The 72,089-nt window shown below is 43.8% G+C and overlaps 4 protein-coding genes across 5 annotated transcripts in view; 2 read left to right on the top strand and 2 right to left on the bottom strand.

The window, feature by feature from the left end:
- Positions 1 to 38,324: 38,324 nt before the first annotated feature.
- On the top strand, positions 38,325 to 40,282 carry LOC125510376. Its single transcript, XM_048675530.1, has 3 exons — positions 38,325 to 38,566; positions 39,508 to 39,615; positions 39,712 to 40,282. The coding sequence occupies exons 1-3, from the start codon at positions 38,504 to 38,506 to the stop codon at positions 39,922 to 39,924; spliced, it is 384 nt and encodes a 127-aa protein (XP_048531487.1). The 5' UTR covers positions 38,325 to 38,503; the 3' UTR covers positions 39,925 to 40,282.
- A 398-nt stretch (positions 40,283 to 40,680) lies between these two features.
- Positions 40,681 to 43,813, top strand: LOC125510374 (protein PLASTID MOVEMENT IMPAIRED 1). 2 transcript variants are annotated; one of them, XM_048675527.1, is made up of 2 exons: positions 40,681 to 43,570; positions 43,663 to 43,813. In XM_048675527.1, exon 1 carries the CDS (start codon positions 40,934 to 40,936, stop codon positions 43,556 to 43,558), a length of 2,625 nt encoding a protein of 874 aa, XP_048531484.1. In that variant the 5' UTR covers positions 40,681 to 40,933; the 3' UTR covers positions 43,559 to 43,570; positions 43,663 to 43,813. The 2 variants fall into 2 exon arrangements, with proteins under 2 accessions (XP_048531484.1, XP_048531485.1); XM_048675528.1 differs by having other exon boundaries at positions 43,660 to 43,813.
- A 55-nt stretch (positions 43,814 to 43,868) lies between these two features.
- On the bottom strand, positions 43,869 to 46,881 carry LOC125510375 (mitochondrial phosphate carrier protein 1, mitochondrial). Its single transcript, XM_048675529.1, has 6 exons — positions 46,611 to 46,881; positions 45,692 to 46,041; positions 45,528 to 45,571; positions 44,710 to 44,924; positions 44,491 to 44,615; positions 43,869 to 44,320 (listed from the first exon to the last, which is right to left on the bottom strand). The coding sequence occupies exons 1-6, from the start codon at positions 46,806 to 46,808 to the stop codon at positions 44,272 to 44,274; spliced, it is 981 nt and encodes a 326-aa protein (XP_048531486.1). The 5' UTR covers positions 46,809 to 46,881; the 3' UTR covers positions 43,869 to 44,271.
- Positions 46,882 to 70,365: 23,484 nt separating this feature from the next.
- Positions 70,366 to 72,089, bottom strand: part of LOC125510373 (RING-H2 finger protein ATL80-like) — a 7,258-nt gene continuing 5,534 nt past the window's right edge. The window contains exon 2 of the mRNA XM_048675526.1: positions 70,366 to 70,785. Coding sequence (XP_048531483.1) covers positions 70,659 to 70,785 — 127 coding nt within the window. The 3' untranslated portion in view covers positions 70,366 to 70,658. The remainder of the gene's footprint in view (positions 70,786 to 72,089) is intronic.

Here is a 72,089-nt window from a genome sequence, read left to right as displayed (position 1 = left end):
TTACCACCGTTACCACTACTATCATATTACTTTGCTACTAAATACTTTGCTGCAGTATTAAGTTTCCAGGTGTGGTTGAATTGACAACTCAGCTGCTAATACTTGAGAATATTTTTTGGCTCCCCTTGTGTCGAATCAATAAATTTGGGTTGAATACTCTACCCTCGAAAACTGTTGCGATCCCTTATACTTGTGGGTTATCATAGATATACCCATATCTTCTCATATCGTCTATGAAGGTCAGAAAATAAAGATACCCGCCGCGAGCCTCAACACTCATCGGACCGCATACATCAGTATGTATTATTTCCAATAAGTCAGTTGCTCGCTCCATTGTTCTGGAGAACGGAGTCCTAGTCATCTTGCCCATGAGGCATGGTTCGCAAGCATCAAGTGATTCATAATCAAGTGATTCCAAAAGCCCATCAGCATGGAGTTTCTTCATGCGCTTTACACCAATATGACCTAAACGGTAGTGCCACAAATAAGTTGCACCAACATTATTAAACTTGTATATTTTGGCTTCAATATTATGAATATGTGTATCACTACTATCGAGATTCAACAAAAATAGACCACTCATTAAGGGTGCATGACCATAAAATATATTACTCATATAAATAGAACAACCATTATTCTCTGATTTAAATGAATAATCGTCTCGCGTCAAACAAGATCCAGATATAATTGATACGTCTCCGTCGTATCTACTTTTCCAAACACTTTTTCCCTTGTTTTGGACTCTAACTTGCATGATTTTAATGGAACTAACCCGGACTAACGCTGTTTTCAGTAGAATTGTCATGGTGTTATTTTTGTGCTGAAATAAAAGTTCTCGGAATGACCTGAAAATCAACGGAGATAATTTTTGGAATATATAAAAAATACTGGAAGAATAATCCACGTCAAGGGCCCACACCTTGTCCACGAGGGTGGGGGCGCGCCTACCCCCCTGGGCGCGCCCCCTTGCCTCATGGGCCCCCTGACGCTCCACCGACCTCAACTCCAAGAAGATCAAGGAGAACTTTGTATTGAGGTCCAAAGAGAGAGAAGAAGCCATCTAGCTAATAACTATGGACCCGAAGGTCTGAAGTAAACTACTCACACATCATTGGAGAGGCCATGGAGTTGATGTAGAGGACCTCCATGATCGATGCCCCCTCCGGCGGAGCTCCGAAAAAGGCCCCAAGATGGGATCTCTTGGGTACAGAAGGTTGCGGCGGCGGAAATAGGGTTTCGTGGTGCTCCTGGATGTTTTCGGGGTATGTGAACATATATAGGAGGAAGAAGTAGGTCGGTTGAGCCATGAGGGGCCCACGAGGGGGAAGGGCGCGCCCCCTGCCTCGTGGACACCTCATTCGTTTCTTGACGTCCACTCCAAGTCCTCTAGATCACGTTTGTTCCAAAGATCACGCTCCCGAAGGTTTCATTCCGTTTGGACTCCATTTGATATTTTTTCTGCGAAACACTGAAATAGGCAAAAAAAACAGCAATTTGCACTGGGCCTTGGGTTAATAGGTTAGTCCCAAAAATAATATAGAAGTGTAAAATAAAGCCCATTAACATCCAAAACAGATAATATAATAGCATGGAACAATCAAAAATTATAGATACGTTGGAGACGTATCACACACCTGATACGTCTCCGTCGTATCTATTTTTCCAAACACTTTTGCCCTTGTTTTGAACTCTAACTTGTATGATTTGAATGGAACTAACCCGTACTGACGTTGTTTTCAGCAGAATTGCCATGGTGTTGTTTTATGTGCAGAAAACAAATATTCTCGGAATGACCTGAAACTCCACGGAACATCTTAGAAAAAATAATAAAAAATCCTCGCCAAAGATGAAGACCAGGGGGGCCACACCCTTCTCACGAGGGTGGGGGCGCCCCCCCCTAGGGCGTGCCCCCTACCTCGTGGGCCCCCTGGAGACCCTCCGACGCCAACTCCAACTCTATATATTTGCTTTCGGAGAGAAAAAAATCAGAGAGAAGAAATCATCGCGTTTTACGATACGGAGCCGCTGCCAAGCCCTAAAACCTCTCGAGAGGGCTGATCTGGAGTCTGTTCAGGGCTCTGGAGAGGGGGATTCGTCGCTGTCGTCATCATCAACCATCCTCCATCACCAATTTCATGATGCGCACCGCCGTGCGCGAGTAATTCCATCGTAGGCTTGCTGGACGGTGATGGGTTGGCTGAGATTTATCATGTAATCGAGTTAGTTTTGTTAGGGTTTGATCCCTAGTATCCACTATGTTCTGAGATTGATGTTGCTATGACTTTGCTATGCTTAATGCTTGTCACTAGGGCCCGAGTGCCATGATTTCAGATCTGAACCTATTATGTTTTCATGAATATATGTGAGTTCTTGATCCTATCTTGCAAGTCTATAGTCACCTACTATGTGTTATGATCCGACAACCCCGAAGTGACAATAATCGGGACCACTCCCGGTGATGACCATAGTTTGAGGAGTTCATGTATTCACTATGTGCTAATGCTTTGTTCCGGTTCTCTATTAAAAGGAGGCCTTAATATCCCTTAGTTTCCAATAGGACCCCGCTGCCACGGGAGGGTAGGACAAAATATGTCATGCAAGTTCTTTTCCATAAGCACGTATGACTATATACGGAATACATGCCTACATTACATTGATGAATTGGAGCTAGTTCTGTGTCACCCTATGTTATAACTGTTACATGATGAACCGCATCCAGCATAATTATCCATCACTGATCCGGTGCCTACGAGTTTTCCATATACTGGTTCTCTCTTATTTACTTTCCCGCTGCTACTGTTACAATCACTACAAAATACCAAAAACATTACTTTTGCTGTCTTTACTTTTGTTGCCGCTACCACCACTATCATATTACTTTGCTACTAAACACTTTGCTGCAGATACTAAGTTTCCAGGTGTGGTTGAATTGACAACTCAGCTGCTAATACTTGAGAATATTCTTTGGCTCCCCTTGTGTCGAATCAATAAATTTGGGTTGAATATTCTACCCTCGAAAGCTGTTGCGATCCCCTATACTTGTGGGTTATCAAGACTAATTTCTGGCGCCGTTGTCGGGGAGCATAGCTCTATTCTTTGAGTCACTTGGGATTTATATCTGTTGGACACTATGAAGAACTTGAGAGATCCCAAAACCAAGATCTATCCCTCAACTACGAGGGGAGGTAAGGAACTGCCATCTAGCTCTGCACTTGATTCACCTTCTGTTATGAGTAAGTTTGCGACACCTACACCTGCTTCTGCTATTCGTTCTGATATGTCGCATGTTATTGATGATGCCACTTCTGCTATGCATGATACTTATGATGAAACTGCTTCTATGCCTGATACTACTGTGCCCCTTGGTGAATTTCTTAATGAACAAATTGCTAGGGCTAGAGAAAAAGAAATTATTGAATCTGAATACGATGATGAAAGTGATGATGAAAATATGCCTGTTATTCCTGAGGGCCATCTTTTTGATATGGAATCTTCTACCGCTATTTTAGCTTGCAAGGATAGGTATGAGCTTAAGAGGTTATTAATTAAATGGAACAAAGAATCACTTAGAGATAAAATGAAACCCGACCCTGCTTTTGGTACTTCACCTATATGTGTTCCTGATAAGGATTATGAATTCTCTGTTGATTCTGATATAATTACTTTGGTTGAATCTGATCCGTTTTATGGCTATGAATCTGAAACTGTTGTGGCACATCTTACCAAGTTAAATGATATAGCTGCCCTGTTCACTAATGATGAGAGATCGCGTTACTTTTATATACTCAAAATATTTTCGTTCTCATTAAAGGGTGATGCTAAGATATGGTTTAATTCTCTTGATCCTGGTTATGTGCGTAGTCCCCAGGATATGATTTATTACCTCTCTGCTAAATATTTCCCTGCTCATAAGAAACAAGCTGCTTTGAGGGAAATATACAACTTCATGCAAATTAAAGAAGAGAGTCTCCCACAAGCTTGGGGGAGGCTTCTCAAGTTACTTAATGCTTTTCCTGATCATCCTCTTAAGAAACCTGAAATACTTGATATCTTTTATAATGGACTAACCGATGCTTCCAGAGATTACCTGGATAGTTGTGCTGGTTCTCTTTTCAGGGAAAGAACACCGGATGAAGCTGAAATTCTATTGAATAATATGTTGACAAATGAAAATAATTGGGCACCTCCTGAGCCAGCTCCTGCTCCAATTACTGAGCCTATTCTTAAACCAACTCCGAAGAAGAGAGGTGTTCTATTTCTCAGTCCCGAAGATATGCAAGAGGCAAAGAAATCTATGAAATAAAAAGGTATTAAAGCTGAAGACGTTAAGAATTTACCTCCTATTGAAGAAATGCATGGTCTTAATTCACCGCCTGTTGAAGAAACATATGATCTCAATTCTTTATTTACTGAAGAACCTCCTGATCCCGATATCTCGACACAGGTAGTAAAGGTAAATTCTCTCTATACATATGATAAAGCTGAAGTCCCTCCTACTAAAATTGCTAGTCAGTGCTTGGATGAGTTTGATAAGTTTATGTTTAAGCAAGATGAATTCAATGCTTATTTTGGTAGACAATTAAAAGAAAATGCTTATATGATTAGACGCTTGGGTGATTATATGGCTAATATTAAAGGTGAACTTAAACTTGTTAGCAAACATGCTTCTATGGTTACCACTCAAGTAGAACAAGTAATTAAGGCTCAAAAAGACGTGCTTGATGAAATGAATAGTAAGAAAAATGATTATGCTGTTAGAGTGGCTACTAGAACTGGTAGAATGACTCAGGAACCTTTGTATCCTGAAGGCCACCGTAAGAGAATCGAGCAAGATTCTCAGAGAAATAATATTGATGTTCCTAGTTCTTCTAAAAAGAAGAAAAAGAAAAATGATAGAACTGTGCAAACTTCTAGTGAACCTATTGCTGAACCACCTGATATTCCAAATGATATCTCTATGTTTGATGCTGAAACACAATCTGGTAATGAACATGAACCTAGTGACAATATTAATGATGATGTTCATGATGATGCTCAACCTAGTAATGACAATGATGTAGAAGTTGAACCTGCTGTTGATCTTGATAACCCACAATCAAAGAATCAATGTTATGATAAAAGAGACTTTGTTGCTAGGAAACATGGTAAAGAAAGGGAACCTTGGGTTCAGAAACCCATGCCTTTTCCTCCGAAACCATCCAAGAAAAAGGATGACGAGGATTTTGAGCGCTTTGCTGAAATGATTAGGCCTATCTTTTTGCGTATGAGATTAACTGATGTGCTCAAAACAAATCCTTATGCTAAATATATGAAGGATATCATTACTAATAAAAGAAAGATACCGGAAGCTGAGTTTCCACCATGCTTGCTAATTATACTTTTAAGGGGGGGATACCAAAGAAACTTGGAGACCCCGGAGTACCTACTATACCTTGCTCCATTAAAAGAAATTATATTAAAACTGCTTTATGTGATCTTGGAGCCGGTGTTAGTGTTATGCCTCTCTCTTTATATCGTAGACTTGACTTGAATAAGTTGACACCTACTGAAATATCTTTGCAAATGGCTGATAAATCAACTGCTATACCTGTCGGTATCTGTGAGGATGTGCCTGTTGTGGTTGCAAACGTTACTATTTTAACGGACTTTGTTATTCTTGATATTCCCGAGGATGATAGTATGTCTATTATTCTTGGAAGACCTTTTCTTAATACTGCAGGGGCTGTTATTGATTGCAACAAAGGCAGTGTCACTTTTCATGTTAATGGTAATGAGCATACGGTACATTTTCCGAGGAAACAACCTCAAGTTCATAGTATCAACTCTATTGGAAAAATTCCATCGATTATATTTGGAGGTTTTCAATTTCCTCTTCCTAATGTCAAGAAGAAATATGATATACTTATTATAGGGGATGTGCATATCCCCGTTGAGGTAACTTAGTGTTATTCGAAATTTCTCCGGTTTCATGATTATTGGAATGAGTTTGTTAACAAGACTTGATCAACCTTGTTAGTGGATTCTTTTTTATGAGCATGAGATGGATGAAACTAGAAGCAAAAACTTCTGTACCCCACTTTTGCTTTCTGTTATTTATATTAAATAAAGTAAAAATAGTATTTTCCGTCTGTTTCCTGACTTATCCGTGCAATATAAAAATATCCCGAAAATAAAAGTCCTCAGAATGCCATGCCAATTTAATATGATTTTTTCCGGAATATTTGAGGATTTATTGTGCAAAAATTACCGCGGGAGGAGCTGCCACCTGGCCACGAGGGTGGTGGGCGCCCCCGCCCCCTAGGGCGCGCCCCCTGCCTCGTGGGCCCATGGTGGCCCTCCTCCACTTATCCCAGCACACATCTTCTTCCTCTGTCTCACACAAACCCGAAAAACCAACTCAAGCACGAGTTCCAGCCACTTTTGTTGTGCTTTTCGATCTCCTTGCTCAAAGCACCTCTCGCAAAACTGCTTGGGGAGATTGCTCCTTGGTATGTGACTCCTCCATTGGTCCAATTAGTTTTTGTTCTAGTGCTTTATTCTTTGCAAATTTGTGCTGCATAGGTGACCATGTTCTTGAGCTTTCATGTCAAATTTATATGGTTCCAAGTAGTTCTAATGCTTGATATAGGCTCTAGGCACTTGTAGGAGTAGTTGCTATCAGTTTTATTGAAGTTGGTTCACTTTTGTTTGAAGTTACTAAAAATTTCAAAAAAATTCAGAGAAAAGCAATATGCTTAGGAAGATGTTCCAAGGTGGTTCATCTAAGAAGCAAGGACCCAGGATTGCTATGCGTGATGCTGATGAGGATCCACCAAGAGACGCTCCAGTACGGCCTTGCGAATGGCCGTCGGAAAATTTTATGGACCTTGCGGGAATTAAAGAAGAATTCAAAGCATATTTTCACAATGCCGGTCTTGAGGATTTTGAGGCTAACAAATTGCCCCAGTATCATGATCTTACAAGTTCATTTGTGAGGAGGTTTGAGTATTCATCTTCGCGTAATTCTCCTTCAGTCATGTTTGATCTCTATGACAAATCTTATACCATGGACTTAGAGGATTTCACTTCTGCTTGCGAACTTCCATCATGGGGTAGTGTTAGGGATCCCCCTAAATCTGAATTTAGAAACTTTCTTGCTAGTATAACTGTGGGGGAATCTAGAGATATAACGCAGGCTACCATAGGGAGCATTCACTTTCCTGCTATACATTATTTTGCTCTCTTCATCGGTAGATGCATAAATGCTAAGGATGAAGCATGTCACATGTGTGTGCCTGATCTTAGCATTCTTAGGAGTGCTGTGTTAGGAGACCAATCTTATCATATGGGAGCCATTGCAGCTCGCAGGTTGCATCATAATAGACATAATGGAGATTTCTTTGGAGGAATTTATGCAACCCGCTTAGCTCATTTTCTTGAGATAGACATTCGTGAGGGTGATATGGAGTTGCCTCCTGCATATTTAGATTATGACTCTATGGCTTCGCACCAATTTGTCGAGCGGCCTGAATCACCTCTCTTATATCATTTAATTTTTGATAAACGACGTGTTTTCCGTATTACTCTCCCTACTCCTGCCTTCTTTGATTCACAGACAAAAAGAAGATATGGTATTACCAGAGAGGAGGCAGAAGAGTACGAAAGGAGAGCGGAGGCAGCTCGACTCCATGCTGCAGCTCAGCAGGCAATAACCGCTGCACATCAGTATGATCCCAACTATTCTTCCTCATCACAGTACGACCCCAACAATTATTATTATCGATATCCGCCAGGCCAGCCGTGGGCATAGACCAACTTAGGCCAAAAGCCTAAGCTTGGGGAGTACGTATTTCTCACCGACATTACATTTATGTTCACACACACTCATTGCTAGATGTCGGCGCTCATACTTTTTCACTATAATATCCATGCTAGTTTATTTTCTTTTTCCTGCTTTCTTCTTGTGTGTTTGTTAAACCTTAAGAGAAACAAAAAATTAGTAGTAGTTTATTTTTCTGCTGTAGTAGTAATAATTAAAAAGAAAACCCAAAAATATTTCCCGTTCTTCTTTTGCTTGTTGGGAGCTTTCCCGTGTAAATAGTTTTATTTCTTTTCTTTTATTTGGGGTCAGTAGGAGAAGACCATAATTAAATTGTTGAAGTGGCTCTTATATGCATTATTGTTGATTTAACCAAGAGCCCATATTGCCTTGTCTTCTCCTGTTTATTGAATGCTCGCAGATTCCAGCTTAGTCCAATGCACGTACACTCTTATTATTATTCACACCGTTCGGTCGTGCAAGTGAAAGGCAATTATGATGATATATGATGGACTGACTGAGAAGAGAAAAGCTGGTATGAACTCAACCTCTTTTGTTTTTGTAAATATGATGAGTCCCTCGTTCTTGATTCAGCTTATTATGAATAAACATGTTTGCAGTGACAATTAGAGATCATAGTTGCTTATGCCATACTTAATTAGCTATGAGTTATAATGATTTACCTTGTGTGTCAATATGCTATTGAGATGGTTATGATGTGGTATGTGTTGGGGAACGTAGCAGAATTTTAAAATTTTCTACGCATCACCAAGATCAATCTATGGAATCATCTAGCAACGAGGAAGAGGGGAGTGCATCTACATGCCCTTGTAGATCGCGCGCGGAAGCGTTCAAGAGAACGGGGTTGATGGAGTCGTACTCGTCGTGATCCAAATCACCGATGACCTAGCGCCGAACGGACGACACCTCCGCGTTCAACACACGTACGGTTGGGAAGACGTCTCCTCCAACTTGATCCAGCAAGGGGGGAGGAGAGGTTGATGAAGATCCAGCAGCACGACGGCGTGGTGGTGGAAGCAACGGTGATCTCGGCAGGGCTTCGCCAAGCTTAGGGAGAGGGAGGAGTGTCACGGGAGGGAGAGGGAGAGGCCAGGGGCTTGGGTGCGGCTGCCCTCCCTCCCCCCAGTATATATAGGGTCCCTAGGGGGGCGACGGCCCTAGGAGATCCAATCTCCAAGGGGGGGCGGCGGCCAAGGGGGTGGCTTGCCCCCCAAGCCAAGTGGGGCGCCCCCCACCCCTAGGGTTTCCAACCCTAGGCGCAGGGGGAGGCCCAAGGGGGGCGCACCAGCCGACTAGGGGCTGGTTCCCCTCCCACTTCAGCCCATGGGGCCCTCCAGGATAGGTGGCCCCACCCGGTGGACCCCCGAGACCCTTCCGGTGGTCCCGGTACAATACCGATTACCCCCGAAACTTTCCCAATGGCCGAAACTTAACTTCCTATATATAAATCTTCACCTCCGGACCATTCCGGAACTCCTCGTGACGTCCGAGATCTCATCCGGGACTCCGAACAACTTTTGGGTTACCGTATACTAATATCTCAACAACCCTAGCGTCACCGAACCTTAAGTGTGTAGACCCTACGGGTTCGGGAGACAGGCAGACATGACCGAGACGACTCTCCGGTTAATAACCAACAGCTGGATCTGGATACCCATGTTGGCTCCCACATGCTCCTCGATGATCTCATCGGATGAACCACGATGTCGAGGATTCAATCAATCCGTATACAATTCCCTTTGTTAATCGGTACGTTACTTGCCCGAGACTCGATCATCAGTATCCCAATACCTCATTCAATCTCGTTACCGGCAAGTCACTTTACTTGTACCGTAATGCATGATCCCGTGATCAACCACTTGGTCACATTGAGCTCATTATGATGATGCATTACCGAGTGGGCCCAGAGATACCTCTTCGTCATACGGAGTGACAAATCCCAGTCTCGATTCATGCCAACCCAACAGACACTTTCGGAGATACCTGTAGTGTACCTTTATAGTCACCCAGTTACGTTGTGACGTTTGGCACACCCAAAGCACTCCTACGGTATCCAGGAGTTGCACAATCTCATGGTCTAAGGAAATGATACTTGACATTCGGAAAAGCTATAGCAAACGAACTACACGATCTTTGAGCTATGCTTAGGATTGCGTCTTGTCCATCACATCATTCTCCTAATGATGTGATCCCGTTATCAATGACATCCAATGTCCATAGTCAGGAAACCATGACTATCTTTTGATCAACGAGCTAGTCAACTAGAGGCTCACTTGGGACGTGTTGTGGTCTATGTATTCACACATGTATTATGATTTCCGGATAACACAATTATAGCATGAACAATAGACAATTATCATGAACAAAGAAATATAATAATAACCATTTTATTATTGCCTCTAGGGCATATTTCCAACAGTCTCCCACTTGCACTAGAGTCAATAGTCTAGTTACATTGTGATGAATCGAACACCCATGCAGTTCTGGTGTTGATCATGTTTTGCTCTAGGGAGAGGTTTAGTCAACGGATCTGCCACATTCAGGTCCGTATGTACTTTACAAATATCTATGTCTCCATTTTGAACACTTTCAAGAATGGAGTTGAAGCGACGCTTGATATGCCTGGTCTTCCTGTGAAACCTGGGCTCCTTGGCAAGGGCAATAGCTCCAGTGTTGTCACAGAAGAGAGTTATCGGGCCCGACGCATTGGGTATGACTCCTAGGTCAGTAATGAACTCCTTCACCCAGATTGCCTCTTGTGCTGCCTCCGAGGCTGCCATGTACTCCGCTTTACATGTAGATCCCGCCACAACGCTTTTCTTGCAACTGCACCAGCTTACTGCCCCACCATTCAAAATATACATGTATCCGGTTTGTGACTTAGAGTCATCCAGATCTGTGTCGAAGCTAGCATCGACGTAACCCTTTACGACGAGCTCTTCGTCACCTCCATAAACGAGAAACATATCCTTAGTCCTCTTCAGGTACTTCAGGATATTCTTGACCGCTGTCCAGTGTTCCATGCCGGGATTACTTTGGTACCTTCCTACCAAACTTACGACAAGGTTTACATCAGGTCTGGTACACAGCATAGCATACATGATAGACCCTATGGTCGAGGCATAGGGGACGACACTCATCTTTTCTCTATCTTCCGCCGTGGTCGGGCATTGAGCCGTGCTCAATCTCGTACCTTGCAATACAGGCAAGAACCCCTTCTTTGACTGATCCATTTTGAACTTCTTCAATATCTTGTCAAGGTACGTACTCTGTGAAAGACCAATGAGGCGTCTCGATCTATCTCTATAGATCTTGATGCCTAATATATAAGCAGCTTCTCCAAGATCCTTCATTGAAAAACGCTTGTTCAAGTAGGCCTTTATGCTTTCCAAGAATTCTATATCATTTCCCATCAACAGTATGTCATCCACATACAATATGAGAAATGCTACAGAGCTCCCACTCACTTTCTTGTAAATGCAGGCTTCTCCATAAGTCTGCGTAAACCCAAACGCTTTGATCATCTCATCAAAACGAATGCTCCAACTCCGAGATGCTTGCACCAGCCCATAAATCGAGCGTTGGAGCTTGCACACCTTGTCAGCATTCTTAGGATCGACAAAACCTTCCGGCTGCATCATATACAATTCTTCCTTAAGGAAACCATTAAGCAATGCCGTTTTGACGTCCATTTGCCATATCTCATAATCATAGAATGCGGCAATTTCTAACATGATTGGGACGGACTTCAGCTTCGCTACGGGTGAAAAAGTCTCATCGTAGTCAACCCCTTGAACTTGTCGATAACCCTTAGCGACAAGCCGAGCTTTATAGATGGTTACGTTACCATCCGTGTCTGTCTTCTTTTTAAAGATCCATTTATTTTTTCTATGGCTCGCCGATCATCGGGCAAGTCAGTCAAAGTCCATACTTAGTTTTCATACATGGATCCTATCTCGGATTTCATGGCTTCCAGCCATTTGTCGGAATCCGGGCCCGCCATCGCTTCTTCATAGTTCGAAGGTTCACCGTTGTCTAACAACTCCAAGACAGGGTTGCTGTACCACTCTGGTGCGGAACGTGTCCTCGTAGACCTACGAAGTTCAGTAGCAACTTGATCTGAAGTTTCATGATCATCATCATCAACTTCCTCTCTAGTCGGTGCAGGCACCTCAGAAACATTTTCTTGAGCTGCGCCACTTACCGGTTCAAGAGGTAATACTTCATCAAGTTCTACTTTCCTCCCACTTATTTCTTTCGAGAGAAACTCTTTTTCTATAAAGGACTCATTCTTGGCAACAAAGATCTTGCCTTCGGATCTGAGGTAGAAGGTATACCCAATAGTTTCTTTAGGGTATCCTATGAAGACGCATTTTTCCGATTTGGGTTCGAGCTTTTCAGGTTGAAGTTTCTTGACATAAGCATCGCATCCCCAAATTTTTAGAAATGACAGCTTAGGTTTCTTCCCAAACCATAATTCATACGGTGTCGTCTCAACGGATTTCGACGGAGCCCTATTTAAAGTGAATGCGGCAGTCTCTAAAGCATAGCCCCAAAATGACAGCGGTAGATCGGTAAGAGACATCATAGATCGCACCATATCCAATAGAGTGCGATTACGACGTTCGGACACACCATTACGCTGAGGTGTTCCAGGCGGCGTGAGTTGTGAAACTATTCCACATTTTCTTAAGTGTGTGCCAAATTCGTGACTCGAGTATTCTCCCCCACGATCTGATCGCAAGAACTTGATTTTCCTGTCACGTTGATTCTCAACCTCACTCTGAAATTCCTTGAACTTTTCAAAGGTCTCAGACTTGTGTTTCATTAAGTAGACATACCCATATCTACTCAAGTCATCAGTGAGGGTGAGAACATAACGATAGCCACCGCGAGCCTCAACACTCATTGGACCGCACACATCAGTATGTATGATTTCCAATAAGTTGGTTGCTCGCTCCATTGTTCCTGAGAACGGAGTCTTGGTCATTTTACCCATGAGGCATGGTTCGCACGTGTCAAATGATTCGTAATCAAGAGACTCCAAAAGTCCATCGGCATGGAGCTTCTTCATGCGTTTGACACCTATGTGACCAAGGCGGCAGTGCCACAAGTATGTGGGACTATCATTATCAACCTTACATCTTTTGGTATTCACACTATGAATATGTGTAACATTACGCTCGAGATTCATTAAGAATAAACCATTCACCAGCGGAGCATGACCATAAAACATATCTCTCATATAAATAGAACAACCATTATTCTCGGATTTAAATGAGTAGCCATCTCGAATTAAACGAGATCCTGATACAATGTTCATGCTCAAAGCTGGCGCTAAATAACAATTATTGAGGTTTAAAACTAATCCTGTAGGTAAATGTAGAGGTAGCGTGCCGACGGCGATCACATCGACCTTGGAACCATTCCCGACGCGCATCGTCACCTCGTCCTTCGCCAGTCTCCACTTATTCCGCAGCTCCTGCTTTGAGTTACAAATGTGAGCAACCACACCGCTATCAAATACCCAGGAGCTACTACGAGTACTGGTAAGGTACACATCAATTACATGTATATCACATATACCTTTAGTGTTGCCGGCCTTCTTGTCCGCTAAGTATTTGGGGCAGTTCCGCTTCCAGTGACCACTTCCCTTGCAATAAAAACACTCAGTCTCGGGCTTGGGTCCATTCTTTGGCTTCTTCCCGGCAGCTTGCTTACCGGGCGCGGCAACCCCCTTTCCGTCCTTCTTGAAGTTCTTCTTACCCTTGCCTTTCTTGAACTTAGTGGTTTTGTTCACCATCAACACTTGATGTTCCTTTTTGATTTTCACCTCCGCTGATTTCAGCATTGAATATACCTCAGGAATGGTCTTTTCCATCCCCTGCGTATTGAAGTTCATCACAAAGCTCTTGTAGCTCGGTGGAAGCGACTGAAGGATTCTGTCAATGACCGCGTCATCCAGGAGATTAACTCCCAGCTGAGTCAAGCGGTTATGCAACCCATACATTTTGAGTATGTGCTCACTGACAGAACTATTTTCCTCCATCTTACAACTGAAGAACTTGTTGGAGACTTCATATCTCTCGACCCGGGCATGAGCTTGGAAAACCATTTTCAGCTCTTCGAACATCTCATATGCTCCGTGTCTCTCAAAACGCTTTTGGAGCCCCGGTTCTAAGCTGTAAAGCATGCCGCACTGAACGAGGGAGTAATCATCAGCACGTGACTGCCAAGCGTTCATAACATCTTGGTTCTCTGGGATGGGTGCGTCACCTAGCGGTGCTTCTAGGACATAATCTTTCTTGGCAGCTATGAGGATGATCCTCAGGTTCCGGACCCGGTCCGTATAGTTGCTGCCATCATCTTTCAGCTTGGTTTTCTCTAGGAACACATTGAAGTTGAGGGCAACATTAGCATGGGCCATTTGATCTACAAGACATAGTGTAAAGATTTTAGACTAAGTTCATGATAATTAAGTTCATCTAATCAAATTATTCAATGAACTCCCACTCAGATAGACATCCCTCTAGTTATCTAAGTGAAACATGATCCGAGTTAACTAGGCCGTGTCCGATCATCTCGTGAGACGGACTAGCCAACATCGGTGAACATCTTCATGTTGATCATATCTTGTATACGACTCATGCTCGACCTTTCGGTCTTCCATGTTCCGAGGCCATGTATGTACATGCTAGGCTCGTCAAGTTAACCTAAGTGTATTGCGTGTGTAAATCTGGCTTACACCCGTTGTATTCGAACATTAGAATCTATCACATCCAATCATCACGTGGTGCTTCGAAACAATGAACCTTCGCAACGATGCACAGTTAGGGGGAACACTTTCTTGAAATTATTACGAGGGATCATCTTATTTAAGCTACCGTCGTTCTAAGCAAATAAGATGTAAAACATGATAAACATCACATGCAATCAAATAGTGACATGATATGGCCAATATCATTTGCTCCTTTTGATCTCCATCTTCGGGGCTCCATGTGAAGGAAATATTCCCTAGAGGCAATAATAATGTTATTATTTTATTTCCTTATATCATGATATATGTTTATTATTCATGCTAGAATTTTATTATCCGGAAACATAATACTTGTGTGAATACATAGAGAAACTAAACGTCACTAGTATGCCTCTACTTGACTAGCTCGTTAATCAAAGATGGTTATGTTTCCTAACCATAGACATGTGTTGTCATCTGATCAACGGGATCACATTATTAGAAGAATGATGTGCTTGACATGACCCATTCCATTAGCTTAGCACCCTATCGTTTAGTATGTTGCTATTGCTTTCTTCATGACTTATACATGTTCCTATGACTATGAGATTATGCAACTCCCGTTTGCCGGAGGAACACTTTGTGTGCTACCAAACGTCACAACGTAACTGGGTGATTATAAAGGAGCTCTACAGGTGTCTCCAAAGGTAAATGTTGGGTTGGCATATTTCGAGATTAGGATTTGTCACTCCGATTGTCGGAGAGGTATCTCTGGGCCCTCTCGGCAATGCACATCACATAAGCCTTGCAAGCATTTCAACTAATGAGTTGGTTGCGAGATGATGTATTACGAAACGAGTAAAGAGACTTGCCGGTAACAAGATTGAACTAGGTATTGAGATACCGACGATCGAATCTCGGGCAAGTAACATACCGATGACAAAGGGAACAACGTATGTTGTTATGCGGTCTGACCGATAAAGATCTTCGTAGAATATGTGGGACCAATATGAGCATCCAGGTTCCGCTATTGGTTATTGACCGGAGACATGTCTCGGTCATGTCTACATTGTTCTCGAACCCGTAGGGTCCGCACGCTTAAGGTTTCGATGACAGTTATATTATGAGTTTATGAGTTTTTGATGTACCGAAGTTAGTTCGGAGTCCCGAATGTGATCACGGACATAACGAGGAGTCTCGAAATGGTCGAGACATAAAGATTGATATATTGGACAGCTATATTCGGACACCGGAAGTGTTCCGGGTGATTTCGGAGAAATCCGGAGAGCCAGAGGGTTACCGGAACCCTACCTGGAGTAGTAATGGGCCATATGGGCCTTAGTGGAGAGAGAGAAGGGTGCCAGGGTGGGCCGCGCGCCTCCTCCCCCCTTGGTCCAAATTGGACTAGGAGAGGGGGGGGGCGCCCCCCTTTCCTTCTCCCTCCCCACTTCTTTCCCCCTCCTAGTAGGAGTCCTACTCCTACTAGGAGGAGGACTCCTCCTGGCGCGCCTATAGGGGCCGGCCGGCCTCCTCCCCTTGCTCCTTTATATACGGGGGCAGGGGGCACCCCTAGACACACAAGTTGATCCACGTGATCGTTTTCTTAGCCGTGTGCGGTGCCCCCTTCCACCATAATCCTCGATAATATTGTAGCGGTGCTTAGGCGAAGCCCTGCGACAGTAGAACATCAAGATCGTCACCACGCCGTCGTGCTGACGGAACTCTTCCCCGACGCTTTGCTGGATCGGAGTCCGGGGATCGTCATCGAGCTGAACGTGTGCTAAAACTCGGAGGTGCCATAGTTTTGGTGCTTGATCGGTCGGGCCGTGAAGACGTACGACTACATCAACCGCGTTGTGCTAACACTTCCGCTGTCAGTCTACAAGGGTACGTAGATCACACTCTCCCCTTGTTGCTATGCATCACCATGATCTTGCGTGTGCGTAGGAATTTTTTTGAAATTACTACGTTCCCCAACAGTGGTATCCGAGCCTAGGTTTTATGTGTTGATGTTATATGCACGAGTAGAACACAAGTGAGTTGTGGGCGATATAAGTCATACTTCTTACCAACATGTCATACTTTGGTTCGGCGGTATTGTTGGACGAAGCGGCCCAAACTGACATTACGCGTATGCTTACGCGAGACCGGTTCTCCCGACGTGCTTTGCACAAAGGTGGCTAGCGGGTGTCAGTTTCTCCAACTTTAGTTGAACCGAGTGTGGCTACGCCCAGTCCTTGCGAAGGTTAAAACAGCACCAACTTGACAAACTATCGTTGTGGTTTTGATGCGTAGGTAAGATTGGTTCTTGCTTAAGCCCATAGCAGCCACGTAAAACTTGCAACAACAAAGTAGAGGACGTCTAACTTGTTTTTGCAGGGCATGTTGTGATGTGATATGGTCAAGACATGATGCTAAATTTTATTGTATGAGATGATCATGTTTTGTAACCAAGTTATCGGCAACTGGCAGGAGCCATATGGTTGTCGCTTTATTGTATGCAATGCAACTGCGCTGTAATGCTTTACTTTATCACTAAACGGTAGCGATAGTCGTGGAAGCATAAGATTGGCGAGACGACAACGATGCTACGATGATGATCAAGGTGTCGCGCCGGTGACGATGGTGATCATGACGGTACTTCGGAGATGGAGATCACAAGTACAAGAAGATGATGGCCATATCATATCACTTATATTGATTGCATGTGATGTTTATCTTTTATGCATCTTATCTTGCTTTGATTGACGGTAGAATTATAAGATGATCTCTCACTAATTATCAAGAAGTGTTCTCCCTGAGTATGCACCGTTGCGAAAGTTCTTCGTGCTGAGACACCACGTGATGATCGGGTGTGATAGGCTCTATGTTCAAATACAACGGGTGCAAAACAGTTGCACACGCGGAATACTCAGGTTATACTTGACGAGCCAAGCATATACAGATATGGCCTCGGAGCACGGAGACCGAAAGGTCGAGCGTGAATCATATAGTAGATATGATCAACATAGTGATGTTCACCAATGAAACTACTCCATCTCACGTGATGATCGAACATGGTTTAGTTGATTTGGATCACGTAATCACTTAGAGGATTAGAGGGATGTCTATCTAAGTGTGAGTTCTTTAATAATATGATTAATTGAACCTAAATTTATCATGAACTTAGTACCTGATAGTATCTTGCTTATTTATGTTTGATTGTAGATAGATGGCCCGTGCTATTGTTCCGTTGAATTTTAATGCGTTCCTTGAGAAAGCAAAGTTGAAAGATGATGGTAGCCATTACACGGACTGGGTCCGTAACTTGAGGATTATCCTCATTGCTGCACAGAAGAATTACGTCCTGGAAGCACCGCTGGGTGCCAGGCCTGCTGCTGGAGCAACACCAGATGTTATGAACGTTTGGCAGAGCAAAGCTGATGACTACTCGATAGTTCAGTGTGCCATGCTTTACGGCTTAGAATCGGGACTTCAACGACGTTTTGAACGTCATGGAGCATATGAGATGTTCCAGGAGTTGAAGTTAATATTTCAAGCAAATGCCCGGATTGAGAGATATGAAGTCTCCAATAAGTTCTATAGCTGCAAAATGGAGGAGAATAGTTCTATCAGTGAGCATATACTCAAAATGCTGGGTATAATAATCACTTGATTCAATTGGGAGTTAATCTTCCAGATGATTGCGTCATTGACAGAATTCTCCAATCACTGCCACCAAGCTACAAGAGCTTCATGATGAACTATAATATGCAAGGGATGAATAAGACTATTCCCGAGCTCTTTGCAATGCTGAAAGCTGCGGAGGTAGAAATCAAGAAGGAGCATCAAGTGTTGATGGTCAACAAGACCACTAGTTTCAAGAAAAAGGGCAAAGGAAAGAAGAAGGGGAACTTCAAAAAGAACAGCAAGCAAGTTTCTACTCAAGAGAAGAAACCCAAACCTGGACCTAAGCCTGAAACTGAGTGCTTCTACTGTAAGCAGACTGGTCACTGCAAGCGGAACTGCCCCAAGTATTTGGCGGATAAGAAGGATGGCAAGGTGAACAAAGGTATAATGTATATACATGTTATTGATGTGTACCTTACTAATGCTCGCAGTAGCACCTGGGTATTTGATACTGGTTCTGTTGCTAATATTTGCAACTCATAACAGGGACTACAGATTAAGCGAAGATTGGCTAAGGACGAGGTGACGATGCGCGTGGGAAATGGTTCCAAAGTCGATGTGATCGCGGTCGGCACGCTACCTCTACATCTACCTTCGGGATTAGTATTAGACCTAAATAATTGTTATTTGGTGCCAGCGTTAAGCATGAACATTATATCTGGATCTTGTTTGATGCGAAACGGATATTCATTTAAATCAGAGAATAATGGTTGTTCTATTTATATGAGTAATATCTTTTATGGTCATGCACCCTTAAAGAGTGGTCTATTCTTATTGAATCTCGATAGTAGTGACACACATATTCATAATGTTGAAGCCAAAAGATGCAGAGTTGATAATGATAGTGCAACTTATTTGTGGCACTGCCGTTTGGGTCATATCGGTGTAAAGCGCATGAAGAAACTCCATACTGATGGGCTTTTGGAACCACTTGATTATGAATCACTTGGTACATGCGAACCGTGCCTTATGGGTAAGATGACAAAAACACCGTTCTCCGGTACTATGGAGAGAGCAATAGATTTGTTGGAAATCATACATACAGATGTATGTGGTCCGATGAATGTTGAGGCTCATGGCGGATATCGTTATTTTCTCACCTTCACAGATGACTTAAGCAGATATGGGTATATCTACTTAATGAAACATAAGTCTGAAACATTTGAAAAGTTCAAAGAATTTCAGAGTGAAGTTGAAAATCATCGTAACAAGAAAATAAAATTCCTACGATCTGATCGTGGAGGAGAATATTTGAGTTACGAGTTTGGTGTACATTTGAAACAATGCGAATAGTTTCGCAACTCATGCCACCCGGAACACCACAGCGTAATGGTGTGTCCGAACGTCGTAATCGTACTTTACTAGATATGGTGCGATCTATGATGTCTCTTACTGATTTACCGCTATCATTTTGGGGTTATGCTCTAGAGACGGCCGCATTCACGTTAAATAGGGCACCATCAAAATCCGTTGAGACGACGCCTTATGAACTGTGGTTTGGCAAGAAACCAAAGTTGTCGTTTCTAAAAGTTTGGGGTTGCGATGCTTATGTGAAAAAGCTTCAACCTAATAAGCTCGAACCCAAATCGGAGAAAAGTGTCTTCATAGGATATCCAAAGGAAACTATTGGATACACCTTCTATCACAGATCCGAAGGAAAAACCTTTGTTGCTAAATTCGAAAACTTTCTAGAGAAGGAGTTTCTCTCGAAAGAAGTGAGTGGGAGGAAAGTAGAACTTGATGAGGTAACTGTACGTGCTCCCTTATTGGAAAGTAGTACATCACACAAACCAGTTTCTGTGACACCTACACCAATAAGTGAGGAAGCTAATGATGATGATCATGAAGCTTCAGAACAAGATACTACTGAACCTCGTAGATCAACCAGAGTAAGATCCGCACCAGAATGGTACGGTAATCCTGTTCTGGAAGTCATGCTACTAGATCATGATGAACCTACAAACTATGGAGAAGCGATGATGAGCCCTGATTCCGCAAAATGGCTTGAAGCCATGAAATCTGAGATGGGATCCATGTATGAGAACGAAGTATGGACTTTGGTTGACTTGCCCAATGATCGGCAAGCAATTGAGAATAAATGGATCTTTAAAAAGAAGACTGACACTGACGGTAATGTTACTGTCTACAAAGCTCGACTTGTCGCAAAAGGTTTTCGACAAGTTCAAGGGATTGACTACGATGAGACCTTCTCATACTTAGCGATGCTTAAGTCTGTACGAATCATGTTAGCAATTGCCGCATTTTATGATTATGAAATTAGGCAGATGGATGTCAAAACTGCATTCCTGAATGGATTTCTGCAAGAAGAGTTGTATATGATGCAACCGGAAGGTTTTGTCGATCCAAAGGGAGTTAACAAAGTGTGCAAGCTCCAGCGATCCATTTATGGACTGGTGCAAGCCTCTCGGAGTTGGAATAAACGCTTTGATAGTGTGATCAAAGCATTTGGTTTTGTACAGACTTTTGGAGAAGCCTGTATTTACAAGAAAGTGAGTGGGAGCTCTGTAGCATTTCTGATATTATATGTAGATGACATATTGCTAATCGGAAATGATATAGAATTTCTGGATAGCATAAAGAGATACTTGAATAAGAGTTTTTCAGTGAAAGACCTCGGTGAAGCTGCTTACATATTGGGCATTAAGATCTACAGAGATAGATCAAGACGCTTAATTGGACTTTCACAAAGCACATACCTTGACAAAGTTTTGAAGAAGTTCAAAATGGATCAAGCAAAGAAAGGATTCTTGCCTGTGTTACAAGGTGTGAAATTGAGTAAGACTCAATCCCCGACCAATGCAGAAGATAGAGAGAAAATGAAAGATGTTCCCTATGCTTCAGCCATAGGCTCTATCATGTATGCAATGCTGTGTACCAGACCTGATGTGTGTCTTGCTATAAGTCTAGCAGGGAGGTACCAAAGTAATCCAGGAGTGGATCACTGGACAGCGGTCAAGAACAGCCTGAAATACCTGAAAAGGACTAAGGATATGTTTCTCATATATGGAGGTGACAAAGAGCTCATCGTAAATGGTTACGTTGATGCAAGCTTTGACACTGATCCGGACGATTCTAAATCGCAAACCGGATACGTGTTTACATTAAACGGTGGAGCTGTCAGTTGGTGCAGTTCTAAACAAAGCGTTGTGGCGGGATCTACATGTGAAGCATAGTACATAGCTGCTTCGGAAGCAGCAAACGAAGGAGTCTGGATGAAGGAGTTCATATCCGATCTAGGTGTCATACCTAGTGCATCGGGTCCAATGAAAATCTGTTGTGACAATACTGGTGCAATTGCCTTGGCAAAGGAATCCAGATTTCACAAGAGAACCAAGCACATCAAGAGACGCTTCAATTCCATCCGGGATCTAGTCCAGGTGGGAGACATAGAGATTTGCAAGATACATACGGATCTGAATGTAGCAGACCCGTTGACTAAGCCTCTTCCACGAGCAAAACATGATCAGCACCAAAGCTCCATGGGTGTTAGAATCATTACAGTGTAATCTAGATTATTGACTCTAGTGCAAGTGGGAGACTGAAGGAAATATGCCCTAGAGGCAATAATAATGTTATATTTTATTTCCTTATATCATGATAAATGTTTATTATTCATGCTAGAATTGTATTATCCGGAAACATAATACTTGTGTGAATACATAGAGAAACTAAACGTCACTAGTATGCCTCTACTTGACTAGCTCGTTAATCAAAGATGGTTATGTTTCCTAACCATAGACATGTGTTGTCATCTGATCAACGGGATCACATTATTAGAAGAATGATGTGATTGACATGACCCATTCCATTAGCTTAGCACCCTATCGTTTAGTATGTTGCTATTGCTTTCTTCATGACTTATACATGTTCCTATGACTATGAGATTATGCAACTCCCGTTTGCCGGAGGAACACTTTGTGTGCTACCAAACGTCACAACGTAACTGGGTGATTATAAAGGAGCTCTACAGGTGTCTCCAAAGGTAAATGTTGGGTTGGCGTATTTCGAGATTAGGATTTGTCACTCCGATTGTCGGAGAGGTATCTCTGGGCCCTCTCGGTAATGCACATCACATAAGCCTTGCCAGCATTGCAACTAATGAGTTGGTTGCGAGATGATGTATTACGAAACGAGTAAAGAGACTTGCCGGTAACGAGATTGAACTAGGTATTGAGATACCGACAATCGAATCTCGGGCAAGTAACATACCGATGACAAAGGGAACAACGTATGTTGTTATGCGGTCTGACTGATAAAGATCTTCGTAGAATATGTGGGAGCCAATATGAGCATCCAGGTTCCGCTATTGGTTATTGACCGGAGACATGTCTCGGTCATGTCTACATTGTTCTCGAACCCGTAGGGTCCGCATGCTTAAGGTTTCGATGATAGTTATATTATGAGTTTATGAGTTTTGATGTACCGAAGTTCTTTCGGAGTCCCGGATGTGATCACGGACATAACGAGGAGTCTCAAAATGGTCGAGACATAAAGATTGATATATTGGACGGCTATATTCGGACACCGGAAGTGTTCCGGGTGATTTCGGAGAAAACCGGAGAGCCGGAGGGTTACCGGAACCCTACCGGGAGTAGTAATGGGCCATATGGGCCTTAGTGGAGAGAGAGAAGGGCGCCAGGGTGGGCCGTGCGCCTCCTCCCCCCCTTGGTCCGAATTGGACTAGGAGAGGGGGGCGGCGCCCCTCTTTCCTTCTCCCTCCCCACTTCTTTCCCCCTCCTAGTAGGAGTCCTACTCCTACTAGGAGGAGGACTCCTCCTGGCGCGCCTATAGGGGCCGGCCGGCCTCCTCCCCTTGATCCTTTATATACGGGGGCAGGGGGCACCCCTAGACACACAAGTTGATCCACGTGATCGTTTTCTTAGCCGTGTGCGGTGCCCCCTTCCACCATAATCCTCGATAATATTGTAGCGGTGCTTAGGCGAAGCCCTGCGACGGTAGAACATCAAGATCGTCACCATGCCGTCGTGCTGACGGAACTCTTCCCCGACGCTTTGCTGGATCGGAGTCCGGGGATCGTCATTGAGCTGAACGTGTGCTAAAACTCGGAGGTGCCGTAGTTTCGGTGCTTGATCGGTCGGGCCGTGAAGACGTATGACTACATCAACCGCGTTGTGCTAACGCTTCCGCTATCGGTCTACTAGGGTACGTAGATCACACTCTCCCCTCGTTGCTATGCATCACCATGATCTTGCGTGTGCGTAGGAATTTTTTTGAAATTACTACGTTCCCCAACACCATGATCATCGTTGTCACTGGCATGACACCATGATCTCCATCATCATGATCTCCATCATCGTGTATTCTTGAAGTTGTCTCGTCATCTATTACTTCTACTACTATGGCTAAAGCTTTAGCAATAAAGTAAAGTAATTACATGACGTTTATGTTGACACGCAGGTCATAAATAAATAAAGACAACTCCTATGGCTTCTGCCGGTTGTCATACTCATCGACATGCAAGTCGTGATTCCTATTACAAGAACATGATCAATCTCATACATCACATATATCATTCATCACATCCTTTTGGCCATATCACATCACACGGCACATGCTGCAAAAACAAGTTAGACGTCCTCTAATTGTTGTTGCAAGTTTTTACGTGGCTGCTATAGGTTTCTAGCAAGAACGTTTCTTACCTACGCCAAAACCACAACGTGATATGCCAATTTCTATTTACCCTTCATAAGGACCCTTTTCATCGAATCCGATCCGACTAAAGTGGGAGAGACAGACACCCGCCAGCCACCTTATGCAACTAGTGCATGTCAATCGGTGGAACCAGTCTCACGTAAGCGTACGTGTAAGGTCGGTCCGGGCCACTTCATCCCACGATGCCGCCGAATCAAGATAAGACTAGTAACGGCAAGCAAATTGACAATATCGACGCCCACAACTGCTTTGGGTTCTACTCGTGCATAGAAACTACGCATAGACCTGGCTCATGATGCCACTGTTGGGGAACGAAGCAGAATTTTAAAATTTTCTACGCATCACCAAGATCAATCTATGGAATCATCTAGCAATGAGGAAGAGGGGAGTGCATCTACATACCCTTGTAGATCGCGCGCGGAAGCGTTCAAGAGAACGGGGTTGATGGAGTCGTACTCGCCGTGATCCAAATCGCCGATGACCTAGCGCCGAACGGACGACACCTCCGCGTTCAACACACGTATGGTTGGGAAGACGTATCCTCCAACTTGATCCAGCAAGGGGGAAGGAGAGGTTGATGAAGATCCAGCAGCACGACGGCGTGGTGGTGGAAGCAACGGTGATCTCGGCAGGGCTTCGCCAAGCTCAGGGAGAGGGAGGAGTGTCACGGGAGGGAGAGGGAGAGGCCAGGGGCTTGGGTGCGGCTGCCCTCCCTCCCCCCCATGATATATAGGGTCCCTAGGGGGGGGGCGCCGGCCCTAGGAGATCCAATCTCCAAGGGGGGGCGGCGGCCAAGGGGGTGGCTTGCCCCCCAAGCCAAGTGGGGCGCCCCCACCCCTAGGGTTTCCAACCCTAGGCGCAGGGGGAGGCCCAAGGGGGGCGCACCAGCCCACTAGGGGCTGGTTCCCCTCCCACTTCAGCCCATGGGGCCCTCCAGGATAGGTGGCCCCACCCGGTGGACCCCCGGGACCCTTCCGGTAGTCCCGGTACAATACCGATTACCCCCGAAACTTTCCCGATGGCCGAAAATTAACTTCCTATATATAAATCTTCACCTCCGGACCATTTCGGAACTCCTCGTGACGTCCGGGATCTCATCCGGGACTCCGAACAACTTTCGGGTTACCGTATACTAATATCTCAACAACCCTAGCGTCACCGAACCTTAAGTGTGTAGACCCTACGGGTTCGGGAGACACGCAGACATGACCGAGACGACTCTCCGATCAATAACCAACAGCGGGATCTGGATACCCATGTTGTCTCCCACATGCTCCTCGATGATCTCATCGGATGAACCACTATGTCGAGGATTCAATCAATCCGTATACAATTCCCTTTGTCAATCGGTACATTACTTGCCCGAGACTCGATCGTCGGTATCCCAATACCTCGTTCAATCTCGTTACCGGCAAGTCACTTTACTCGTACCGTAATGCATGATCCCGTGATCAACCACTTGGTCACATTGAGCTCATTATGATGATGCATTACCGAGTGGGCCTAGAGATACCTCTCCGTCATACGGAGTGACAAATCCCAGTCTCGACGTGCCAACCCAACAGACACTTTTGGAGATACCTGTAGTGTACCTTTATAGTCACCCAGTTAGGTTGTAAGGTTTGGCACACCCAAAGCACTCCTACGGTATCCGGGAGTTGCACAATCTCATGGTCTAAGGAAATGATACTTGACATTCGGAAAAGCTATAACAAACGAACTACACGATCTTTGAGCTATGCTTAGGATTGGGTCTTGTCCATCACATCATTCTCCTAATGATGTGATCCCGTTATCAATGACATCCAATGTCCATAGTCAGGAAACCATGACTATCTTTTGATCAACGAGCTAGTCAACTAGAGGCTCACTAGGGACGTGTTGTGGTCTATGTATTCACACATGTATTACAATTTCCGGATAACACAATTATAGCATGAACAATAGACAATTATCATGAACAAAGAAATATAATAATAACCATTTTATTATTGCCTCTAGGGCATATTTCCAACAGTATGATGGGGTGATATCCTCCTTTGAATGATTTAAGTGACTTGACTTGGCACATGTTCACGCATGTAGTTGAAACAAAATCAACATAGCCTTCACGATATTTATGTTCATGGTGGATTATATCCTACCCATGCTTGCATCCAATGTTTATTAATTTTAATGCGTGTACATGGTTGTTGTCGCTCTCTAGTTGGTCGCTTCCCAGTCTTTTGCTAGCCTTCACTTGTACTAAGCGGGAATACTGCTTGTGCATCCAATCCCTTAAACCCCAAAGTTATTCCAGATGAGTCCACCATACCTTCCTATATGCGGTATCTACCTACCGTTCCAAGTAAATTTGTATGTGCCAAACACTAAACCTTCAAATAAACATTCTATTTTGTATGCTCGAATAGTTCATGTATCAACCAAGGCTATCCTTATCTTCCGTGTTAGGCGGGTTATTCTCAAGAGGAGTGGACTCCGCTCCTCACTCACGAGAAAATGGCTGGTCACCGGGATGCCCAGTCCCATGCTTTATGCAAACTAAATCAAAATTAATTGCAAACAAAACTCCCCCTGGGACCTGATGTATGTTGGAGGCACTCGTTGTTTCGAGCAAGCTATGGATTGATGCTTGTTGGTGAAGGGGGGGTATAAACTTTACCATTCTGTTTGGGAACCGCCTATAATTTGTTTAGCATGGAAGATATCGCCATCTCTTAGTTGTTACTTTGACAATGAAAGTATACCGTTCAAAATACAATTTATCTCTATTTCAAAACCGAGCTCTGGCACCTCTACAAATCCTTGCTTCCCTCTGCGAAGGGCCTATCCATTTACTTTTATGTTGACTCATCACCCTCTTATTAAAAAGCACTAGCTAGAGAGCACAGCTGTCATTTGCATTCATCACTATTAATTTATATTGGGTGTGACTATGATTGGATCTCTTTTACCATGAATTACAATGTCTAGTCAGTCCTTGATCTTTAAAGGTGCTCTACATTTATGTTTTGCGGTCTCAGAAAGGGCTAGCGAGATACCATCTTGTTATATCATATTATGATTGTTTTGAGAAAGTGTTGTCATCCGAGATTTATTATTATGACTTGCTAGTTGATTATGCTATTGATATGAGTAATCATGAGACCTGAGAATTATTGCAAATGTGGTTAGTTATGATCTATGCTGAAAACTTGAATGCTGGCTCGACATAGTTACAACAACAAGAGCAAACAGAGTTTGTAAAAGTTTTTCTTTCTTTCTTTCAGTTTGTCAACTGAATTGCTTGAGGACAAGCAAGGGTTTAAGCTTGGGGGAGTTGATACGTCTCCGTCGTATCTACTTTTCCAAACACTTTTGCCCTTGTTTTGGATTCTAACTTGTATGATTTGAATGGAACTAACCCGGACTGACGATGTTTTCAGCAGAATTGCCATGGTGTTGTTTTATGTGCAGAAAACAAATATTCTCGGAATGACCTGAAACTCCACGGAACATCTTAGAAAAAATAATAAAAAATCCTTGCCAAAGATGAAGACCAGGGGGCCCACACCCTTCTCACGAGGGTGGGGGGCGCCCCCCCCCTAGGGCGCGCCCCCCTACCTCGTGGGCCCCCTAGAGACCCTCCGACGCCAACTCCAACTCTATATATTTGCTTTCGGAGAGAAAAAAATCAGAGAGAAGAAATCATCGCGTTTTACGATACGGAGCCGCCGCCAAGCCCTAAAACCTCTCGGGAGGGCTGATCTGGAGTCCGTTCGGGGCTCTGGAGAGGGGGATTCATCGCCGTCGTCATCATCAACCATCCTCCATCACCAATTTCATGATGCTCACCGCCGTGCGTGAGTAATTCCATCGTAGGCTTGCTGGACGGTGATGGGTTGGATGAGATTTATCATGTAATCGAGTTAGTTTTGTTAGGGTTTGATCCCTAGTATCCACTATGTTCTGAGATTGATGTTGATATGACTTTGCTATGCTTAATGCTTGTCACTAGGGCCCAAGTGCCATGATTTCAGATCTGAACCTATTATGTTTTCATGAATACATGTAGTTCTTGATCCTATCTTGCATGTCTATAGTCACCTACTATGTGTTATGATCCGGCAACCCCGAAGTGACAATAACCGGGACCACTCCCGATGATGACCATAGTTTGAGGAGTTCATGTCTCACTATGTGCTAATGCTTTGTTCCGGTTCTCTATTAAAAGGAGGCCTTAATATCCCTTAGTTTCCAATAGGACCCCGCTGCCACGGGAGGGTAGGACAAAAGATGTCATGCAAGTTCTTTTCCATAAGCACGTATGACTATATACAGAATACATGCCTACATTACATTGATGAATTGGAGCTAGTTCTGTGTCACCCTATGTTATGACTGTTACATGATGAACCGCATCCGGCATAATTATCCATCACTGATCTGGTGCCTACGAGTTTTCCATATACTGGTTCTCTCTTATTTACTTTCCCGCTGCTACTGTTACAATCACTACAAAATACCAAAAACATTACTTTTGTTGTCTTTACTTTTGTTGCCGCTACCACCACTATCATATTACTTTGCTACTAAACACTTTGCTGCAGATACTAAGTTTCCAGGTGTGGTTGAATTGACAACTCAGCTGCTAATACTTGCGAATATTCTTTGGCTCCCCTTGTGTCAAATCAATAAATTTGGGTTGAATACTCTACCCTCGAAAGTTATTGCGATCCCCTATACTTGTGGGTTATCAACACCCACTTAGTTTTTTTTGTTGAGCTTTCATACATTTATAGCTCTAGTGCATCTATTGCATGGCAATCCCTACTCCTTGCATTGACATCAATTGATGGGCATCTCTCTAGCCCATTGATTAGCCACGTCGATGTGAGACTTTCTCCTTTTTTGTCTTCTCCACATAACCCCCATCATCATATTCTATTCCACCCATAGTGCTATATCCATGGCTCACGCTCATGTATTGCGTGAAAGTTGAAAAAAGTTTGAGATTACTAAAGTGTGAAACACTTGCTTGGCTTGTCATCGGGGTTGTGCATGATGAGAGCATTCTTGTGTGGCGAAAATGGATCATGACCAAACTATATGATTTTGTAGGGATGAACATTCTTTTGCCATGTTATTTTGAGAAGACATAATTGCTTAGTTAGTATGCTTGAAGTATTATTATTTTTATGTCAATATTAGACTTTTGTCTTGAATTTTTCGGATCTGAATATTCATGCCACAATAAAGAGAATTACATTGAGAATTATGCTAGGTAGCATTCCACATCAAAAATTCTATTTTTATCATTTACCTACTCGAGGACGAGCATGAATTAAGCTTGGGGATGCTTGATACGTCTCCAACGTATATAATTTTTTTATTGTTCCATGCTATTATATTATCTGTTTTGGATGTTAATGGGCTTTATTTTACACTTTTATATTATTTTTGGGACTACCCTACTAACCCAAGGCCCACTGCAAATTGCTGTTTTTTTGCCTATTTCAGTGTTTCGCAGAAAAGGAATATTAAACGGAATACAAACGGAATGAAACCTTCGGGAGAGTTATTTTTGGAACAAACGTGATCCAGAAGACTTGGAGTAGACGCCAAGCAACCAACGAGGTGTCCACGAGGCAGGGGGCGCGCCCTCCCCCTCGTGGGCCCCTCGTGGCTCCACTGACCTACTTCTTCCTCCTATATATGTTCATATACCCCAAAAACATACAGGAGCACCATGAAACCCTATTTCCACTGCCGCAACCTTCTGTACCCAAGAGATCCCATCTTGGGGCCTTTTTCGGAGCTCCACCGGAGGGGGCATCGATCACGGAGGGCCTCTACATCAACTCCATGGCCCCTCCGATGATGTGTAAGTAGTTTACTTCAGACCTTCGGGTCCATAGCTATTAACTAGATGGCTTCTTCTCTCTCTTTGAATCTCAATACAAAGTTCTCCTCGATCTTCTTGGAGATCTATTCGATGTAACTCTTTTTGGGGTGTGTTTGTCGAGATCCGATGAATTATGCACTACTAGGAAAATACCTGTTAGTGGCGCACCTATTTTGGCCGTTAATGACGCACTATAGGTGCGCCACTATCATCACGCCACTAGTAACAAGTACAAATGGCGCAAAAAGAAAATTCAATTTTTTTTCATTTTTGTCTTAATCTCGGATCACCATGGCTTAATCTAGGGTCAATATGCTTAATCTCAAGTCAAATCACACCCCATGGTCAAACTTCCCGAAAGGTCACCCATCCTCACACTACTCCAGCCCAAGCACGCTTAACTTTACAGTTCTATCCAACCCCAGCACCAGCTCACTTAACAGGCACTTGTTGATATATCTATCATATCAATCCTATTAAACCTTGTTGATGTCTATGACTTTGTTCATGTTCATGAGTGTGATGAAATTTTGAAAAAATATTTCAAACTTCCCGGTCATATGACGTATCATATTTTGAACATTTTTTCCAAAAAAAATTCGAAACCAATTTTTTTCTGTTACTAGTGGCGCACCTAGCAAATGGTGCGCCATTACTAAGTTTTTTTTCATTTTCCCCCCTCTAGATCTTAAAAGCCCCGTATCTTTTGTTCTGTTAGGTTTTTGGGGATTCTGAAAATCTTCAACGGGGTCCCCCGCGTTGAATTCAGATGTAACTTTTCGAGTAGATGATTTTTCATATAAAAAACCTTTTAATCCGAGTTCGTATGCAAAAGTTATGCCCATTTTACTAAATTCCAGAGAGATTTTGCAAATAAAGTCGAAATTCATATTTGTAAATTTTTCCAACAACTAGACCACATATCACATGGGAAACTTATTTTCTTTTATTTTTTGACATTTCCATCATTTTTCTTTTATTTTTTTCTAAAACTGAAAAGGCGGTCCCAGGGAGGGGGTGCAAAGAAAGTTAGTAATGGCGCACCTACACAAAGTGCGCTATTACTATAGTAATGGCGCACTTTGTGTAGGTGCGCCATTACTAAGTTTGACTAAGGTTTGACCCAGTCATACACATAGTAATGGCGCAGTATCCCCTGGTGCGGCATTGCTAACATTTTTTTTTCAAAACTAGTAATGGCGCACCACACACCAGGTGCGCCATTAGTAATATGTCAATAATGGCGTACCTGTATCTGGTGCGTCACTGCTATATAGCAGTGGTGCACCACATACATGGTGCACCATTAATGTCCATATTAGCTATAGCCCTTTTTGTACTAGTGGTGGGTTTATGATCAAGTCTATCTATGAACAATATTTGATTCTTCTCTGAAATCTTTTATATATGATTGATTATCTTTGCAAGTCTCTTTAAATTATCAGTTTGGTTTTGCCTACTAGATTGATCTTTCTGCAATGGGAGAAGTGCTTAGCTTTGGGTTCAATCTTGCGGTGCTCGATCCCAGTGACAGAAAGGGAAACGACACGTATTGTATTGTTGCCATCGAGGATAAAATGATGGGGGTTATATCATATTTCTTGAGTTTATCCCTCTACATCATGTCATCTTACCTAATGCGTTACTTTGTTCTTATGAACTTAATACTCTAGATGCATGCTGGATAGCGGTCAATGTGTGGAGTAATAGTAGTAGATGCAGGCAGGAGTCGGTCTACTTGTCACAGACGTGATGCTTATATACATGATCATGTCTAGATATTCTTATAATTATTCGCGTTTCTATCAATTGCTCGACAGTAATTTGTTCACCCACCGTAATACTTATGCTATCTTGAGAGAAGCCACTAGTGAAACCTATGGCCCCCGGGTCTATTCTCCACTATATTAATCTCCCGTCAACAAGTTATTTCTGGCACCGTTTATTTTGCAATCTTTACTTTCAATCTATATCATAAAAATACCAAAAATATTTATCTTATCATTATTATCTCTATCAGATCTCACTCTCGTAAGTGACCGTGAAGGGATTGACAACCCCTTCATCGCGTTGGTTGCGAGGTTCTTATTTGTTTGTGTAGGTACGAGGGACTTGCGTGTAGTCTCCTACTGGAATGATACCTTGGTTCTTAAAAACTGAGGGAAATACTTATGCTACTTTGCTGCATCACCCTTTTCTCTTCAAGGGAAAACCAACGCAGTGCTCAAGAGGTAGCAGTCATCACCGGAAGTGGTCCCGATTATTGTCACTTCGGGGTTACTAGATAATAACACATAGTAGGTGACTATTGACTTGCAAAATAGGATCAAGAACTCACATATATTCATGAAAACATAATAGGTCCAGATCTGAAATCATGGCATTCGGGTCCTAGTGACAAGCATTAAGCATAGCAAAGTCATAGCAACAACAATCTTAGAACATAATGGATACTAGGGATCAAACCATAACAAAACTAACTCGATTACATGATAAATCTCATCCAACCCATCACCGTCCAACAAGCCTACGATGGAATTACTCACGCACGGCGGTGAGCATCATGAAATTGGTGATGTAGGAAGGCTGATGATGAGGATGGCGATGGATTTCCCTCTCCGGAGCCCTGAACGGACTCCAGATCGGCCCTCCCGAGAGAGATTAGGGCTTGGCGGCGGCTCCGTATCGTAAAACGCGAAGAATCCTTCTCTCCTATTTTTTTCTCTCCGAACGTGAATATATGGAGTTGGAGTTGACGTCGGTGGAGCCTCAAGGGGCCCATGAGGCAGGGGGTGCGCCCCAGGGGGCGCCCTGCACCCTCGTGGACAGGGTGTGGGCCCCATGGTGTTGATTCTTTTGCCAGTATTTTTTATTTATTTCAAAACGTGTCTCCGTTGATTTTCAGGTCATTCCGAGAACTTTTATTTCTGCACAAAAATAACACCATGACAATTCTGCTAAAAACAGCGTCAGTCCGGATTAGTTTCATTCAAATCATGCAAGTTAGAGTCCAAAACAAGACCAAAAGTGTTTGAAAAATTAGATACGATGGAGACGTATCAACTCCCCCAAGCTTAAACATTTGCTTGTCCTCAAGCAATTCAGTTGACAAACTGAAAGTGATAAAGAAAAACTGTTACAAACTCTGTTTGATCTTGTTGTTGTAAATATGTAAAGCCAGCATTCAAGTTTTCAGCAAAGATTATGAACCAACCATATTCACAATAACGTTTAGGTCTCATGTTTACTCATTTAGGTCACGGCTGTGTCGGGGGAGCGGGGGTGGGAAGTTGTCGGTTCCCCGGTGGCGGGCGATGTGGGAGGTGACGGCGTTGCAGAGGGGATGTTGCGACGCCGGCAGCTGATAGAGTCACCGGGAAAATTGGACGGCGGCGTAGGCGTCGAAGGAGGCGGGCGAGGGTTTGCTGTTGGATGGGGAGAGGCCAATGTGCCACCGACCAGCGGGCCAGAGGAAGAAGAAGACGAGCACGCGTGCGTCCGTCTCATGGCCGCGCCAACGCAAATCCGGCTCAAAAATAGGCTGGGAATGGGTCGCCCACGGATGAAAAGCGGACACGCGTCCGTTCGGATCGGCGCGCTGGGCCGACTTTTGTGTCCGCGCCGACCTAAACGGACGTCCGCAGACGAAATGGGTCATCCCGTTGGAGTTGCTCTAAATACATTGGAATTTTTTGGAAGGTATTTTTTGATTGTCAATAGAAAAACTGCCGCCAGGGGCGCAGATGCGCACCACCATTGATGTGACGGTGGCCGATCTTTCGATGAGAGTGGGGATAATTATCGATTTGGTGGATTTTGACCTTGACGATCCGGCTATACCGTACCCGACGATACGCCTCGACAATCGCTAAACCAATCTCTGATGGTTATTGACCTTACCGTAGGCACGATCAACCTGAACAACGAGGTTCAAGTTCCTGCAAGCAACCGAAGAACCGGCAAGAACAAAGGTGAATTGCAACTGAAATTGCGGATAATAAATTGAGCACACGAACTAGATGGAAAGTTGGGGTTCCACTGTGGATCTGACAAGGCGATAGTCCTACACATCTCGTAGATGCGAATTGTACCGATGGCTAGACAATACAATAAAACTCAGGTCTAAAACCTAATCTAGGATAGCTATTTATTAAAGGCAGATGTACGTAGAGGCAGATATGCGGCCAGTCGGTTCGCTGTCCCATCCTCACACGGAGACCACGGGCCTGCGTGTAGAGGCCAAAACGTTGCAGCCAAAGGATAGGGCCCACCTCCGTCTTCGTGGCTGATATATGAGACTAATCCAAGTACTTGGATGGTTCGGTGTGCATGCGCGCAAGGCCTTGCCTTGGACCTTTGACTGTTTGAGTTGATGAGTCCTGACATGCATGGCTAGCTAGCCCATTTGCATGGTACGTATGGTAGTCAAGACACATGCATGGTATCTTTTTATTTGAAGAGCACACACACGAAATGCATGGATGCATGCTGCTTGTACACATGCATGCCTCTCTCTATATATACATACTTTCCTTCTTCGTCGCATCTTGACACGTGGCTTGTATAATTCCTTAATTCTGCATATAATTAAAAGAGGTGTTGCATTTTTGTTTTCAACCATAAAATAATTCATGAAATTATTGTTAATAGAAGTCACCTTTGAAATATGTAATTTTGTGTTATTTTTGGTCGTATCCGAGGCAGCCATGTCCACATCATCCTCCCCTTCTTGAAAATAAAGCCGTCCTCGGCGTTGCTCATTCCGAAAAAGTACTAACCAAGAAGAGAATGTGTATGCATGTAGTAACTTCATAGGTTTATCAAACATAATATCACACAAAGAATTAGTAGGTGAAATACATATACATACTTCTTCATGTTGTATTATCTCTATGCAACCTAAATCATGAACAGTGCTCTCAGATGGCTCATTACTAAGAGAGGAAAAAGTATTTGTTTCGACTACTTGATCACACGATGTAAGCAATTTAGTAACACAAATATCCATAAGAGGTGGTGTGATCAAAATAGATGCCATGTCATTGAACTCAACACATGAAGATTTTAGTTTAGCATGACATGGAGCAATCTCATGTGGAAGGGTAGATTCAATACCTTTCTTATTACCTTCGATGGCCAACTCAGAAGATGTAGGTATTGTCAGTGGCATCATGCCACAAGCCGAGAGTGGTGTGGGTCCAACAACCACTGTAGTTTGCGCATGTGAAGAAGTATCTGAAACAAAACTTCGTGTAGGGGCTCGCACTATGTGTTTGTTTGTCTCATGTATGTGTCTATTAATTTTCCGTTCAACTGTACAAGCAAGATGAAACAAACCATCATGGAATAATATTCTTTATGCACAAGTATATCATAGATATCTCGGTTTAATCCTCTCAAAAATCTATTCATGGTAGCTTCTTCACATTCTTCTAAGCCACAACGAAACAAAGCAGTGCACCAAATCATTATAATATTCCTCAACGGTGTTACTGCCTTGTGCTAAACGTTGCAATTTCCTAAAAAAATCACTAGCATGGTATGAAGGAACAAATCGGTTTCGCATAACATGTTTTAAAGCTTTCCATGTAGTAGGTCTACTATAAATATTTTCCCTGCAATAATTTCTCCACCAAACTGAAGCAAACCCGAAAAAGCTTTTAGTGACATCATTTATTTTCTTATGCTCTGAAAAATCATGGCTACTAAATATTTCTTCTACCTCAATTTCCCTTTGGCGTTGTCAAAAGTTATCAAAATTGGATATAGCAATTGCCAAGTGACCGAACAAGGTATAATATAGGAGGTGGAGCTTGGTGAAGGTTTCCTCAACTCACAATATGTGGCACAATCAAGCAAAAAGTAATGCAAGCTGAATAATTGCTCAAACTCCTAACTAGTGCTGGCAGTCGACTAGTAAGAGATAAAACAATCTAAGCCTAGATACTGAATCAAGGGAGGGGAAACCGATAAAAATATAATAGCTCTAAATAGCTAGATATAAGTGAGGTATAAACGTAGCGTATGGCGATCAAGAGCGACAAAAGAAAATGTCCAGCAAGTATCACATGTATAGTAGAGGAACAATTCTGAACGTCAAAAGAGATTGCACCAAGAGTGCTAGCCGGCCTGAATGTTGCAACCCTTTTTTTCTCTTTTTTTTGCTTTGCTTTTTTTTTCTTTTACTCAGGCCGGTTGCTAGCAGAAATCACGGACACAAGGTAAACCTCAAGAAAAAAAATGCAAAATTGCTGAACAAATTGCAACAAGCTAGCTAGAAGTGTTTGGGCGTTGTGAGTAGCTAGGAGTAGTACTAGAGATTTGTGGTGGCACGCGTGGAGTCAGACAACCAGCGCGGGGTGTCTGGCGGTTAGCGTGTTTTCCTCTGGTGAAGCGGCACAGGGCAACAGAGATGAGGTGCCTGGGTGTCTGGCAGCTCGCGCGAGCGTGTATGGATGAAGCGTGGATGTACGTGCGGAGATCTGCAATACGAATCAGCGCCTGATAAAAAATAGACTGTAGCAAAGGGATACAGACGTTCGAGTCAACAGAAATTGGAAACCACAGGTCGCTATCTATTTTATTTTTTTTTTGGTCAAATTACGACTGAACTTGTGACAGAAAATATGGTGGTCAAAAACAAGGTTCGATCTAGTAGATGATTTTCTCCCAAAACTAATCTAAACCAGCACTAATTTTAGGATGGATGCAACCAAAAATTCAACTACACAAGTACTAGATGCAAAAATTGCTAAAGGCTAAAAAAAAGGTAGGCGTAATGGATGAACTAATCTATACTTTTTTTTGCTTTTTCGTGGGTTTATAGGACAAAAGAAACTAATCTACTAAAACTGTAAATCTCTCACCGATGAACCCGAAAACTGATACCACTTGATGTGACGGTGGCCCGATCTTTCGATGAGAGTGGGGATAATTATCGATTTGGTGGATTTTGACCTTGACGATCCGGCTATACCGTACCCGACGATACGCCTCGACAATTGCATGCTGCTTGTACACATGCATGCCTCTCTCTATATATACATACTTTCCTTCTTCGTCGCATCTTGACACGTGGCTTGTATAATTCCTTAATTCTGCATATAATTAAAAGAGGTGTTGCATTTTTGTTTTCAACCATAAAATAATTTATGAAATTATTGTTAATAGAAGTCACCTTTGAAATATGTAATTTTGTGTTATTTTTGGTCGTATCCGAGGCAGCCATGTCCACATCAACCATGGCCTCCTTAATTACCTTGCGCCGGAGGGCAGCCATGGGCCATGGCTGGCCTATTCGGAAGCTGCCGTGTACATTCTCTTCGCAAAGTGCTTTCGCTGTCTTGGAATCGGTATGCGCTCGCTGCTAGACCGGTGGTTGAATGGTCGCTAAGACGTACGGAAGGTGGCATGGAAAGTGGAACTAAAAGAACACCAAAACACGTTAGTTATCTGCACGTATGTACCTACCTATGTGCCTAAATAAACAAAGGAACACGGCGATCAAGCTGCCTACGACCTGGATTTGGACTTTGACGATGGACGGAAGAGAAATGCCAGGAAAATCAACACGATCTCGAGTTCACCGCCGACTCCACCAAGCGGACCGACCAGCTAGCCGGCCGGTCGTCTCCGAGTCTGCTAGACACGAACCAAATGAGAGGGAAACAAATCTTCTTTACACAATCACATTACTGCCTCTAATCCAAATTAACTGTCGCGGGTTTAGTGCAACTTTAGTACAAAGTTGCACTAAACCTGGGACGATTAGTTTGGATCGGAGGGAGTGACATTTTTTGTATACCCTCATTACTATGCACGGGTTATTATTTAGTAAACTCTAAAACTATTCTCAAGTATACTAGGAATTCAAAACATTGTAAAATGGGCCCTATGTTCATGACATGTTTGAAAAAATGATTGCTGAAATTTTGTAATCCGGTCCCTACAATTGTTTTCCTATCCAAGCTTTACGAGAAAAATGAAATAAAGACGAAGGGCATGGTCCAAGAGTTTATATTATGCTATGGTCGGTTTATGTCATGGAGTATATGATAAAAGAAATATATAGTCTATGTTTGAGAACGAATAAAGAAATAGTTTTGGTTGGCTTAAGACATTGCATCTGTTTGTAAGGAGTTCATTTTTCACCAAATGAGCCTCGAGGGATAAGTACCGCCTGAACTCAAATTTGGGATGATTTTAACCCTCGAATCTTCAAAATCGAGTAATATCCCCCCTGAGTGTTTCTACTGTGATTTGTGGTTTTTCAATATGAGTCCGTGACATGAAGTGTAGGTAGAGCAAGTGAGGGGCTTTGACTTGGCATGTTTTTTTAGGGCTTGGCATATTTTTAGGGTTTTCTTAGGGCTGCTTGGCATAGTTAGGTTGGATCAGGTTCAACACACAACGAAACGCTTGCCTCGCAAAAATAAAAAAAGCGCTTCTCCCAGACTTTTTTTAGGGGAGGCTTTGCGGTATTCCTCCGTGGGCTTAAGTGCTTTGCTCTCCGATCTACCAAGCCCAACAAGGCCTGGTCCAGTCAGTCCAGAACTCCGAATCCAGCGACACGTCACGCCTTCTCGAGGCAAAGCAAAACCAAACCAAGCCAAGTATCCATCCAATCCAACCCGGCGCACGCAGCGACGACTCGCCGGAGAAGATTCCCGTCGGGAAATCAATCCATCGGAGGAGCTCCACGATGGCGGGGGAGGGAAGGCCGGACGCGCAGCTCTTCCAGCTCCTCACCGACCTTCTGCAGGAGGTACGTACGTGCGCCCGCACGCCGTCTTGATCCGCGTTCGATCTCGATTCCTCGCCGGCCGCCGTCGACTGGAGCCTGGCTCGCCGGTTTCCCGACCGGGAGGTTCGGTTTGCTCCTGTCCGAGGTCTCCCGTCTGCTGGATCTGGTAGGCTTAGAGAGGGGGAACGCGTCTGGTTCTGCTTACAATCGTTGACATTGCTATTATCTGTATCTGATATATGGCCAAAACGCCAACACCCAAGTACCTGCACTTGTTTACCAGGTTTTCACTCACAAATCATGAAAATCAGCACTGTTTGTACGTTTGTTTCATCGTGTGGTGATTTGCAAGACAAGAATAGGGTAGCCCCCCAGAATCTTTTGTAGTAGCTGTTTTGCATTGTTTTATCAGAAACTAAGCGAATATTATGGGTTTCTGTGCCGCCGTGCACCTGCCCTACTTACTGTGTCTAGCTGTATCTGAATATTGGCAATGCCATGCGTGTGATGCTTTGTCTCATAATCTGTATACCAGTTCATTGATGTTGTCTCTGTCGATTCGGACATTGTTATGCAAAAACTGTTGGTTTACTCTTACACCTCAGTTTCCTGAGTATATTTCTTACTTCAGACAATTCAGCCTTGTATATTTTCCATGACTGTACTGTATTTGTCTTGTGGTGATGGACTCTTGAGTATAATTACCTTGGTGTCTCCATGCATCCGCCCAACTGATTGTCTCTAGCTGTATCTGAATATTGGCAATGCAATGCATGGGTGGCTTTGTCCCATAATTTGTAGTGTACCAGTTTATTGATATTGTCTCCTACTATTCACCTCCGTTTCCCGAGCATATTTTTTACTTCAGACAATATATTTTCCATGGCAATACCGCATTTGTCTTTTGGTGATGGACTCCTGATAAATTAACATGTCTTCAATCCTCTTTTGTTAATATGTAGGTGGAGTCAATGAGCAACCAGGAAGAGGTAGAATTGAGAGCAAAGATTGAAGCGCTGGGCCTAGAAGTCACTAAGGTTCCAGAGAAGGCACCTAAGCAACTTGATGAGGTAACTGCAGCAATCTTACCACCTCATCCTGCTATTCCCCTGTCCATGAATCCAAGTCTTATTGTCTCATTAGCTTTGTTCCAATTCTTTCTTCAGTTAGAAATAGCTGCAGAGCTGGACAGGCTGTCGGCAAGGCTCGATAATGTCGACAAGATGATATCATCTGCCATGACATCTGACCCCGAGGTGAAATCGCTTCTGAGCAGCACCGCCGATGTCTGGATGCCCGTCATCACCGCGTCTGCTGATGAAAGGCGAGGGTTTGCGGAAACAAGTGGCGACAAGGGAGAGCAAGAGAAATCTAAGTAAATAGCTTGGACTGAAGCCCTTGTAGTCCTTTGTGCCAGCCTTGTTCTACATGTTTCTTACATGAGTATATGTCCATAGCTATGTATCAAATGTTCTTTTTTGGGGGCATAACAGAAAATAATCACACATGTTGTTCATGTACTATAATAACTAATTTGTCGGATGGTTTGAGGTAATAAAGTCTGCCAAGTACTGTAGGGGCTTCCCTTATAGTCTTTTTGTCAAAAAAGAAAAGCCAGCCAAGCATTTAGCATTGTGTTCGGTTTCAAGAACAAAGATGTACCTGCGCTGCCAATTTTTTCTGAAAATGCACTCTGGTTGCAAGCATGTGGAAAGCATAGGTTTTGTATGGTGCTCATTTGCCTAGTTTTCCACAAATTATTTAGAACAATGTATTCGCTGCAAGAATGTGCTTCGGAAGTGTGGTCGTTGACAGAAACACATCATATCCACATTACCATCTTAAAAATGCAGTTAATTTGAATGTTTGAATCAATTTTTCGAATTCTACTCAGTTGAAGAGAGGGCACGGAACAGGGCAATCTGGTCTTGTATTCATTGTTTCAGAATAATAATAATATTGAGACAAGCTTAGAGCATTATCCCTCTAAAATCTGTGCTATTTATCCAATCACATGATCCGTTGGCTGCTACTCAGGCCAACTGGTCCCCACCGCAGCTTAGCTTCTTGGCGCGAAACCAACGACCGGGAGAACACCACGAGCTCACATCGACGGTGGCCAGGCCGTACGCCGGCCCTCCTCCGCCACCCGCTGCCCCCTCCCGAGTACCTCCAAAGCTGTCGCCAGCCAGCCATGGCGACGCCCTCCCGTCCCACCGCCACACACTTCACCTTCTTGTCTCGGCTTATCCACACTCCCTCTAGCTGCACCACACTACACCACGTGACCTCTTCGCTCCCGTGCGTATTCACGAGCTGCTTGCTGGCTAGCTAGGAGGCGCGCTGCCGGCGAGGTGATCGGGTCGACGAGCGCGTGTTGCCGCAGCCATGGCCGACGACGGCAAGCCCCGCGACCAGACCCTCCAGGAGCTCGACGCGCTCAGCCACACGCTCTACCAGGCGCACAGCAACCGCCGCCACGCGTCGCTCGCCCTCCCGCGCGGCGTCGTCGGCGAGGATGTCGTAACGGCGGAGGCGCTCCGGGCAGAGGTCGCGCGCCCGCGGACTCGCCGCCTGTCCATGACGTCGCCGTTCCGGTCGAGGGGCAAGGCGGGGAAGAAGGATGACGACGACGAGGACGACGACCGCGGCAGCCTGAGGGCCGCGGCGCCGTCCAAGAGCCGGAGCTTCGCCGCCGCGGTCTCCCCGGCGCTGGGCGGCGGGGAGAAGAAGAAGGGGTTATGGGGCTGGAAGCCGATGCGCGCGCTGTCGCACATCGGCATGACCCGCCTCGGCTGCCTCTTCTCCGTCGAGGTGGCGGCGGCGCAGGGCCTGCCGTCGTCCATGGACGGGCTCCGCCTCGCCGTGGCCGTGCGCAAGAAGGAGTCGCGCGAGGGCGCCGTGCAGACCATGCCGTCCCGCGTGCAGCAGGGCGCTGCGGACTTCGAGGAGACACTTTTCGTCCGTTGCCACGTCTACTGCAGCGGCGGTGGCGCCGGCAAGCCGCCGGCGAAGTTCGAGCCCCGCCCGTTCCTGCTGTCCGTGGTCGCCGTGGACGCGCCGGAGCTGGACCTCGGCCAGAGCTCGGTGGACTTGAGCGCCCTCGTGAAGGAGTCCACGGAGAAGAGCCAGCAAGGGGAGCGCGTGCGGCAGTGGCAGATGGCGTTCCCTCTCGCCGGCAAGGCCAAGGGCGGCGAGCTCGTCGTCACGCTCGCGTTCCAGATCATGGAGGACGGCGGCGTCGGGCTCTACAGCCAGCCGGCCACCAAGACTGCTGCATCATCCTCCTCTAGTTCGTCGGCGTTGTTCGCAAGGAAGCAGAGCAAGACGTCGTTTAGCATCACGAGCCCCAAGGTCACGCGATCGGAGCCGTCATTTACGCCGGCGAAGGGCACGCCGTCGCAGGACTTGAGTGGAATCGACGACTTCAAGCTCGACGGACCTAGCACTCCGGTGCCCGAGCCCAAGCAGGAGCAGAAGAAAGAGCCGGAGCCGGAGGCGAAAGCCGATGACTCGGAGTTCACGGAGTTCGACTTCGACGTCGTCGACAAAGGCGTGGAGGGGCAAGAAGAGAAGGACGAAGCCAACGCCGACAGCAAGAAGGAAGACAAAGAGGCGGAGGAGGAGGAGAGCGCAACGCCGGCGGCCGGCGATGAGGTGGTCAAGGAGGTCGTGCACGACAGCGCGAGCATGTGGCGCCTCAACGAGCTGGAGGCGATCACCAATCAGATCAAGGCGCTCGAGTCACTGATGCTCGGCGACACGCTAGAAGAGGATGCCGACAAGCCGGCAGAGCCGCAGGAGGACGAGGCGGCGGTGGAAGGGCTGGAGGCCGACGAGGAGGAGGTCACCAGAGAGTTCCTGCAGCTACTGGAGCAAGGAGAGGGCAATGGCAAGTCATCGACCGCTCCTCAGGTGTCATCGCTCAAGTCCAGCGCGAAGCCGGGCACCGGCGCCGACGAGGCTTGCTACGTCTCCGACCTAGGCAAGGGGCTCGGCCCCATCGTGCAGACCCGGGACGGCGGCTACCTGGCCGCGACGAACCCGTTTGACATCCCGGTTGTGAGGAAGGAGCTTCCCAAGCTCGCCATGCAACTGTCCAAGCCGTTCATCCTCCGCGGCCAGAAGCTGCCCGGCGGCGGCGCGGAGGTGTTCCAGCGACTGTGCGCCGGCGGGTGTGAGACCCTGTGCGAGAAGCTGGGCGCGCTCACCGCGACCGACGAGGTGATCGGCAAAACCGCAGAGCAGATCGCCTTCGAGGGCATGGCGTCGGCGATCATCAGCGCGCGGAGCAAGGAGCTCGGCGCGAGCTCCAGCGCGGCCGAGTCCGTCTCTCTGCTCCGGACAATGTCGGCGGCGATGAGCGACGGGCGCCAGGAGAGGATCACCACCGGCATCTGGAACGCCCATGAGGCGCCGGTGACAGCGGACGAGATTCTGCCGTTCTCGCTGCAGAAGATCGAGACTATGGCCATCGAGGCGCTCAAGGTGCAGGCCGGCGTCGCCGAAGAGCAGGCTCCCTTCGACGTGTCCCCGGTCACCGACGCGGTGGACGCTGGGCACCCTCTGGACGCCGCCGTGCCACCGGAGGAGTGGGCGAGTGCGTGCGCTGGCGCAGACGCGGTGACCATGCTGGTGGTGGCGCAGCTGAGGGATCCCATGCGCCGGTACGAGGCGGTCGGCGCGCCGTCCATCGTGGTAATCCAGGCTGGACGGGCCGGCACCGACGCCGATGGCGAGACCAGGTTCAAGGTGGCCAATATGCACGTCGGCGGCATGCGGCTGAAGACGGCCGACCGGCGTAACGTGTGGGACGGAGAGAGGCAGAGGCTGACGGCGACGCACTGGCTCGTCGCCTATGGGCTCGGCAAGGCCGGCAAGAAGGGACGCCCGTCGGGGGCCGCAGCGGGGAAGATCGGGACTGACGTGCTGTGGAGCATGTCGTCGAGGGTGGTCGCCGACATGTGGCTCAAGCCGATGCGCAACCCGGACGTGAAGATCGCAGCCAACTAAAACTAGCTGCCGGTGAGCTCCTCTGTTTCTCTGCAGCTGAAACACTTCTTCATCTTCCACACCTCAGAACTACTTACTGAATTCCTGCACTTAACTTGTAGCAGGAAAATTGAAACTGTCAATGTTTTCTTCATCTTGTTCCTATGTTGATGAGAATACTGTAAGTAAAATTATTTTTTTTGAACAGATACAATACAAGTATTTTCGTACAGGATACAAGAAATGAGAGTATCCAAAGTGTTGCTTGCTCCTGAATATAGTGTAAATGACAACTTGCAAGGGAATTTGATCACTACTACAAACAAATAAAGAAGAGTAACATCACACATAATATTATGATTCCAGTTTTCATCCTTCGCGGCATTATTTACAATGGATCTATAGCCGATTGTTTGCATGCACGACAAAATGACATTTTCTCACACAACTAACTTCGAAATGGAGATACTACAAAGCATCCTGAAAACACACCAGGCTGTAAGTCTGTAACCAAGGTGCCAAACGGGTGCTGAAGTTCATGGACTTATGGTTGTCTAAGATGCGTCTAGAACATACAAATCCTTCATACGGCTCAGTTAGCTACTGTTCCCTACAACTACAAATCACTCACATTCGTCATAATCAGCAAGAACTCAGAACTGTGGGTAAAATACTGCTGAGTGCCTCTGAGAAACAAAAAAATGTATCGATAAACTTTTGTAGAACAGGTCATATTACGTGTCAAGTTTTTCCAGATCACGAGGAAGCCCTCCACTGGGCGGCCTGAAATAAACAGATCAACAGATCAACAGTCATGACAATGCTATCCACAAGAGAGCTTTCAAGAATGTACAACAGAAAAGGTCTGTAGATAAGAGCTACCAACAACAGAAAATACAGTCTGTAGATAAGAAGATAAGGAAATTATTCCAGCCATCGAAGTGCACACTTACAATCCAGTAAATATCTTAATGGTATCGTAGAAGAACCATTGCATGGTCACGACAGGCCCTACAAGGGTAATTCGAATGGGCAGGCTTCTTGTGAACAGCCCACGCAATCCAATGCTTTTTATAGCCTGAAAGGGATACAATGTGATTATTATAGGAACAGAGTGTCAAGACTTGAAATTAACTAATCTGTTGGCTGGACAGGTACAGTCGCATCCTTACATGTAGAACGTTTTTAGCCTTTTTGTTGTACAGAGAAGAGACGATGTTATCTGCAGGATTTGAAACAACAGTACCAACAGCACCAGAAATATATCCAGCCAGGCATGTAGCACCAAGCTGCTGCGCTGTTGAACAATCCTGTTTCTTCTTTTGAATGACTTTCTGGTACAGGAAGTCGACGGTATGCTCAAATGACGAAAACATTATCATAGAAACTGCAGGAGAATAAAATAGGATAAGATAAACCTGTACATGTCAGAAAAAAGGTGACTAAACCTGTACATGGACTAATTAACTTGGGGAAAGGTTCAATTATAACATAAAGATAACTTTCCATGTATCAGAAGCAGACTGACTGTCATTGTTCCTAACTCACTGAGTAGAACAAATGACCATCACAAGACAAAAGGTGGACACTATTGACTATTGTGATATAAATGCAACCTGTGTTTGCCTCTCACACTTAACTCATGGAGTCCCTTTTTACAGTTCAAGCAACAAGTACTCCCTCTGTAAAGAAATGTAAGACTGTTTAGCTCACTACTTTAGTGTTTAGTGTGCTAAACAGTCTTACATTTCTTTACAGAGGGGTACCTTTAATTCACTCTGATAAAATCGGGAACCAAGCAAGATTTAATTCACTCTAGTACTGTAATAGCTACAACTATTTTTAGAAGAACATACCTACACCATATATCTAACTAGATTTATCTTCTAAGCGGGAAAATTAATACACTCATAACTTCCTGATACGTTACTTTAATTGGCACAATAGGATTTTGCGAACAATTAATATGTGAAACAGGGGGAGTTATTACATGGAAGATTTCGTCCCCAAAGTGGTAAAAGCCCCCTGTAAAATCTGCAATGAACAAGAAATGCACTTTCCATAAATTTAGAACTCAGGAAGATTAAAGATCGTATGTCCAGGCATACCAATAGTGAATCTAATGAACCTAAGAATAATACGAAGGAAGCTTACCCAGACAAGCCCTCAGCGGCATACACCCTTGGAAAGCCATCGACCAAACCTTTTGCAAACATGGGCTGTGTCTGCACACGGACTTTCACCGATTCGAAGGGGCAGAGGGCAACATCAGCTATGATCTGAGCAGAGGCGCTGCTAAGAAAGTAAACTGTGCTCCTGTTGCTGTCCACCAGCGCATCAGAATACTGCTTCTTGAAAAACTCGTAGAGGCCAAACTTGCAGCCGCCCTGAGCGCCGTAGCCGAATAGCTTCCCTCCCCAGCCTCTCCAAAGCGACGAAGCGCCCTCTTCTCGTACAAGAGCACTCAGTCCCGAGCATATAGTGTTATATTTAACTGGATTCACCTACCAAAAATAGATAAACGGAACAAAATTATACAGCCGCAGGCATTCATAGGATAATTTCTGAGGCAGCAGAAAACCGCAAGGCATTAATTAAAGTGGACATGGCAGTATTGTTACAGGTCTCCATACAAGATACACATAAGGGCCTTGTCTTTTAAGATCAACAAAGGGACATGTCTTCAGTTCTAGCTACAATACACTTGTTTGTGTGCAATCTGACATGACCCCCCAGCTTCTGATGTTTCTTCTACCGTTGCCGAGTAAAATCGTTACAGGAGTAGGCAAACTTGGTCATGGCTAAGCCTCTCCACGGGAGCAGTTTCAGCCAGGAGCTAAAAAGATACCAAGTTTATACAAGCTATATATGGCCTGCTACACTCAAATACTAGGTCAGAGCTCGCACGAGATCGTCCACGCAGGAAGAATCCCGGGCTGCATCGAGCACGCTGTAATTCGACCTCGAGCGAGCACCATTTCTCCCTCTCGCCAGCTAGAATAATCCTAATTAGCGAACCCACCGGCATTCCCTCCCCGCAGGGTTCAACATACAGCGGCGAGCGCACGTGTACCTGCATGTTGACCTTGAGGACGTCGAGCGGGGTGATGGCGAGGTGGGTGGCGCCGGCCGCCAGCATCCCGCCGCCGAAGCACAGGGCGTAGTACTCCGGCGAGAACAGCCGCATCCCACTCCCTCTCCCAACGCCGACGCCCCTCCTCGCCGCGTCCGCCCCCGCCGCCTCGCCGCCGGCTCCTCCGCACGAGGCCATTTTTGCGGCGCCGTGGGTGGGAGGGGGGAGAATACCGGCGCGCGAGGGGGGGGGGGGGGCAAGAGGAGAAGGAAGAGGAGGATTCGCTCGGTCGGTTCCTGCGTTCGTGGAGACTGGACCGGGAGCGGGCCACGTGGCCAGGCCGCGGGCCGTGGCTTCGTCTTGCTGAGACTGTTTGTTTAAGCGGCTGACTTGGCACGTCGAGGGCCTTGAACCCCCAGTAGCACGGCCCTGAGCGTGACAGGAGTAGTTGGGCCGCACGCGGCTGGATTAATCGCCTACTTGGACTGGTACGTCCCACAGGCCACAGGTTAAAACAAGAGGCAGGCAGGGGTTCTACTCAAAAAAAAAAGAGGCGATTCTAAAAAAATAGAGGCAGGGGTATTTTTTTTATGTTCTAGACTAGTTAATTGTCCGTGCGTTGCAACGGCAGCACATACATTCTTCCACTTCTGAACTTTGTCTAACGAGTAAGTCTTAACTCCCTTATCCTATATCCTATATACATAAGAAGTTGATCCCCACTATCCTATTTATCTCAAAATGCACACGTGCCACCTCATCAAAGGCCCACCACTACATGCATGAGGCAAAGTTTTCCATTATTAATTGATCTCATGCACCCTTTTCACTTCCCATACACGCCACCTTATCAAAGGTCCGCTCAACATGCATGAAAAAAATCCATTACGTTATGCCACTTATATTCAAAATATGTTCTAACTACACAATCAATTCCAATATATGAGATTTATTTTTAGCTTTAGTTCATATAATATTAATTCAACAATAGAAGCTTCGTACAATCAAATCACTGAAATATATTGCAATTCATTCTCGCAGCAACTCGCCGGGTATTATCTACTATCCTCAACGAGCCTTTCTTGCTCCCGGTTCTTTCAATTCAACCTACTCTACCATTTTGTTGATGCTTCGAGGTGCCTTTGAGACCCCGAGGTTTAAACTTTGCGGTAATCATGTATTACAAAGCTTTGACAAATTACATGTACCATTGACCTTTCATTTGGGCCAGAATGCATTGGAAATGTTGGACAAGGTACCCAATGCACAATGAGAATACTTTCAATAGAGCATTCCGAAAAGATCTAACTTCCAAACATACTCACCTCATGAGCTTTCACAATTACTCTTCTCAAGGAGAAAAATGCTTTTAAAGAAGAACTTGCCGAGTGATAACAATAAGCGGTTAAGATATCAAAGTGGCTTTTGCAACTCCATTTTATGCAATGCCGTTCTCGAGTCCGTGCTACCTTGAAACTTGAATGCTTGAATTCTGATTATGTCATAACCCTTCACCAATTGTGTACTTAAATCCCGGGCACAACAACTACTATCTCTTGGTGTCCTTCAACTTCTGAGTCCTACAAGAACATGCACCTTTTCTAATCCCGATGCTTACAACTTTGTCTAACGATGATCAAAACGATTCATGCGCAGGCACTCAGATATACATACTAACCCACTATGCCAGTGTATTACCATTTTCATCAATATAGAAAAGCATTGTATTGAACATACACAAATACCACATAATGCAACGGCTATGCTCTAGATCCATTCCATAATATACAGACAAATACGTAAACAATAATGTAAAGCAGTTTGAGAAAACAAACATTTATAGAGCCATTTTGATTCAAAGGTATTTCATATGAGAAAAATGATGTAGATTGATCATGCATGAAGAGATGAACCAAACATGATAGTATAAAATGGCACAAGGCCATAAATTAGCTCGCCTCTCGTATAACCATTGATGATATCAATGTGTTGTACTTGAGCTAGAAAAAAGTGCACAATCTATTTCAGTTTGAAGTAGCCTGCCTATACTCTGCGAAAAATGCTAATGGTCACCACCGTGGTAGACGCCTTTAAAACAAATTTCCACGGCTCGATTTTTTTTCAAAATTTCATATGAATAGAAATACACATGTATATCCAAAATTTGCAAACATTATACTTTGACACATAGCGTACACAAAAAAAGACAAAAATATGTATTTTCAAAATGGGTCGACCTTTTTTGTTGTTTGGGCCGGATTTTTCTTTGTACAGTCTACAAATCACAATTTTTGCAAATGCATTTTCATGCGACCATGCGGAACACATATAAGTTTCCATGGAAATAGTTTCAATTTTTTTCAAAATTTTAAAATGAAAACACGGAACGACGCAAACGTCATTTCGAGTTCGTAGACGTTGGTCCCAATGTGACGCTCTGACCAGCAGCGAACAAGGAGACCCCCCCCCCCCCCCCCCCGCCCTGAGCGTCGGCGAGGGTAACGGTGCCCACACGCACCTCCACGTGAGTCGGCCCACATAACAACAGAGCGTCCAGATCCAACGCTGTTTTTTTTGTTTTGCTTGTCGCTTTCGACCGGTCGACCGTTGACCAGTTTTTTTAAGAAAAATATGATTTAGAAAAAAAATAACTCAAAAGATAGCTCAGAAACTCGAAAACATTTACATTCAAAAAAATTCATGGGATTCAAAAAATGTTCATGAACTCTAAAAAATTCAAGTGTTCAAAAGAAATTTCATGCATTTGAAAAGACTTCGCCATTTAAAAAAAGTTCACGAGTTAAAAAATCATGGATTCAAATAAAATTCATGCATGTAAAAAAAGTTCAAAAAATGAAAATAAGTTCACGAATATTTTTTAAATCACGAATTTAAATAAAAAACATTCAAAAAATTACAAATATGAGGAAAGGTGCCTAAAAGTTCAAAAATTTGAAATAAGTTTTTAAATTTAAAAAGACTTAACGCCATTAATAAAATAAAAAGGAAAGGAAAAGAAAAAAGAATAAAAATCGTCTAGAAAACAAAAAAAACAGAAAAGGAAAAAAACGGTTAGAAGCATCTCAAAACCTGTCGGAAGCTTCTAGGAGCTTCACAAAACCGGCTGGGTTCACTTCCGAAAAAAGAGGAATTGCACGCACCGAACAGGAATGTGCGCTACAACCGTTTCCGAACCAAAAATATATTAATGGGCAAAGCCCAAAGGAGGAGAGAGTATGCGCCGGTTTGCACCAACAACTATGCAGTGGGCGCCAATAAGAGCGGAGGCGAACGAGGCCCAAGTAACGGTGCAGAAACACATTTGTTTTGCACGTAATTTCAATTAGTGATTTCGAGTTCAGGGAGCAACTAATTAATAAGCGCTCCTTTGGGAGCCTCACAACGATCAGCGCCATTGACACGCTCTCAGCCGCCCGCCACGTGTCGTGCTCTGGGCTCTTCTTTCGGATTTTATTTTTTTATTTTTTCGCACACGTTTTTAGCTTTTTAAACAGTTTTTTCTCGTTTTTTCGACATTTTGCTTTTCCACTGGTCTTTCTTAGCTTTTGGAACAAACAAAGTTCGATTTTTTTATGCGAGAAAACGTGTTTTTTTCTTTCACGAGAGTCATGGTTTTGCTTTCATGAGAGGCACGATTTCGTTTTCGCAAGAGTCACGGCCGTGCCTCTTGGAAACAAAAAAAACACGTTTTCTGTTTTTTTCCTTTCGCGAGAGTCACGTCCATGCCTTTTGGAAACGAAAAAAAACGTGTTTTCTGTTTTTTTGCCTTTCGTGAGAGGCACGGTTTGCTTTCGCGAGAGGCACGACCGTGCCTCCTCAGAAAAGGAAAAAAAATGTGTTTTCTTTTCTTTTTCTTCCTTCCGCGAGAGGCACAGTTTTGCTTTCACGAGAGGCACGGTTGTGATTTTACGAAAGGCACGGGCGTGCCTCTTTTGGAAAGGGAAAAAGCACGTGCTCCTGGTTCGGTTTTTTCGTTCGTTTTTTTTTGTAAAAAAATGTTCGTCAAAATCTATCAATATGAGATCTAGTTTTGAAGATCTCGACGCGAGAATCTAGCGGTGAAAACGAAATAAATCGTGCATCCAAATCTCGATCCGTTTTCGAGTTTGTTAGAGGAGTACTCATTGCAAAGTACTCCTCAATTAGTGATTTCGAGTTTGTTTGGGCACACCGCCCTTACGCCATGGGCCAGCCCATTTAAACTTTTTTTCTCTACTGTTAAGATTCAAAATGTTTGCACCGGTTATGATTTGAAGTCAAGAATCCTATGCACAGGGCAACAATGGTAACCATTCGGCCACCCGTTGTTGTGATGTTTAAAAGTCCTTTAGCTTCTTCAATATGGTAATAAACAACGTTACAGTTTCCCTGTTTTCTTTTTTTTTCTTTTTTGCTTTGGTCGGTTTTCTTCTGGTATCTTCTTTTTCTTTTTTTTCTCGTATTCATTTTTAATTTTCTAACAATTGTAAACTTTTTTAACTTTGAGATTGTTTTTTCAAATTTGATGAATTTTTTTCAAAATTGATGATTTTTTTCTCCAAATTTGTTGAACTTTTATCATCTTTGATGAATCTAAAAAAATTGATGAACTTTTTCGGAAAATAGGTAAACTTTAGAAAAAGTGAACTTTTTTCATATCCTACGAACCTTTTTCAGAAGTGATAAACTTTTTTCAGCACCGATGAACTTTTTTTCAAATTCGATGAACTTTTTTTTTCAAATTGATATTTTTTTAAGTCTTTGAACTTATTTTGAAATCCCTGGAACATTTTCAAGTTCACAAAAATTTTCATATATTGTGATTTTGCTCTTTTTTTGTTTTTTTAAGTTAACGCTGGACTAGTCAAGCAGCCAACTTTTTTCCGAATCAACCAGACCAACTAGAATCGGTTCGGCAAGATTTTCGCGTCACGTTCGCTGCAATCATTTGAAGTTTAGTTGGGCCGGCCCAGTAGCGTGACACTTCATGCGCCAGTAACCTAAACCGGCGCTGAGAGCGCCGGTTTGGAGCTCCCATTTGTTAGGCTGAGTTGTCGTCAACACGTGGCCCTCTCATGCAGAGAAAAAGTATAGCACCCAGCCGCAGGTAGGCTACAAGAAAATCCCGAGGCTCATGAGCGCTCAAGATCGACTCGTGTTTTGACTTGACTCGAAAATAAATTAGCCGAGTATGAACAATTTATCTTGCTCGAACGAGCTTGCTTGATTTTAGTTTAACATAATATAATTATATTAAATAATTATGATATATGGTAGAAAGGAAAAAGTATAGCACCCAGCCGCAGGTAGGCTACAAGAAAAGCTCGAGGCCCATGAGCGCTCAAGATCGACTCGTGTTTTGACTTGACTCGAAAATAAATTAGCTGAGTATGAACAATTTATCTAGCTCGAACGAGGAATCAGCTGATCTTGAGCTAACACCGGCTCGCTTGATTTTAGTTTAACATAATATAATTATATTAAATAATCATGATATATGGTAGAAAGGAAAAAGTATGGCACCCAGCCGCAGGTAGGCTACAAGGAAAGCTCGAGGCTTATGAGCGCTCAAGATCGACTCGTGTTTTGACTTGACTCGAAAATAAATTAGCCAAGTATGAACAATTTATCTAGCTCGAAGGAGGAATGAGATGATCTTGAGCTAACACCGGCTCGCTTGATTTTAGTTTAACATAATATAATGATATTAAATAATCATGATATATGGTAGAAAGGAGTAGGATAATTTATTACCACATATATGTTGTGTATGATTTTTCTCCATTTTATCTAGAGATCTCATCTCTTTTATCTACTAGGACTAGCAAACATGAAAGCTTAATTAAGGGTAGAGGAAACTTAGGCCTCAATATGCAGACCGTGTGTTAAATATCCTATTATTTTTGGCCAAGTTTGAGAGCTGACGCACTTTCGTTTCTTTACTTGCCCATCCATGGTCGCTTGCTGTGTTAAAATTTATATTATCATGTTTTGATTGGAATATTATTTTATAGTGATTTTTTATGTTGTGTTGTGGTATATCTTGTTAGAAAATTTGTCTTAGATTAAGAATTATCATGTTATTTAGCTCGAAATTTGCTTCCGAATGACTCGAGATCGTTATAAGCTGAGCATGAGTCACTTTCTACAGCTCGACCTTGAGCTTAACTAAGTTTGAGCTTGCTCGAGTTTTAGTATATGTTGATCTGAGCCTAGTTCGACTCGCTCGAACTCGATTCATTTGCAGCCCTAGCCACAGATGCTCCATTCCCTTACCGCTAGACCGTTCCAGTCGGTTTCCCTTCCATGCTTGATTCCATCCGTCCTAAAACCGTCGTCTATGCCTTTGGATGAAGGACTCGTCATCCGCTCGTTGAACATGAGTGACCAATCGATGGTGGAGACAAGGAGCGAAGGCTATATGCTTGGATCAGGCCATCAGGGCCCTCTCCCCCGATCTCGGCCTCGAGTGGAGCACTCCGCTGTCAATCTAGACCTCCAGCGGCAGCGCCCATTGTGACACACCTTCTTACCCACCGTGACGCCAACGAACTGGCGCACAGCCACACTGCCGTCCAAGATCGTAGCCATCCGCATTCCCTCACCAGTCATGCCTTCTCCACTCTCCTCCCCAACCCACTCAAAACGAGAATTATCCTTATCCCCTTGAAAATAAAATCACCCAGATCCCCTTCCTCCTTTGTTGAAGTGAGCAAGGTTCACGTTTTTCATTATAGAAGGTAGCTGCAGCCTTGTGAGACATGAGACCAACTTTTTCTGTTTGCAGGTAATTTTATTTTCTTCCTATCATGTTACTCTGCAATCGGTCAGCATATCCATGCATGTTTGAAACAGTTATGGACATGCAGGGTTAATGCTTTTTTGCTCAGGTACAGCTTACCAAACATGTTGCTTGCTGTGAGTGTGTCTGAATCAAGACTACAACATTCTTTAATCAATGATTTGGTGTTGTAAGTTGTACAGTTTTTTTTTCTGCCAAGTGTGTTTAATAAGTGGTCTGCAACACAAGATAAATATTTGTAAGCTCATATTCACATTGATCTAATTTGTGTCCATTTGTTTGCTCAGGTCAGGCCACTAATCGAGAAGCATGTCTTGCATGCATTGCGGGTGGAGAAGCTAACTGCTGCTAATGTATGATCCGTTGTTCCATTTGCATATGTGTTAGTGTCGCAGAATGTTGTTCATAAATAAAATGTTCTTAGAGCATTTTTTGGCGGGAGGGGTCTGTTTTCAGTGGTTTCTTCGCGTTTTGTTAGGATTTGCATCCTGCTCAGGAAGACGAGATGGCGGCGGCTCCCTGAAGATAGAATAAGGTTCTCCCCGCCTAGCCCCCATCTCGATGGTGTGTTTAACATCATCGGTGGGCGTGTGGAGGTGTGTCTCCGGCAGATCTGTCCTTGGTGGATTTGCTCGGATCTGATTGTAGTTCGTCTCCGGTCATGTGTTTTTAGGTTGGATCCTTCCGGTCTATGCTACTCTTCATTGGCGACGGTTGCTGTTCTGTTGCGCTGATCCTATAGGGCCTTAGCACAACGACTTTCCGACTGTCTACTACAGCAAGTTTTGTCCGGGTCCGACGAGGGAGGGGCAATGACGGCGGCGCCCCTTCGGCTCGCTTCAGTGGTTGTAGTCGTCGCTAGGTGGTCTACGGATCTGGATGTAATTTTTATTATCCTGGTGTTCGTTGTACTGTCATGATTGATGAATAGATCGAAAGTTCTCTCACAGAAAAAAGTACAATGACAAATTGGATGATCCAGAGATGTAATTTCTTTACTCAGTTGAATGCATCAAGTTAATTCCAATACATGTATTTGACACACTTATATAAGTTCAAGGTCTGAAGCTCTTGTCATTTGTTTGGAAGTGGACTGTGTCGAGAGTGGTTTTGATTTTTTTTTCCTTTTATCATTTCCATCCAGGGATCAAGTGAATGTGAACTTGGGGTTAACTTGATTTTGAAATGGGTAACGCTTTAGTTTATAAATCCAGTCTTGTCACAGCTGGATGCATTTAACAGCCATAAGTTCCTTGCTGAAGCCATTTTATTCCTCGCCTTGGAATGATTGCTCAACTTATTTCTATTCTATGCATAGTTTGTCCTTAATTTATTGGTTTATTTTCCTTGACTTATTTAAATTTCTTGCACGGATCCCTTTTTCAGTAAAAGAGTAGGCCATTATCTCGCTGGGAGGCATTATGTACTTAGTTGGCGGATTAATTTGTCTGCTCTCAAGTCTCAACTTAGATCAAATGTATGCTTTGCTAAGTTTTTTATTTATTTATTTTTTCTTGTTACCATCAGTTATCTGATATATCCCTCAAAGAGTAATAACCAATCATCAAAATAAACAACTTATTCTTCTGATATGTATGTATTTAATCTACATGTTCCATGGCTCTATACATCAATGAAAATTCTTGCCAAAAAATGACGGGCGCGGCAATGCACAACATGGTCTAGTATATGCTTTAAAATAACTTAACGGATATGTTAATTAGTGTGTGTGAGGTGACATAGCTGTGTGTGCTCAAAAATAAATTCACTCCCAAAGATAAAATGCAGAGCTCCACATCCACCCTTCTAAAGTCTGAACAACAATCAAGCTACTCCTTAGTCCCTAATTTCTACAGAAAAATCGATAACATACAATTATCCATCGATATCATCTTGATCGTAGTGTAGTTATATAAGATTATTTTGCTAAACAGTCTGATTCTTCTTCTACAAACTGCAACCCTTGCACTCTGTAGACCATTGTCCAATGGTTAAAGAGACCGAACAACACGATCGCAAATGAGCTCAAGAAAGCCAACACGATCATAAACTAGGTTCACTAAGGATTTAGGTATGAACAAACTATTGTATGCAGTGGCGGAGTTTCCTAAAAACATCCAATCTAAGCTCACACAAAAACAATCCTTTACAACTTAATCCAAGGCTGGGGGCCAATCCCCCCCCCCCCCCCCCCCCCCCCCCCCCCCCCCCCCCCCCCCGCCCCACCAACAACTCTCTTGACATGAGGTCTACCACTGATTGTTTGTACAATCTAATACTATGATTTAACACTCAAAAGAAAAGAAAATAAGGAACCAAAATATCATACCACATATAATAATTACATAAAACAACAGGTTAAATAAATATCGATTGAATGAAAATGTAAAAACCCCTTTAATATGTAACGAACAGCTTGTAGTTTCATCTGCAGCTTGATTACGTCTTCCAGGGAAAAAATGGCATGTCGACTAAATATAATTAAGCAAAGCATCCTTCTATGACCTCAATCAAGGGTCAAGAAAAACCATTAGGGCTAGGTAAGACTTGCACAATACAAAGAGGATGTGCTATCGTATCAATATTTTGAACAACAATTGCCGGTCTAAAGGAGAGACGAGAATATTCCAATTTGTTTTCTTCTTGTTGTTACCATGCCAGTGAAGCAACTGGATCTGACAATACTACACCTAGCCGGCTACAGGTACACACTCACACGGCCGCTGCGTGCCACCTTAATTCACAATGAAAGTCAGCGCATAACAGGTAGCCGGTTGACCACGTATGTACGTAGAAACATGTCACCCGCTGCATGGTTTTCATTATACTCAATCAACTCCCATATGCATCAAACTAGTTTGGATTAAGTCTCCATTGAGTATCACCAACATCCCTCTACGAAAAATCAAAATTAAGCGGTGGCCTGTAAGGTCCTCTCGTTAAGTGTCTTTACATAATCATATCTTGCTTCTTATTAGAATTTCTCATGTACTATGAAATTCTCTTTCGATCAGCCGGATCATAAGACCACTCATCTAGAATAATTTCTCTATGAATAGAAGGCTTCAGGAGACCAGCTGCGGTGACATTTGATGCAGTTTGCCTACTTCTAATGGGTGACCTTGACGTGCCTGCGTCATTATTAGAATTTGGTGACAGATTTCTCTTTGATTAATACCTCCCATAGCATAGATCAATCAAAGTCCATGGAGAAAACATATATTAGAAAGCAAGGAAAAAATATTCATTATCACACTAGGCTATTAGGCCTGATAGAACACGCACAAGAGGAAGGAGATATGGCAATATTAATTATCTCAATTTTGGGGCTACAATTACTACCTTGCCGTTGTGGATCTGCAGCGATCTACTTGCCCCTGAGTCCGCCGGCCGAGCTATACACAAACATATACGAGATGCGAGTTGAAAAAACCTACAGATAAGAGACGACATATGAGGCGTGCGGCTGACGTGCTTATACAACAACGTACGTGACTAATCAAGTCACGGTTTAATTAGGCATGTGTGTATAGTCATTGCTCATGGTTTTGGTCCTTTTATTTAGTTGTCCACGTCACATTCGATGGGTTTTATTGGGTTCAAGTCAAGTGAATACATACCTATATATAGTTGGTCAAGAAAATCCGTTGGGTTGAAGTGAACCCAACGTTGCTACACTGGCCCCGCCGCTGGCAATAATTCTTTTGCACGGTTCTGTATCAGAATCGTCACTCTACAAAATAATTGGGCTGACAAGTCTCATCTCCATCAAGGTTCTACAATGAAATCTTTTTGGTGCACATATCTCCTTTGCTGCTGTAATTTTTCAATGGTTTCATATTATATATATAGTTTCAGTGTGTAGTTTGTTCTATAGGCTCCAGTTGGTTCACAATACTTGGCATTTGATGAGTTGTGGCCTCAGTTGTCACAATTTCAGTATGTATTTTGTACTCATGATGTAGTAGTAGGAGCATCAGGGAAGTGTTGTGGAGGAGACGATGCTATCTAGGGCTATAGCGGTGGGGGTGTAGATACGAGGATGATCAAGGCGACATGATGGTGGAGAGGATTGGGTCACACGCAATACAAAGAGCACAGAGGTCAGACGATTGTGATTGTTACTTTTGTGGAGTCTACAATAAATTAAAGGTTTGGTCTTCCTAATCTTTTGGAAACTTTTAATCTAATTCTTTGTATGTATCAATATTTTACTTTTAGTATATAATAGATAGATGAAGTAACATCTTTTGCCATTCGAAATGCTAGGTATAAATAATATGTCCCATGCTCAAGGGTTTGCTCAGCCACCGCTAGGAACTCAAGGACAAGTTGGTGGTTCCTCTCTTCCGTCGGCGCCGCCATCGGTCTGCCTCGTCTCCTGTGGTCTTAGGGTCATCTAGGCACAGTGGACCCAGGCTCCTGCTGACGGGAGGGAGCTTGTCTCTATTTTTAGTATTTTAAAGGCTAGTTAGGGTTTGTGTCATGCTTAGGAAGGCGAGGTTGCACGGTGATTCCGTGAAGATGGAATGAGGTTCCCCGCGCTGATCCCACGTCCCGACTATGCATCTAGCGTCGTCGGAGGGTGTGTGAAGATGTGTCTTCATCGGATCTCGCAACATTCCTTTTGTTCTGGTCTACTCTAGACCTGCTTGGATCTAACTTTTGTCCGTATGTGTTCATGTGTTTATAGGTCGGACCCTTACCATCTACGCTTCTCTTCATCGACGACAATTGAAGTTCTGGTGCGCTAGTCCTGCGGGGCCTTGGAACAACGACTTCCTAACTGTTACTACAACAAGATTTTCTTGGCTTGGGTGAGGTTGGGACGATGATGATGGCACGCCTTTGACTCTCTCCAATGCTTATAGACGTCGCTAGATGGTTTAAGGATTGGATGTACCTTTTACTTATGATGATTAAAAAATCAAATCTATTATTAAAGTTTATCATATGTACAAACTTTTCCCTTTGTACTACTGTGACAGTTGACATATATATAGCTTTCCGAGAAGAAAAATATGTTGTATGCTCGTGGTTTCCTTTGTGGCCACCATAAACTGCAGATGTGTCCGTACTGCATGCACGTGCCAGTGCAGGCGACAATTCATATTTACCACATACTGCGGCGGTTAGCACGCAAAAGCGCACCCATGCAGCGGCACCGATGCTACATGAGTCGACCCATTTTGTGCCTTTTTAAACTCTTTTGTGGCTTTCACTGTGTGTTTCTTCACCGGTTTTTGGGAACCTCCTCTGACCTGATTTATTCGTTTTTATTTTGGTTTTCTTTTGATTTTGTCTTTCTCTTTTTTTTAACATTTTCCCTTTCTATTTCCTTTTTTCACACCTACAAACTTTTTTGAAATCCTGAATGATTTCGAAATTAATACTGTTTTAAATCATGAACAATTTTCAATTCATAAATTATTTTTTAAAATCATGAACAATTTTCAATTTTTTTGCAATTTTTAAAAATATGCAAACAATTTTCAAACTCATGAAAATTATTGCAATGATGGGTCTCCTTCCAGAACATTCAATTACGAGTACGAGAATTGAAAGACATGAAATTTCTCAAATCTCTATGACATCTAGTAGATAGATAGAATATTTTCACGAATAGGAAAATCAGAAGAATCTTTCTCTCTATTCACTATCATTCCACGTCTTTGACTGCTATTAGTTTTTTTACTACAATAGATATAGTTTGATATGAGAATACAGTTCTCAAAATAATGGAAACGATTCTCTTATAGGAAATGGTTCGAAAATCGCTATTCCACCTTTTAGGTATCCTGAAAAATGATACGTGTGAAGATCATGCATTTTTGTCAAATTCAGATCCATTTTCGAGTCCATGATATAACACTCCCTCCGTTCCTTTATATATGGTGTATTTGTTTTTTGATAAAATTTCAGAATGTAAGGTGCATTTCTTCTAATTCATGATAATTCCCTTGTTAACCCTTCATAAAAAGGGAAGTAACTCTCTACCGATTGTCTGTATCTCCCTTTGTAGCAAAAGAAGAAAAGTATCTCTGTATCGATTGCATGTATCTCTTTTTTTTCTGGACTAACTGATTTAGTTGCCATTAACCAACAAATTTTTCAAGGGTAATTTCGTCCTACCTTGTCTATAATTAAGTGTCTTTGTCACCGTGCTGAAAATTATACACCTTACATAAAGGAACAGAGGGATTATAACCAAATTGGAAAGATCTTCCATCTGTTTAGATAAGAAAGAATAAATGCAAAGGTGTATAATAGATCGACATGAAGATCGTGAGCTGCCCCATAATGAAACCAGCAGTATTCGTAAATATCCCCTTCTTCCCTAATCCAAGATTGGAGAAAGAAGATCTAAGAGGGGCATATGGAGAATGTAGTCAGAAATATATAATAGAGTCCGACCATAACAACCGAATTAATTATCCTCATCGAGAAACTTAGATTACTAAATAGAAGATATTTGAAAATCGTGGCATGGGTCTTTGTTTTTTCTTTCTTTAGAGTTTTCAATATGCACAATTTCTCGATGTTTCAATGAGAGCTTCTTGATTTTCCATATATAGAAAGAGATAGACTACAAATGACATCTCTTAATATTTACAAAATTTGTGATTTTTTAGAAATTCATGAACAATTTTTGAATTCACGGAATTTTTTTCGAAAATTTTAAATATATACGAAATTTTGTGAATATTTTGAAATTCATGAACATTTCTCAAACTCATGATATTTATTTTTGAAATTCATACACATTTTTAAAATCGCATATATATTTTTTGAATTCACGAATATTTTTGAAATTCATCAACATTTTTTGAATCCTCGAATATGTTTTCCAGTCCGCGAACATTTTTCTGGAATTCTTAAAAAATATTTAAACTTATGAACAAACTCCTGAGCATTTTTTGAATAAGTGATTTTTTAAAATTATGAATTTTTTTATTTCACAAATAGTTTCTCAAATGTGCGCACATTTTCTGAATTCGTTAAATGTTAAATTTGATGACATTTTTCTCAAATCGCGAACATTTGTCTAATTTTTTTGAACTATCTTAGTACTCTCTTCGGTGCTTTTTACTCCGCGTATTAGATTTCTGTCAAGTCAAACTTTACAAAGTTTGACCAAATTTATATTAAAAAATATCAACAACCACAATATGATAATACTGATCGGGCATTTTGAATATTGAAACTTTCTTCTATAAGTTTGATCGAAGCAAAGATAGTTTGACCTTGGATAAATCTTATATGCAGACTAAGAAAGATCGGAGTGAGTAAACGGCCGGATGAAATAAATAAATTCCACTTACAACCAGCTATAATAAAATGACAATGCAAACACTAGGGGGCACTACGTGTGCACTTTGTACTGAAAGGCGTGTTTTTTGCATGGTAATACATATCTTATTTATATCACAACGATCATAATACAAGCCACTACAAACTAACGCTAGGTTTAGTACAAAGAAACAACAATAAAAAAGTAAAATTACAATCAAGACCAAAAAATCCTCTGAATTTGACACCAATATCCGTCGCCTGCCTCTGGAACCACCACAACAGCCACCAAATGAACAAATGATGGATCATCTTCACAATCGAGCTCAAAGTGACTTTATCGCTGATATACAGTTTTACGGACCTCCAAGGTGGCTCACCAACGGCGAAACCATTATCGTTGAACGAATAAGACGCCGGAGGAGAAAATCATACCTGTCATCCACGAACCACGAACCCAGCACACGCTCCACCATCTTTCATATGCCGCCGATGCAGACCACAATTTGCATCCACTCCCGGACTACCTCTTAAGCTCCGCGCCGGCGCTGGAGCAAACACCGTCGCAACGGCTGGAGCTCGAGGACACAGATCCATCACCAGGATGTCGCTGCATCCACGCCGTCCTTACTTGAACATACTAGTTTTCAAATCCATCTTCAATCATAGGACCGATCGTCTCATCAGAATAGGATCTGAAGAAACTTTATTTAGCGTTGCCATCGCCGCGGCCGAAGCAAGACGATGAATAATCTTAAAACCTAAACTATATGAGAGTAACAAAACGATCCATACACGTGGATCTGATCTTCGAACGGAAGAAAGAAAAGCAGACGTCCCTACGCGACTCCTGAAAGGTGCGTTTGCTGAGTTTCCAGTGCACGGGTCGCTGTATAGAAGTTCTCGTGTAGGCGTCCCATCACGGCCTAATAGAATTTCGGGCACAGCTACAGTGTTTCAAAATATCCGGTGTGCGTGCGTGCCCGGCGCCACCACCTTGGCGAATGCCGGCCACCACGCGACGGGGGTGAGCGTGACTCCGCGCCGCCGGCGTGATCGATTCGATCCCTCCACTCGACAAAAGCTATAAATCACCATGTGTAAGTCTTCGTCTTGACTATGCTCCTTCCTTGTAAAGCGTACGAGCCGTGCCGTACGTGTGCTTTATGTTACACATGAACATTTTTGGATTTTTTTTACCATATACTAAATTTGCAAACGTTTTTCGAACTGATGATATATTTTTTGAAATTTTTGACATTTTTTAAGACCGGATACATGTTTCAAGAAGTCAGGAATATTTTTGAAATTCATGAATATTTCTGAATCCATAAATATGTTTCAAATTCGTGAACATTTAAAATTTATAATATGTTTTCAAGTTCGCAAACTTTTTTTTGATTCGTGAACGTTTTCGGAATTCATAACAAATATTCAAACTGACGAAAAAATTGCTGAGCATTTTTTGAATTCGTGATTTAAAAAATGAATGGACTTCTCCTATTTCACAAAAAAGTTTTTTTAATGCGCATACATTTTCTGAATCCGCTAAATGTTAAATTTGACAACATTTTGAAAAATCGCAAACTTTTTCTAATTTTCTTGAAGCATATTAGTAGAAAGCAGGGTGAAAAAAATAAATTATGCTTAAAACCGCCCATAAAAAATAAGATCGCAAACACTAGGGAGCGCCACATGTGCACTTTTTACTGAGAGTCGCGTTCGCTGAGTTTCCAGCGCACAAGTCGCTGTATAGAAGTTCCTTTTTTTTCGACGAGAAATATTGATCTTTATTGCATAATGAAAAATTTATTACAATCAGCCATAAGGCTTGCAGCTATGAAGGAGGGAGAAGACTCCAACCAACAATCAGAATCTTTCATTGTCCAGGCGTTCCATCACGGCCTAATAAATCCCTGTTACAGGCGTACAGCTACAGTGTCTCAAAATACCCCGGTTGCGTGCCGGGCGCCGCCACCTTGCCGAACGCCGGCCACCACGCGACGTGACGGGGGTGAGCGCGACCCCCCGTGTTAGGATTAATTAATTAGTTTAATTAATGGAAATCCCTGCTTAGCAAAACCGATGTATGGTTTCTCTCTCCATGGATCACGTCCTATTGTAACGGACGCGTTCTTTCGATCCATCTTTTATAAAGGTCGCGCCTGTGCGACCCGTCCCTTCCAGGGATATAAATATGTACATCATCGACATTCATCAATAGTGATTGACTACTGTTCATTCGCACAGTTTCTTTACATGTTATCACGCACGTCTCACTAGCGAGAGCGACAGGCCACACACAGGAACTCGCCGAAGAAGGACTTGGAACAGTGAGGATGTCGTCCCTCGCCTCCCTTCTCCTTGGTCTTCTCTGGAAAGAAGGTCGCTGCCATTTCCTTGCCGAGCAGCGCCGCCGGTTCGTCCGCCATCGATGGGGGGCACCACCAGCAGTTTCTGGCCTTGGCATTAACCGCTGCCAGAACTTCGCTGGAGGACGCCGCCATCACGCGGGCGCTGGATGACGCCGTCGCGCCACGCCGGAGAACCACCGCCTGGCCACGCCGGTTGACAACCGTCAGGGTCTGGACCCAGGGCTAGTTGCCGGACTGAATGCTCCACCACCGCAGAACACTGGGATGGGCGTGCAAGAGCCTCCAGTTGCCGCTCCATCCGCACCACGGTGGTGCCGTGTGCACGGATATGGCCCGTGCCCCGCTTGCTCCAGTGGCACATGTCTGCCGTCACCAACGCCGGCAGAGGAGGATGAGCGGGAGATCGTCCACGACGTACCTGCACGCGGCTACAGCCCAGCTCCGACGCGCGTCGCCAACGCCAGGGGCGATGGCCTCGTCTTCATCCCGACTCCAGGACGCGCCATGGCCACCGTGGGCGCGGTCACCACTGCCGGAGCAAGTGGAAGCACCGGTCTAGGGCCTGAGATGGCCACCGCAGGGACAAGCAGTGCCCCATGGGCGTTTGGCCGCTCCCCTGCTCCTCGCGGCGAACAGGGCCCCTTCCTCTTCGGCACCGGTGGGACGCCTGCCACGGACGTCGCCGGAACGAGCGGCAGCGCAGGTCTGCCCAACACCGGCGCGAGCCGCCGTCTCCTCTTCGGCCGCTCCGTCACCGCCGTTGACCGTCGTCCTGGACGCTGTCCAGGAGCGTGGGATCCGGCGTCGCTCGGACTCGCCAACGGACTCTAGAATGGAGTGGACATCCCTGACTACAGCCCCTCGTCGGACGAGGAGGACTCCCTTCCTTCGCCGCCGGTGGCTCGCCGGTGAGCGCGTGTACGGCGCGGCGGCAGGAACAAAGGAGGGTGCCGCTGCGTGGGATGGGGATCGGGGGCGGTAGGGGAAACCCTAACCGTCGACCGCTTTTATTCAACGCTAAAGCGGTCCGGGCCTGTTGGGCTGAAAGGCTTGATGGGCTGCGACCTAAGCCTAGTTCTGAGCCGCAGAAAAGAAGGAAAATGAAAAAAAATACTGTAGCAGTGGGCTGTGCTACTGGTTTGGGTCTCCCTGTATGCGACCCGGGACCGTTTTTTTCGTTTTTCTTTTTCTGTTTAGTTCTTTAACTAGCAGTTTGAAGTTGTGACTAGTTATTTAGTAATTTGTGTAAATTACTATATTGTATTGTTCAGTAATTAGTGTGTATTACTGTATTGTACAAGTACAATGTATGTCAACGTATATGTTCCGGCAATTTGGCAATTGCTATATGTTGATCAATATACATGCATTGTTTTATTTACAACACAATTAATTTACTATGAGAGTACATTAATAAGCATGATGAAATTAATAAGCATGATGATTGCATGCAGGATATGGCTGACATATCTAAAAAAGAGTTTGCTGAACTTGCCGTCGATGGTTCTAACTATTTGACATGGGCAATGGATGTCAAAATCAATTTGACGGCCAAGGGACTCAATTCCGCTATAACCACACCTGCCCAAGAGACTGCATCCGTAACAGTCATAATAAGGTATTCAGCGTTGCACTTCATTCGACATCATCTTCACCCTGACCTAAAGACAGAGTATCTGATGGAGGAGAGCCCTCTGACACTCTGGAACTCCTTAAAAGGGCGGTGATGTTGCCTGAAGCGCAACGGGAATGGGCACTAGTCCGATTCCAAGACTTTAAGTCTATAGCTGCATACAATTCTCTTGTTCATAAGATCAACTCCAAGTTGAGATTCTGTAATAGTGTAGTTTCTGATACTGATCTTATTGAAAAGACGCTTTCTACTTTCCATCCTTCTATGAGGATACTTGCTGAACAGTATCGTCAGCAAAAGTATAAGAAGTATTCCGAGTTGATTTACTCGCTGCTTCAGACGGAGAAGCACAATGAGCTTCTTGAGAAGAACAATTTGGCTCGTCCAACAGGAACGATGCCTCTGCCTGAATCACACCTCAACTCTAAGAATACTCAAAAGTTCAATGGTTCCAAAAAGAACCGTAGGACATTCAATGGAAAGTGGAAGCGTAATGAGAAGCAGAATAAGTATGGCGTCCAAAAGGGAAAAGGTTCTTTCAAGAAGAATGAAAGGGCTAGCAACACCTGTTGCTTCAGATGTGGTTGTAAGGAACACATTGCAAAGAAGTGTGACACTTCCAAGCATTTGGTGGAATTGTACCAACAGTCACTTGGAAAGGGCAAGAAGGCTTAGGGGAACCAGTATGAAGCACACTTCACTGGCAATGAAGATGGTACCCCTACGGTTGATGGTTCTCGAGAGGATTCTCCGAACATGGACAACCAGGAGAAAAATCGGCAAGTGGAAGATCCAATACTAGATGTCGATGACATGCTAGTGGAATTTGGTTCTACTGACATATATGGAGACCAGATTTAGTCTCATTTGTCTAAATATTGTAATGATGTTATTAGACATATTACATGTGTCGTAAAATAAGTTATGTCCTTAGGCATAATGTGTTAGCTATGTCGTGTGACATAGGACTTGTAATAAGTACAAGACATGTATAGTTTGTAATGTATGTATTGATTCTATAAGAGTTTGATTATATACTGAACCTTGTTCTTTTACTCTATAGAACTTCAAGGAATAATACAATGGAGGAGGAAATGTGTTTAGTGGATAGTGCATCTACTAACACGATACTTAGGGAGATGAAGTATTTTCAGACACTCAAGAAGAGTAATGGAAGTGTCATGACAATTGCTGGTCGAGACACGGTAATTGTTGGTTCTGGTCAAGCTACAATTACACTCCCTATGGGTACTAAATTGGTAATCCCGGATGCTCTACTGTATCCAGATTCTACTCGTACCTTGCTGAGTTTTAAGGATATCCGCAAAAATGGTTTCCATGTGGAAACTAATGATGAGAGTGGGGCCGAATGCCTACTCATAACTCAGCAAAAGGGATTTCGAAAGGAAGTCCTTGAGAATTTGCCTTCTCTATCTTCTGGGTTGTATTATACATACATTAAACCAGAGACACATATGGCGTACAAGATAGTTTTTCAGAATCTTGATAAGTTCAAGATTTGGCATGGTCGCCTGGGACATCCTGCTATCGGGATGATGAGAAAAATTATTGATGGTTCTGTTGGACACAACATAACGGATAGAAAGTTCCCAAAATCATCGGATTTTGTATGCACAGCATGTGCAACTGGGAAGTTGATCACAAGGCTATCTTATATGAAATTAAAGGATGAGCAACTTGATTTCCTTGAACGCATTCAAGGAGATATTTGTGGTCCAATACAACCGTTATCTGGACCATTCATATATTTCATGGTCCTAATTGATGCATCAACGAGATGGTCAAATGTGTGTCTACTGTCAACAAGGAACCATGCTTTTGCAAAGCTAATTGCTCAGATCATTAAATTGAGAGCAAATCATCCTGAGCATAGGATAAAAACCATCCGAATGGATAATGCTGCGGAATTTAGTTCACGAGCATTTAATGATTACTGCCTAGCTTTGGGCATTTCAGTGGAGCACTCAGTACCTTATGTACATACCCAGAATGGTCTTGCGGAATCACTTATCAAGAGAATCAAGTTGATAGCAAGACCGCTCCTGCAAAATAGTCTTCTTCCAACTTCATGTTGGGGTCATGCAGTTTTACATGCTGCAGAATTGATACAAATTCGACCAACTACATATCATACGGTCTCCCCATTGCAGTTAGTACGTGGAAACCAACCAAGTATTTCCCATCTGCGACAATTCGGTTGCGCGGTATATGTACCGATCTCACCACCGCAGCGTACATCAATGGGCCCTCATAGACGAATGGGGATCTATGTGGGGTACAATTCTCCGTCAATTATTAAGTACCTGGAACCCCTGACAGGGGATTTATTTACAGCTCGGTACACTGATTGCATTTTTGATGAGGACAATTTCCCGGCATTAGGGGGAGAGAATAACCACAAAGAATGCCGCGAAATAGATTGGGATGTGAAAGGCATCTAGTCCTTAGATCCACGTACGAATGAATCTGAACTGGAGGTTTAGAAGATTATAAATTTGCAAAATATTGCAAATAATCTGCCAGATGCATTTACTGATTATAAAGGTGTCACAAAATCAAATGTTCCCGCTATGAATGTGCCAGAGAGAGTGAATGTGACCCATAGATCTACTCAGCCACCCAAGAGGGGGAGGAATCTGGACACAAAGGACAAGGCTTTGCAGAAGCGTCCAAGAGGAATGAGGAATTCTCAAATAGTAAATGCAAGTCAACAAAATGTTGATATTCAACCTAGGGTTGAAGGACACCTGAAGGATGTTGGACATCCAGAACCCAACACGAGTGTGCACACAAATTTTGGTGTTGGGACATCGGAAGACCTTGATCCAATTGTTGAGGGAAATCACGAAGGATCAAAAGGTATTGATGAAATATCCATTAATTATATTGATTCAGGAGAATCATACAGTAGAGAGACTATAGTTGTCGACATTTATTTCGCCTCTAGAATTGCAGAAGGCCTTGATTTGGATCGAGAACCTAAGTCCATGGCAGAGTGCATGAAGCGCTCAGACTGGTCCAAATGGAAGGGAGCAATTGAGGATGAATTGCGCTCGCTCATAAAAAGAGGGGTATTTACTGCAGTAATGCCCACTCCTCAGCATGTGTTCCCTGTGGGAGCAAAATGGGTTTTCGTTTGTAAGAGGAATGAGAAAAATGAGGTGGTGAGATATAAGGCGAGGCTTGTAGCACAGGGGTTCACGCAGAGACCCGACATCGATTATGATGAAACATATTCTCCTGTTATGAGTGGAACAACGTTCCGATATTTAATATCACTGGCAGTGAAAATGAATTTGTCTATCCAACTGATGGATGTTGTGACTGCATATTTATATGGGTCACTGGATTCAGATATTTATATGAAAGTTCCTGAGGGAATGAAGCTTCCGAATCCAAAGGCTAATCGCAACATGTATTGTGTAAAGCTTCAGAAGTCATTATATGGCTTAAAGCAGTCGGGAAGAATGTGGTATAACCGACTGAGTATATTCCTTCTTCAGAAGGGTTACTCAAACAACAGTGATTGCCCATGTGTGTTTATTAAGAAATCTAAGAATGGATTTTGCATTATTTCTGTGTATGTGGATGATCTAAATATCATTGGGACTACACAAGAAATACATGAGGCAAGTAATCATCTTAAGACGGAGTTTGAGATGAAAGATCTGGGTAAGACTAAATTTTTTTTGGGCTTACAACTTGAACATCTTCCTTCAGGAATACTTGTTCATCAGTCTGCTTATATCCAAAAGATTCTTGAGAAATTTAATATGGATAAAGCATATCCATCGAAAACACCAATGGTTGTTAGATCTCTTGAAAGAGATAAAGACCCATTTAGACCTAAGGGTGATGATGAAGAGGTTTTAGGACCTGGGTTTCCTTACCTCAGTGCTATTGGAGCATTAATGTATCTAGCAAACTGCACCAGGTCTGATATATCATTTGCAGTAAATTTATTGGCTAGATTCAGTGCATCACCAACAAAGAGGCATTGGGTTGGTGTGAAGAACATTTTCAGATATCTTCAAGGCACCAAAGATCTTGGTTTGTTTTATCGGAAAAATCAAGATAAGACCATGGTGGGATATTGTGATGCTGGATACCTATCGGATCCCCATAATGCCAGATCACAGACTGGTTTTGTCTTCTTGAGTGGAGGTACGACTTTTTCTTGGAAGTCGACAAAACAAACTCTGGTGGCTACATCCACGAATCATTCTGAAATTATTGCTTTGTTTGAAGCATCATGTGAATGTGCATGGCTTCACAGAATGATTAACTTTATTGAAAGTTCAAGTGGGATTGGATCATTGGAATCACCCACTATTATCTATGAAGATAATGCTGCATGTATTACACAGATGCAAACAGGTTATATAAAGAGTAATATTACAAAGCATATTTCTCCTAAGTTATTTTATCCCCATGAGTTACAGCAGACCGGGGAGATAAATATTTTGCAAACAAAGTCATGTGATAATCTTGCTGATTTGTTTACAAAGTCATTACCAAGTTCTTTATTTGAGAAGTACATCAATGGAATTGGTATGAAACGACTTTGGGATTTGCAAAGTTCAGGGGGAGTGTCTCCCTGAATGATAATCTGTTTGTGATCCTCGGATCTTTAATATTGCACTCTTTTCCTTTATAAGTTTTCCTAAATGGTTTCTTGTGGGAGGTTTTTAATGAGGCAATAGTAATGCAGGCATTGTGATATGTCGGTTTCTCCTTATTTTTCCACTGGGTTTTTGGAAGGAGTTTTTGATGGCATATTGTACATATCTTCTCATATTTTTCCTACAGGGTTTTTGGAGGAGACTAATCGTGATGATGATGATGAAGATGTTGATGATGATGTTGCCAAGAATAATTGAAGCAGAGATTAAGGGGAGTGTTAGGATTAATTAATTAATTTAATTAATGGAAATCCCTGCTTAGCAAAACTGATGTACGGTTTCTTTCCCTATGGGTCACGTCCTATTGTAACAGACGCGTTCTTTCGATCCATCTCTTGTAAAGGTCGCGCCTGTGCGACCCGTCCCTTCCAGGGATATAAATATGTACATCATCGACATTCATCAATAGTGATTGACTACTGTTCATTCGCACAGTTTCTTTACACCCCGCATCGCCGCTGTGATCGATTCGATCCCTCCACTTCACCACGCTTTACGGAGTAATCCTACATCCAGAGGCCTTTTACGGTGTGATTTTCAGGTGTGTGAGGCCCTCCCCCCCCCCCCCCCCCCCCCCCCCCCCCCCCCCTCCCCCCCCTCCCTTAAATCAATCACAACGTTTCAATTCAAAACTACTCCGTAAAACACGTGTAATATTAGTGTAGCATTACCACCCCCTCTTTAGCCAAGGCGATCAATCAACATGTGCAATGTGCGCGTCTTCTTCTTGACGACGGCCCTTCTTTTTCTTGTAAAGCATATGTGCCGTACCGTACGTGTGCTCTATGTTACACACATGCAACTTAAGGAAGAAAGGCAGACGGATGCATGACTGCATGAGCCAATTAGTAGAGGGGCTGATTTAGATGTACTCCCTCGGTCTCACAATATAAGAGGTTTTTGCAAGCTATGTTAGGTTAAAAAAACGTCTTATATTATAGGACGAAGGGAGTATGTAAATATGTATTCACAGGTTTTAACGAGGAAAAATGTTTTTACAGACACATATTAAGTGGTGCACCATCGACCCATCGCATGCATCCGGTTGCATGTACATATACGGTATACTTACATGTATGACATGACACATGGGAAATGTATGTAAACTAATGAAATGGCGCGTATCTACGTACATGAGCGACTACGTCTGAACTTAATTTGTACAATATGTACGTACGTGTGTGCTGGCCCGTGTCTCTGCAGACTGCAGCGAGGGCGGACCGACAGAGCTTTTAAAGGTCGTCTCTACGGTGCCGATGATGACCGGCAACTGCCAGAGCCGGCGCCGGTGGCCGCACAGCACGTCGCCGCGCGCGCGGGAGGATGGGTGGTTGGCAGCGCCGGCGACACCACGACGAGGGCGCGGCGGCAGGACGGGCAGGTGGAGCTGGAGAGGAGCCACACGTCGACGCAGGCGGCGTGGAAGCCGTGGCCGCAGTGCGGGAGCACGCGCACCTCGTCGCCGCGCGTGAACTCCGCCAGGCAGATGGCGCACTCCGGCCGCTCCCCCTCCTCCTCGTCCACCTCCCTCTGTCCCGGTCGCCACGACACGGTCGGCAGCGACTGCAGCGCGGTCTTCTCGAGGCCACCGCACGGCGCCTTGGCCGCCGGCCCGTCGACGGAGAAGGCGGAGGGGTTGCAGAGCATGGAGCAGCGAGCGACCATGGCCAGCCCGACCACGCACAGCAGGAAGCAGAGCACCGCGATCACGATCAGGACCGTGTCGGTGTGCGCGCTCGTCGCACCCCCGGCCATGGCGGCCGCCGGAGGCTCGGCCATCGCGGTGAGGCGGTCGACGGACTGCTGCAGCAGGTGGCGCGGCATTGTCTGGTTCGTTCTCGGTGGCCGGTCGGTGGAGAGGACGACAGGATGAGGAGAGGAGCACCGTGCCAGCGAGCACGCGGGGCCAGTTTAGGTCGTCTCTCAGTGTGCTTGCTGTGTAGCCGGAATTGAGGAGGGAAGAGTTGGGTGCTCCTGCAGCTGTTTTTATAGCTAGTGCCAGGATTAGCCGGGTCATACAGTAAGTGGGTGGCTAAGCTTAGGTAGCAGGGATATGATTGATAATTAAGCAGATATAAGTGGGAGTGTCACTTTATACCAATTCTTGTTTGAATTCTCGTTGAATGTCTTCATTGCTTCACTCCCTGCATTTTTCTTCATCTTTTCAGCTACAACTGGGTACATGTCACTCTCAAAATTAGGTGCGACCGACCTGGACTAATTAAGTTATTGATCTATTGCTACTTCCTGCCTTTCTTCTTCATAAGATATGAAATCTCGATCGAGACTTGTACTCGAGAAGAAGATATTACAACTTTGCTTGTACTTGGTCACGGTCAAAGTGGCGTACAAATAGTCTAGTACTCCCTCTGTAAAATAATATGAGAGCGTTTAGATCACTTTATGATCTAAACACTCTTATATTTCTTTACGGACTCTAGTGATCTAAATATTTTTATTTTCTTTACAGGGAGAGTACATACGTACATACCTATCAGAATGAACATGCATCTCAAGTGAGCCGGCCGATCGAGCACGCACGTACGATGAGAAACAGCTACTCCTACTACACTGGCTAGTACGATGGGCAGGAATAAGGCAACGGGAGGTGAGAGCGTGACCGACCAGACCCATGTGTGTATTGTCGTCCGCCACGTGAGATACGTGCGCCAAAGC

This window comes from Triticum urartu, chromosome 5 (assembly GCF_003073215.2).
Source record: "Triticum urartu cultivar G1812 chromosome 5, Tu2.1, whole genome shotgun sequence".
NCBI classification, from domain to species: domain Eukaryota; kingdom Viridiplantae; phylum Streptophyta; class Magnoliopsida; order Poales; family Poaceae; genus Triticum; species Triticum urartu.
This window is presented reverse-complemented; position numbering and strand designations above follow the sequence as displayed.

Bases quoted from the DNA above. Each gene is read 5' to 3' on its own strand.
- LOC125510376 (XM_048675530.1), top strand. From the start codon at position 38,504: ATGGCGGGGGAGGGAAGGCCGGACGCGCAGCTCTTCCAGCTCCTCACC. The intron at 38,567-39,507 runs GTACGTACGTGC...GTTAATATGTAG, and splicing joins TCACCGACCTTCTGCAGGAG to GTGGAGTCAATGAGCAACCA. The intron at 39,616-39,711 runs GTAACTGCAGCA...TTCTTTCTTCAG, and splicing joins CACCTAAGCAACTTGATGAG to TTAGAAATAGCTGCAGAGCT.
- LOC125510374 (XM_048675527.1), top strand. From the start codon at position 40,934: ATGGCCGACGACGGCAAGCCCCGCGACCAGACCCTCCAGGAGCTCGAC.
- LOC125510375 (XM_048675529.1), bottom strand. From the start codon at position 46,808: ATGGCCTCGTGCGGAGGAGCCGGCGGCGAGGCGGCGGGGGCGGACGCG. The intron at 46,042-46,610 runs GTACACGTGCGC...TATTTTTGGTAG, and splicing joins TCCTCAAGGTCAACATGCAG to GTGAATCCAGTTAAATATAA. The intron at 45,572-45,691 runs GTAAGCTTCCTT...TGTTCATTGCAG, and splicing joins GCCGCTGAGGGCTTGTCTGG to ATTTTACAGGGGGCTTTTAC.